Here is a 72089-nt window from a genome sequence, read left to right as displayed (position 1 = left end):
CAAATGGTTTACGGGAAGAGTTGTCATTTACCCGTGGAATTGGAGCATAAGGCATTTTGGGCCTTGAAGTTGCTTAATTTGGATCCTAAGGCAAGTGGTGAAATGAGAATATTTCAATTGCTTGAGATGGAAAAATTGCGATTACAAGCCTATGAATCCAACAAGATCTACAAGGAGAAAGTGAAAGGATATCATGATAAAAAGATTGTGGAGAAGGAGTTCAAGGAAGGCCAAATAGTTCTATTGTTCAATTCAAGGTTGAAGTTGTTTCCGGGTAAATTGAAGTCGAAGTGGTCGGGTCCGTTCCGAATCAAGGAAGTAAAAGACTATGGAGCGGTTGTGCTTGAAAATCCGACGACAAATGAAAGTTGGATCGTGAATGGCCAAAGACTCAAGTCGTATCTTGGTGGTGAAGTCGATCGAAGTTCGGAAGCCGTTCCGATTTTTGATCCGTAAAGCCGCCTCGGACCGTCGAGCTAACCGAAGTTAAACAAAGCGCTAGTTGGGAGGCACCCCAACATTGTAAGTATTTTATGCTTTGCGTGTGTTGTGACTGTTAGGAAAGTCGGGAAAAATCGGGACTTGGGGGACTGCTGAGAATTCTGCAGAAAAACAGAATTTTACTGATACCGCTAAGCGGCCGTCACGCTGCTAAGCGGCCATACAAAAATGCAGAAAAAAATATAGTGGGCCAGAGGGTCTGACCCGACCCAGATCAAAAGAGAAACAAGTTATGAGGGGCTGAGCGGCCAGAAACCCTAGCCACCTCATTTTTCCCAAGTTTTCAAGTTCCCTCTTATCCTAACTCAATCTTTGCATCCATCATTGGAAGGAAGTTCTTTTGTTCAAATCATTTCCATCAATTATCTCTTCCATTTGTGTTTGCAAGGTAAATGTTTTATTTATTTTCTTTGAAAAAGTTTTTGTAAATTGACAGCAATAGTAGTCAATGTTTAGATATGTTCATAAATATAGATTTTGGGTTTAGATTGTGATTAGGTTGTTGTTTTTGTGAACTAATTTCTGGAATGTGTGTTAAGAACCCTAGTTTGTGTAAATTAGGTTAGTGTAGTGATTAGGATAAGAATTAGTGTTAGTATTCATCACTGGTTGCCATTCTGATGTAGAAGGAGTGAAGAAAGTGTATGAATTAGCAAGTCATAGCAGACTGCGTTTCTGCAGAAATTTTTCTGAGAAATCGCAGGTCCGCTAAGCGGTCGTCACCCCGCTAAGCGGCTGATGCTGATGACAGAATTTTTTTTCTGTTTCTGGTTTAGTTCAGGCACTCTAAGTTGGGTCCAGCACCATCAATTAGTTATGTTTAATTGCAATATTATGTGTTTAATAGTGTGGTGTGTTCCTTGTTGTGATTTGCAGATGACTTCTAACCAAAGCCGAAGCAAAAGAGGACGATTTCCAGGCTCTAGTTCTGGACAAGCTCCCATTCCCGAAGCACCCCAATTTGACAATGCAAGGTTTTTGAGTGTTGAGCACCAAGAGTGGTTTGGACGGTTGTGCGGAAGAAAAATTTTACCGGAGAAAATCTTTGATCTCAAGCCTAATGGGGATTATAGGCAATTTGTGGAAGACATGTACAATCGTAGGTGGGATGTTCTTTTGCAGCCGGACACTCGTATCAATGTGGATATAGTGAGAGAATTTTATGCAAATGCAATGTCAACGGAAGATACGAAGTATGTGCGCAAAACAGTTGTGAGGGGAGAGCCATTTCATTCAATCGTGCTGCCATTAGTTCTTATCTTGGTGATCCAATGGCCCTTCCTGAAAATGGTTGTGAGTATGCAAGGATGCATAGAGCAAGGCAATGGAATATGGAACAAGTTGCAGAGGTCCTTTCCTTTCAGGGTCGTGGTTTTTCTCTTAACCCGGCTGGCATACCAGTGAAGATGGACCGAGGGAACATGAATCGGATGGCTCAACTCTACCTGACCTTGCTTCTGAACAACTTGAAGCCAAAGAGCCACAATAGTGATCTCACATTAGCTAACTCTTGTTTGTTATTTGCTATGATGACAGGTGTTGAAATTGACATTGCTCAGATTATTTCTGAGGAGATGCGAGAGGTGGCTTCTAGTGGGCATGCTTTAGGGAGTCGACCTGCTGGTCAACTTCCTTATCCTGCTATGATTATGGGATTGTGCAGGAGGGCTAGGGTGGAGATTCCAGATGAGGTTCAGATGGCTATTACTAGTAAGGTGGGTGACATTTATGTTGCTCGGTTTTGTTCTCCTAGGGCAAGGGGTCGTCATCAGCTGCAACCTGAAGCAGTAGCTCCTCCTGCCGGCCCAACAAGGTATAATCAACAAATGGCGTGCAGGTACAGTTGGGATTATATGGATGCTTTGCGAAGGTCGGAGGCTACCATTCACGACTCTTTGCACCGCTTGTACCTGAAGATGAGCGATCCTTCCAGTGTGACTTCGTTTACTACAAATGAGCAGTATGAGGCCATTTGTAACTATCCGGAGGATAGGCCATTCTTTAGGGATGGAGGAGGAGTGAATGAGGAAGGGGTTAATGAAGAGGAAGGTGAAGAAGGAAATCAAGAAGGAGAGGAAGATGGTGATGAGTGATGATACCTTGGTGGTGATGTTGTTGTGTTTTATTGTGTTTTGTTTATTAGTATTTTAATTTTATGTTGAATATTTAGGAATGTTTTGTTACCATCCTTAGGGATGTGTGTTTTTGTTGTTGTAATGAAGTGGCAAATGGTGCTACTAAGACATCTTTGAGGCATTTGCCATTGGCAATTTGTCTCTAATATATTATCATATTAGGTGTGTGTTATATTTTGTGTTTTTGTTATAGTGTTAAGTTTGGGTAGTTATATAATATAGTTATAGTAAATATAATAGTAGTGCTAGTAATATTATAATAGTACTAATAATATAATAGTAGTAATTATGTTTTAATATAATATTAGTAATTATAAGAAATTTTTTGTTGTTTGTCCTTGTGATGAATAGAAAAAAACTCAAGCAAGCAAAGTCTCATCAAAGAGTTGTAACATCAAAGTTGGATGGTGATGATAATGCTCTTGATGCGGTGCATGCTAAGGTAACGATTTTCTTGCTTTGTAGATATTAGTGTGAATATGATTTAGGTGCTTTATACAAAAACTTGTCATCACTTTGCATTTGAAAGATTTTGTTCATATTTGAATCAAGTTAGGACATAACTACATAAGTGAGAGGACTTTCCATTGTGTACTATAAACTTTTGTGTGTGCTAGCAATTGGTGTTAACTGGGACGATTCATGCTTAATCTGCTTTGTTTAAAGTGTTAGAACTTAGAAGTGATCGAGGCAATTTTTTTGTGTATTACGAGAAAAACCACCTTCCAAAAGGCCACCTGTGAGAGTGTGATCAATTGAAACCAATTTTGAGCCTTAAATTTTGATTTTGCCAAGTGAGTCGAATGAGAACCGACAAGCTAGTAAGTACTCCCTTATTGAGTTTGTTGAAGAAAAGCAAAGAAAGAAAACTTTTGACTCACTTGGAAAATATTTTCTTTGGTAGACACTTAACCCTATTGCACTTAAATCTTAAATGAAGAGCATAATTGTGTTGAATTATTGAATTGTTCAAAGTTGGGGAGAGGAGTTTACTTGAGAAAAAGAAAGAAAGGAAATGGTGGTATAATAGAACAATGCATTCATAAAAAAGAAAGGAAAAATGAATTGAAAAAGAAAAGAAAAATTACAATGTTATGAAAAATCAAAAGATAAAAGAAGGAATGCATTGTAGTGCTGTAAAGTCAAAAGGGAGAAATAAGAATGTTTGTGTAAATAGTGTGATTGAATAAATGCTCTTCATGCAATTGTCCCTTTTTGATTCATTGGCCATGTAGAAATGTCACTTGTTTGGAACCAAGCCAAGTTACAACCGAAAAAGTCCTCGTGATCTTTGTTTCTATCACTTTTGTTACTTAGTTTAGATGAATGTATGAATTGTCTTGAATGTGCACAATTGCTAGGGAGAGTGATAAGTCCTTTGTGCTAGCATGATTATAGCACTTTGTCCTTCATTGTTGAAGTTGATTATAGGTGATTCAAGTTTGAACATCATTTTGATAAATGCAAGTGTGGTGAAGTGTTTGTATTTAGAACCTAACTCATATTCATGTTTTGATCTTGTACAAGCAAGGGATGGTTATGGAGCATGCATGTAAGTCAAGTTTGAACCATTCTCTTTATGTGCTAACCTTGTAAATATTATTTTTGTGCTTGTTGAGTTGTTCTTGTTTGAGGACAAACAAAGGTCAAAGTTGGGGAGAGTTGTTAGAATCCAAAATGTGGATAATTGTTGATAACTTTTGTGGTATTTTGATAACTTTTCTCAATTCTTTTCCATTTAATTACGGTTTGTAATCGTGTAAATAAATAAAGCCGAGTTTAGTAGTAAATATATTATTTATAAGCTTCTCTTATGTTTTTTGTAGGTTTTATGCATTTTGGGAAGTATTAGGAGGTAATGAGACATTTAGGAGCAAGTTTGGAGGCCAAAGGAAGAAGTTTTGCTCAGCAAGGGCCGCTCAGCGGCATGTAAGCGCGCTTTCCAGAAGCGAGAGGAAAATTGTGTTCAGCAAGTTCCGCTAAGCGGCCTCAGCCCGCTTAGCGGCCTCCAGCGTGGAAGCAGATATTTTGTGAGGTCCGCTTAGCGGCCCTTTGGGCGCTAAGCGGAGGTACTTTTTCAAGTGACCACTTTTAGGCACTTAGAGATATTTTGGGGGAATCTTATCTTGTTCTTTTCATTCTTACCAACCACACACTCTAGGGCAAGAGAAGAAGAGAGAAAAACTCATAAATATTCAAGATTTCTCAAGCATTTTTCTTCATCATCTTTGGATTTCTATGCTAGGAGATCTTGTGTTGATGTTTGTTGTTGAAGCTATGGATAGCTAAACTCCTCATGTGTCAAGATTAGAGGTAGTTAGCTTGTAGAGTATGTATTCAGCTTGATCTTTTGTATATGAACCTTGTTGGTGATTAATATATGGTGAATATCTTTGTATTCATGTTTATATGTTGTTTTGATACACTATTGAGAGATATGTTTCAAATCTTGACCAAAAGGGTATTCATCTATCAATAATCAAACTCTAGAGATAGATTTGTGAGTTGATAATCACTTGTATCAAACTTTAAAGGTTATTATGTCAACTGTCGGCATGAGAGATCATCTGACGGTTAATATAATAACAATCACGATATTGCTTTAGAGATAAACAGTATCGAGAGGATACGTGATTGTATTAATCATTGATATGTTCATATACATGATCATTACAGTATATACAAAAGCAAGCTAACGAAAACTAATCTTGACACAGTTTTACCAAACCATTTTTAAATCCTAAATTATTGTATTTAATTTCTTTTCATGCTATTTATCTTTCATGACACTAAAAACATCCAGAATCTTAACTCAAAATACACTAAGCTGTAGAACGGCGATAATATCGCATCAATCCCTGAGGAGACGATACTAGAAATACTTATCATATACTTTCTAACAGATACCAATAATAACTCCATTGCTGATTTTTTTCTGGCTCAGGGACAGAAGCCAACATATTGAAAGCTTAATAATATATGTAATTATTTGTCCATTAAAAGGGAGTATATCAATGGAAAATGTACTAATGCTTGCCAAGATATAAATACCAAGATGTGAATGGGAGTATGTAATTAATATTTTACTTATTTTATAGTAAGTTGGAAAGATGAGAAAGTCTTGACATGTCAAAGAAGATTGAATATCTTGAATTTGAAATCGAGGCAGTTAATAAAGAGAAAGTTCAAGAATCCAACAATGAAAAACTTATCAATTAATTTGTAGGCGAAAAAACTTTGTTGGCCATCGCTTGTAAAAATGTTAGTGAGACTAGTTTAGAATTGGAGGTTTTAAGTTCCAAGTGCCCCAATCTCAAGGTTGTGGAATTGGGTCAGTTTCAAGGGATTTGTTTGGCAATTGTATAAAGGTTTGACAAAATTCCACTTTTCCATGGGATTCAATCCTTTTTTGTTAGCTGATGTGGTGACCTTAATGACATCGGGTTATTTGAGATTGGCAGAGGGTGTTCCTGGTTGCTACTCTTTGAGCTTTGGAGCCGATTCGGGACAGGATTGGGGGGCTTCACTTGGATTGTGTTTGGAAGGATAGTGACAAGCTTGCACATAGTTTTCTCAAATTTGACTTGAATCCTTCCAGTGAATTAAATGATTATGAATTAATAAAATCTTTAGGGGTGAGGAATATGGAGAATAATGTGAGTATGGATTCTAGAATGATGATTCATTTGTGCAAAGCAATGGTCACATTCAAACACTTATGTAAAAGTGGATACATAAGTACTATAAAGGCTTTCATCATTTTATTTGTTTTCAATGAAATCATATCTTCTTTAAATTTTTTTATTTGTTAATATTATAGTCAAAATTATAGTAGAAATTTTATAAAATATTATTATGGTTATTTTTTTTTTTTACAAATTGCATATTTGTTACACTTATACAAGCGCGCGTGCGCATACACACACTAAATAATTATTCTTGTTGAAAGGGGATTGTTGTGAGTCAAAACAATTTATTCTTTTTAATAATTATTCTAACACTATGTATGATTAATAACTGACTCATATATCAATGTAAAATGTACTAATGCTTTCCAAGATATAAATACAAAGATGTGAGTGGGAGTATATGTCATAGTAGATTGAATATCTTGAATATAAAATCGAGGCAGTTAATAAGGAGAAAGATCAAGAATTGAACAATGAAAAAATTATCAATAAATTTGTAGGACACAAAACATTGTTGGTCATCGCTTCTTCACATGGCTTAGACGTCGTCCTTTTCGTATCGGCGAGAGGAAAAAGGTGGAAAATTGTTTTTCTTTGAAGGTTTTAAGTTCCAAGTTCCCCAATATGAAGGTTGTGAAGTTGGGTCATTTTCAAGGGATTTGGAGGTTTTAAGTTTCATATGGTTTTAGGTTTTAATAAAAATTTCAATGAGAGTAGTTTTGCTTTGGAGATTTTAAGTTCCAAATACCCCAATCTAAAGGTTGTGAAGTTTGGTCTGTTTCAAGGGATTTGGAGATTTTAAGTTTAATATGATTCTAGATGTTTGTAAAATTATCAGTGAGAGTAGTTTTGCTTTGGAGGTTTTAAGTTCAAAGTGCCCCAATCTGAAGGTTGTGAAGTTGGGTCAGTTTCAAGGGATTTAGAGGTTTTAAGTTTCATATGGTTCTAGATGTTTATAAAACTGCAATGAATGTTGTTTTCCTTTGGAGATTTTAAGTTCCAAGTAGCCCAGTCTGGAGGTTGTGAAGTTGGGTCAATTGAAGGGATTTGTTTGGCAATTGGGTCCAGGTTTGACGAAATTGCACTTTACCTTGGGCTTCAATCCTTTTCTATTAGATGGTGTGGTGACCTTAATGACATAAGTTGCTTGAGGTTGACAAAGAGTGTTCTCGTTGCTACTCACAAAGCTTTGGAGCCGATTTGAGACAAGATTGAGTGGCTTCACTTGGATTGTGTTCCGAAGGAACGTGACAACCTTGGACATGGTTTTGTCAACTTTGACATTAATGCTTACGGTGAATTAAATGATTCTGAATTAATGAAGAAGGTACAAGCGAAGGGAAGAGGCCGAGATTTGAGTATGGATTCGAGGATGATGATTCATTTGTGCAAAGCAATTGTCACTTTCAAACATTTATGTAAAACTCTGTATATAATTAATATAAAGGCTTTAATTTTTTTCAATGAAATCATATCTTCTTCAATTTTTTATTGCTTAATATTATGGTCAAAATTATAGTAGAAATTTTATAAAATTTTATTACGGTTATTTTTTCTTTGTACAAATTGAATATTTAATGCACTTATAAAAACGCGCGTGTGCGCGTTTACACATACACTATATAATTATTCCTTTTGAAAGGGGATTGTTGTGAGTCAAAATAATTTCTTCTTTTAAATAATTGTTTTGACACTATGTATGATTAATAACTTACTCATTTACTAATTTTTTCAAATATGAAATTCTCTTTTGGAGTTTGAAACAAATTATAACTCCACTGCTGATTTTTTCTAGGCTCACAGACAGATATCTGAGCCAACATATTGGAAACTTAAAAATATATGTAACTTAAAAGAAGAAGAAACACATGATCGTTTACTCTGAATATTTCATATTGTTTTGATAAATAATGGGGAATCAAGCACAGAGTAAATATTTTACATAAATATTAACTTAACTTAAGTCAAATTGAACGGTATACTAGCAAAAACAAAAACAAAAAAAGAACGTAATTGAGAAGACGAAAAAGCTATAGAATAAGATGTTATGGTAGCAATTCCACAGAGTCCTTTAGCAGCTTCAGTGCCTCTTTGAAACTTGACGTATCCTTCTTCATCCCAATTACTACCCCATGAGTTTTTGATTAACCAGTACTTCATTCCTTCAGTATTAACTCCATACCCAACAACGGTTACACCATGATCCAAGCTATTGTTGCATGGTGTTGTATAGATCCCACTATCATAAAACTGATAATCCAATCCAGTTCCATTAATTGCTACAGAATTTGGTTGGTTAGCAACAACTTTTAGCATTGTGTTTTCTTCGTTTGCAGGGATATCTTCATAGCCAGCAATTGTAGCAGCAGGGATGATGGATGATCCGTTTCCAACACATGTTCCTTCAACACCTTCATAAGGATATTGAGCTTCACTGGAGATTCCATGGTTTTTGACTACGAACTTAAAAGCATCGTTCATTAAACCACCTCTACAACCATCCTTTACACAATCTACAAGTTGCTGCTCGGATAAGGATACCAAGCTTCCAATAGTCAGCATGTGTATTCCTCCAATAACACCAATGACTGAAAACAACCAACAACTTCCTATACAATACAATGTAAATTCAAACTCAAGTTAAACAGAGTAAACCAAAAAAACAGAGTACAAAATTTAAACTCATGACATGCATGGAATTGATGAAATAATAAACATACCACATCTAGAGCCTTGGTTCTTCACAGGAGTAACAACTCCTTTCCCCCTTCAATCAACTGAAGTCGGAACCACACTTACATTTTCATATTTGAAATTGAAACCACCTATTATGGTTGCCATTGAAGAATGATGATGGTCTTTAAAGTTGTTTCTGGCAGCTATGAACTCCTCGTTGGAGAGGTCAGCGTATTGATTAAGGAAAAGTTTGAAAGACTTGTGATTATTTGCTTAATTTAGTCATTTGTGATATTTATTGAAATTTTTGCATTTTTGAACGATTTAGTCGGTATTAGTTCGGGATAGCGGGTCGATATTTAATCGAGAATTTTAATATTTTTAGTATTAGAAATATTAATAAGTTAATATTTAGCGTTTTGGAAATTTTCCGAGTAATTAAGATTAGGCCGAAAATTAAGAGTTAAGAGTTAAATTAAATTAACTAGTAAAGGACTCGTGCGTTCGCACGCGTCGCGTAAAATCAAATATATACAAAATAAAAGAAAAAAGATTTAAACAAAAATTGTCATATAAATATTAGTTTAATTTATCAAATTGTAGTAGTTGTTAGGATATACATAAAAATTATGTTCAAAATATATGAGTATATGATGTAGTACACTTTACACACATATAAAATCGATTATCTACCCGTGCATTTGCATGAGCCGCACAATATTGTTACAAATATGCAATGCCCGCATGTCAGTCCCGTCCCACACCCATGGTTTTGTAAGGCAGGGTAAGGTTTTGGAACTCATGTGTCCATTTAAAAAATATATGTCACTTATTTCCGTTTATGAAAATAATTGTATCAACCGTTGACTTAAGATGAAAATATATGTCACTTATTTCCGTTTATAAAAATATATGTCACTTATTATGACTAATATGTTTTGTTTTTTTTATCGTTAATGTTATATATTTTGTACTTTATTGATTAACTTATAAATTTATTAACAGTTTAAGTGTTTTACATATATTAATTTATATTATTTTTTGCTTATTAATTAATAATTAAAAATTATAATTAAAAATATGGTATTACTTATATAATATAAAGCTCAAGTTTAAATATTATGTTAAATCAGAATTGAATGATTTTGAAATTGTTTTTACATGAATATTTACTGTAATAAATATTTAATGATATAAAACACATTTTATATAAAAAAAAAAAATTGAGGGAACAACTTACCTATTAGGGATGGCAAGAAGGCCCGAACCCGCGGGGCCCACCCACACCCGAGTCAACGGGTGAAAACCCGAGTTGACTGGGTTTGGGTTCGGGTGCGGGTTTGGGTAGTGTGAAACCCGCACCCGAAACTTAAAATCACACCCGCTTTTATATATATATATATATATATATATATATATATATATATATATATATATATATATATACACATAAAATATATTGTGGAAAGTTTTAGGAAAAATGTATTTTGTTGCGGGTTCGGGTGAAAAAACCCAAACCCAATGGGTGTGGGCGTGGGTGTTATTTTTCCACTCGAACAACATTTGAGATTGGGTTCGGGTGTCGATTTCGGGTGCGGGTTTGGGTAGTGTAAAACCCGCACCCGACCCGACCCGTTGCCATCCCTATTACCTATTTAATATCCAATGAATAAGTCTAAAAAAACTAATATTAAAATAATTAAATTATTTCTTAAATTTAATATTATAATTAATATTTATTGTAATTAATCCATTGTAGATACAAAGTTTGAATAAATATTTATTGTAATTAATCTGTTTTACCCTATTATTTTGTAAAATTACAGGGTATCACAATCCGTTAATAATTACGAACGGACCAATTTAGACAATTTAATCTGTAGATTTATGCAGATCGAGTTAACCGGGACGGGTCAGTCTACATACTCAGCTCTAGTTATAATTAGAGAAGTTAAATAGTTACTATTCAAATTAAATTAAAATAATAAAATAATTTCTAAAATTAAATATAATTATTATAATTAGCATTTATTGTAATTAACTCATTATAGTTAAAGAAGTTGAACAAATATTTTGTGTTGCGTTTTATGCGGGTTTCTCTTTTTTTTTTTTAAATGCAACTTACAACCCGTTAATAATTATAGATAAATAGGAGCAAACCCGTTTAATTTGCGGATCTTTGCAGAGCGAGTCAAATAGGGCAGCTTAGCCCGCATACTCAGCCCCAATTATATTTAGAGAACTTGAATAATTATTGTTCCAATTAATTTTTTTTTCTAATATCACAAATATACATTCAATCCTATTTTTTAAAATAAATCATAATTAATAGATTGAATCAATTTTTATAGAAACAAAACGATATTGTCATCTTTTAACTAGGGATGTCAACTTGCTTCCGTTAGCGGGGATTCCCCATTTGGGGCCCCAAAAACGGGGAATTTTCCCCCACGGGGACGGGGATGGGGAACAAAGTCTCCCCGAAGGACTTCGGGGACGGGGGTGGCGTAAATATCCCCCGCCCCGTGGAGTCCCCGCCCCGCATAAAATAGCCAAATGTCCTTAATTTATTATATATATAATTTTAAATTATTATGTAAAGTCTATTTGTCATTTCATATATATACACAAATTTAATATATATATATATATATATATATATATATATATATATATATATATATATATATATATATATATATATATATATATATATAAGCATTGTTAGTAAAACAGTGAGATATAAATGATTATTTCAAGTTTATTTTAAGTTTGAAATTTTGGTGGTCATGACACTCAATATTATAGATTAAATATTGTTAAAACAATATTATTTATCGTAAACGGAAAATTTATAAATTTCTCGTGATTACTTTTTAAAGCTTTTACTGTAAATTTGGTTTAAAAAAATAATAGTCATGTCTATGGATCTCCGCATGGGGATCCGTGGGGACCCGCGGGGATCCGCGGGGACGGGGATGGGGAATAAAATCCCCCCGTAGCGGGGACCCGAAGCGGGGATGGGGAATAGATTCGATGGCGGGGATTATGGTGGGAATGTATCCCCCGGCCCCGCCCCGCCCCATTGACATCCCTACTTTTAACGTTTAAAAAAATCTGTGAAGTCAAGACTCTCCATCTATTTTGTTTTGATGAAGACAAAGTAATAATCAAAAGATCATGTCAAAAAGTATGGAAAAAGCCTCAAGTGAATTTAATCAAATCAAGTACTCAAGATTCATCATGCGTAAAAGCTAGCATCAAAGAATTCAAGAATTATATTTTGAAGAATAGCATTGATCTTGATTTATTAAGGTATAAGCATGCAATTTATATTGATAACTTAGTGCTCAATATTCTCCTAAATAATTAGTTGCATGCATGGTCATTTTGGCTAAAATATCAATCTTTTCCTACATTTCAAATCAAAGTTATTTGCTGTCAGGAAACAGATTTCCTGTATTTGGAAACAGATTTCCTGAACTGGAAACAGATTTCCTGTATTTGGAAACAGATTTCCAGAACTGTTTTTTAACATGGAAATCGATTTCCTATATGGGTAAATCGATTTCCAGTGTCAGTTTTTGAATTTTTAGACACAACGCTTCAGGGAAATTGATTTCCTATAATGGTAAATCGATTTCCAGCGTACCAGAATCAAAAAACAGTATGTTTCAAATCTGAACGTGAACCATTTTAATACCATCAATCTTTGCACCTTTTCATTGAATAATACTCATTTCTAGGGGTGTTAAGACACTATATATACTCTATATTTTCATATTTGAATCTCACCTCTTTCATTACAATTTACCACATTTTTGATCATATATTTTCATCATATATTTTCATACAAGTGTTTCATACTTGAACTTTCATTGAAACTTTTTCTACACATTGTTAGAAAAGTTTCTCATTCATACATAAACACTTGAGCACTATTATATCATTGTAAATTGTCTTGACTTGAAAGAGAAGATCAATCTTATAGATTGATATATGTTCATTAACATTTCTACTCAAATATATTCATTATTATTGACTTGCTATCCAGGATTGTTGGAAGCAAGGGTTATTGATTAGTGAGAGGATTGTTCTCATAATCAAGATAGTAAATCCAAGAGGATTTTTCTTGGTGGTTGAGATCTTGTTGTCCAGGATTGTTGGAAACAAGTTAGTGAAAAATCCAAGAGGATTGTTCTTGGTGGTTTTGTTAGAAGATTGTAGGAGGAGTCTTGTGTAGGCTTGTACAAAGATCTAACAATAGTAAAATCTCTTTCATGTTGAAAGGGACTGGAGTACTCTCGGATTGTGAGGGGAACCAGTATATATCGTTGTGTTCTTTACTTTTCCGCAATTTACCGCTTTCATCACTATTATCAAGAAAAGAAAAGAACCATTCAAAAACCTTCAAACACTTAACCAAAAATAAGTACAAGTATTCTAAAAACCGGATAAATCTTTAAAAACCTAATTCACCCCCCCTCTTAGGCGCACTCAATATACTTACAATTGGCATCAGAGCAGGTTATAGGTAACCTGTTCCTAAAGATCCAGAATGGCTTCCGCAAATCAAAATCCAGTTTTTAGAGATGGTGGTAGTAACAACAAGCCTCCATTATTTTGTGGTGAATACTTTGACTTTTGGAAAATCCGAATGAAGGCTCACTTAGAAGCACAAGGAGAAGAAGTATGGGAAGCAGTCCAAAATGGTCCATTTGTTCCTACAACTGTTGTCGATGGTGTTGAATCAACAAAGCTTAAAGTTTCATGGAACGATGATGATAGAAAGAAGGTTCTTGCTGACAAAAAGGCGGTCAATCTTCTTCAAGGTGCTCTTAGTATGGATGAATTTTTCCGAGTATCGGCATGTACAACCGCAAAGGAAATATGGGATACTCTTGTAGAAACTCATGAAGGTACCACCGAAGTTAAAAGATCAAGATTGAATACCTTAAGTCAAGAATACGAACTGTTTAGAATGAAGCCTAGAGAAACTATTCTCGAATTGCAAAAACGATTCGTTCATTTGACAAATCACTTGAAGGCACTTGGTAAGACCCTCACTAGCGAAGAACTAAATCTAAAAGTGCTTAGATCTTTAACGAGAGAATGGCAACCGAAAGTAACGGCGATATCCGAGAAAAAGAATCTATCAAAGATGACTTCTGCAACCTTGTTCGGTAAACTTCAAGAATATGAAACAGAACTCGGAAGACTTGAAACGCATGAAATTCAAATAAAAGATTCAAAAGATATTGCCTTGAAGACAAGAGTCAAGCATCATAGCAATCAAGAGGATGAATCCACTAGTGAAGAAGATAATGAGTTTATCAAAAAGTTTGAAAAATTTCTAAGAAAAGAAAAGAAAAAGGAGATCATTAAAGAGGAAGCACCAACAAGGAAGATTAAATGCTTTGAATGTGGAGAAAGAGGACATGTCAAAAGTGAATGCCCTAAACTTGAAAAGAAGGACAAATACTTCAAGAAAAATAAGGATAAAAAATCAAAGAAAGCATATGTAGCATGGGATGACAATGAAATAAGTTCATCTTCAGATGAAGAACATGTGAATCTTGCATTGGTAGCAACACACCATTCTGATGATGAAGACAATGAGGTTAGTAATGAATTTTCTCTTTTTGATAATGATGTTCAAGATGCTATAAATGAATTGTTAAATGAGTGCAAAATTCTCTATAAAACTATCTCATCTCAAAAGAAAATAATATCATCTTTAGAAGAGAAGGTTAAGATAATTGAAGAAGAACAAAAAGATGACAAAGAAAAAATGATTAGTGTTCAAGAAAATAGTGTTGCATGCAAGAATTGTGAATCACTTTCTTTTCAAATTGTTCAATTAAAGAGAGTCCTTGAAAGGTATGAAAAAGGACAAATTGGGTTGGAAGGTGTCCTTAGGCAACAAAGATTCCCTAATGATAAAAGTGGTCTTGGATATGCAAAGTCTAAACCAAGTACTAGTAAAACTATCTTTGTGAAGGCAGGTGAACAATTCAACAAATTGGATAAAGCACAAAAGGTTTATCATCATCCTAAAAGGTTTCCTAAAAAGAAACCATATGTTCCTAAATATAAAAGTAATTTTGTTCCTACTTGTTTTTATTGTGGTATTGTTGGTCATACACCTAATGCTTGCTATGTAAGAAATTTCAGTGTGGCAAGTGGTCATTATGTGTGGGTTAAGAAAGGAACTAACTATGATGGACCCAAAGCACATTGGGTACCAAATCAAACTTAATTTGTTTTGTAGGTTTGCTTGAGGACCACTTAAAATCTATGGTTTTTTTTTTTTGACAAGTGGTGGTTCTAAGCATTTGACGGGAGACATAAACTAACTTTCAAATCTAGTTTTAAAGTCCAAGGGTGATTTCACATATGGAGAATACCTTAAAGGAAGAATTCTTGGCATTGACAAAGTTGGAGTACTAAATTTCATATCAATTGAAGACTTACTTTATGTTGAAAAACTAAAGCAAAATCTTCTAAACAAAAGCCAACTTTGTGTCAAAGGTTTCAAAATCATTTTTCACAAAAGATGAATGTTTTGATAAAGTCACTCGTGAGGTAAAACTCATAGGTAAAGGAGTATTTTTGTTGTTCATATTTTATAATTTATCTTTTTCCCATCCTTTTTGATAATGACAAAGGGGGAGAAGATATTTGTGTATATGTGTATGCTTGCTTGTCTCTAACATTTGCAGCCACAAAGAAATAATATTCTCTATAAATCAAGGGAGAGCTTTGATCAAGGGGGAGTTATCAAATTTAGGGGGAGCATTCACATAAAGACATTGCACTTCAAATTTCAATGGTTTGTCATCATCAAAAAGGGGGAGAATGTGAAGTCAAGACTCTCCATCTATTTTGTTTTGATGAAGACAAAGTAATAATCAAAAGATCATGTCAAAAAGTATGGAAAAAGCCTCAAGTGAATTTAATCAAATCAAGTACTCAAGATTCATCATGCGTAAAAGCTAGCATCAAAGAATTCAAGAATTATATTTTGAAGAATAGCATTGATCTTGATTTATTAAGGTATAAGCATGCAATTTATATTGATAACTTAGTGCTCAATATTCTCCTAAATAATTAGTTGCATGCATGGTCATTTTGGCTAAAATATCAATCTTTTCCTACATTTCAAATCAAAGTTATTTGCTGTCAGGAAACAGATTTCCTGTATTTGGAAACAGATTTCCTGAACTGGAAACAGATTTCCTGTATTTGGAAACAGATTTCCAGAACTGTTTTTTAACATGGAAATCGATTTTCTATATGGGTAAATCGATTTCCAGTGTCAGTTTTTGAATTTTTAGACACAACGCTTCAGGGAAATCGATTTCCTATAATGGTAAATCGATTTCCAGCGTACCAGAATCAAAAAACAGTATGTTTCAAATCTGAACGTAAACCATTTTAATACCATCAATCTTTGCACCTTTTCATTGAATAATACTCATTTCTAGGGGTGTTAAGACACTATATATACTCTATATTTTCATATTTGAATCTCACCTCTTTCATTACAATTTACCACATTTTTGATCATATATTTTCATCATATATTTTCATACAAGTGTTTCATACTTGAACTTTCATTGAAACTTTTTCTACACATTGTTAGAAAAGTTTCTCATTCATACATAAACACTTGAGCACTATTATATCATTGTAAATTGTCTTGACTTGAAAGAGAAGATCAATCTTATAGATTGATATATGTTCATTAACATTTCTACTCAAATATATTCATTATTATTGACTTGCTATCCAGGATTGTTGGAAGCAAGGGTTATTGATTAGTGAGAGGATTGTTCTCATAATCAAGATAGTAAATCCAAGAGGATTGTTCTTGGTGGTTGAGATCTTGTTGTCCAGGATTGTTGGAAACAAGTTAGTGAAAAATCCAAGAGGATTGTTCTTGGTGGTTTTGTTAGAAGATTGTAGGAGGAGTCTTGTGTAGGCTTGTACAAAGATCTAACAATAGTAAAATCTCTTTCATGTTGAAAGGGGACTGGAGTACTCTCGGATTGTGAGGGGAACCAGTATATATCGTTGTGTTCTTTACTTTTCCGCAATTTACCGCTTTCATCACTATTATCAAGAAAAGAAAAGAACCATTCAAAAACCTTCAAACACTTAACCAAAAATAAGTACAAGTATTCTAAAAACCGGATAAATCTTTAAAAACCTAATTCACACCCCCCCCCCCCCTCTTAGGCGCACTCAATATACTTACAAAATCTATAAAATAAATCATAATTAATAGTTGAATCAATTTCGCAATATATGTAATTTCAATTTACATATTCATAACACAAAATTAAAATATATCATTAATATTGTCTTTTGGCCGAAAACTAAAACATGCTTTAATTTAGATATAATCAATAAAAATCTATGTATCTTAATTATACTTAATTGAATCTTTAATATATATAATTGGATCTATTCATACAATCACCGTGTGAAGCATAAAAAATCATGCAATTTCATTCAAAAGTCAAAATAATAGTCTCTTCCTCAACTTATTTTTGGATTCATTCTCATTCAGTAAAAAAGTATTATAATTATTGCAACAAAACAAAAAATGAAAGATAATAGTTAAAAATGAGAATAATTATCTATAATCAACAAAATACAACTTTTCTTTAGATAATAACAAATGCTACATCTTTTCACATAGACTAATTATACTCCCTCCGTCCCATAATGAGTGACCCAGCACACCATTTCACACATATTAAGAAAATGATATAAAAGTAAGAGAGAGTATCGTTTTTACTATAGTACCCTTATCATGTCTTGAAAATGGTGAAACTTTTATTAAGTAGAGGGTAAAATTGGAAAAAGTGCATTGCAAATTGAAATAGGTCATTCATTTTGGGACACCATTTTATTCCAAATGGGTCACTCATTATGGGACGGAGGGAGTACCCTTCAAAACAAAATAAGAAGAAAATAAATAATAGTGAAAACTATCTAAAGACAAATTGAATAGTAAGAAACTAATCAATTGTATAAAAAATAAGATGTATTTTAGATATATGGACTCTGGTATTGGTTATAGAATGCAATACTTTCATACAAATATAAGAGTATAAGGCCAAAGTCTCTCTTCTCAGAATTCTACCTTTGCTTCTTACCTTTTCCAAACCATTGAGTCATATCTTCATCATCATAACTCAGGTTATCAGAAGAACAAAACCTAGAAAATGAAAAATTATATCAATAAATTGACACATAATTGTAGACAATATGTAATCAAACAACATCATAACATGATATAACAAAAACAAATTTATAACACCTCATCAGACAACAAAATATTCAGAGTATCTAGAACAACATTTGGATCTTATTTAGGTATGCACTTTAAACTGCAAATTAACTACAAAATTAATTTCCATGTAAATGCATAAAACAAAATCTTGCCTTATAAACTAAAAATTTGAACAAAACCATTATCGTTGTAATTTAACATTGTAATTTAACATTTAACCAAAAATAGGATTTTGATAAAGAATAGTAACCAACGACAACATATTAGTATGACTGTATTATTCAAAATTTTGATATTGCAAAACATCTGGTACCACAAATAAATTGATATAATCAATCAGCACAGACACATAATTTTTTAAAAACTTATAGTAATTATAAGGTTTAATAGTAGAAAAATAATAGAGAAGTGGAATATTTTGTGGTGATATCAGATATATTATTGGGTCCAAATTCAGTTCACAAAGACCTGAGTAAATTCAACACAACAACGAAATCAAATAAACAAGTAAAAAAAGTAAATATGTGAGAAAAAAAGAGAATAAAATAAAATTCTCACGGTAACAACATCAATCTCCAATATACAGAACAAAATATTCAAGGTATCCAGATATCTATCGTTGAAATCAACAATTTTAAATTTAATGTGAATAAAGTATACTTCCAAAATCAAACACCTTAATTTCTAAAATTAATAACAATTGAGTACAATACTGATTTTTCTGTCAGCATTTAACAAAAATCAAATTCCTCTAGATTTCTAAACATAAAGACTTCATTTTCCTTATATTTAAATCTAAACAAAACAGTAAAAAAAAATCCATTTTTCTCTCATTAATTCATTAAAAATATATTTTTAATAAAAATAGATTAAAATGACTTATCAATTCAAAAAAGTAAAAAGTAAAATCAGATCGATGAAAAGCAAAAAAAAAAATTAAAGAAGGAAAATTACCTTTGGAGGCTTCGAAACCATTGTTGATTTTGGAGGAGAAGATGAAAGATTAGGGCTACGAAAGGTTTGAATAGTTGGGGATTATGTTGTGGGTTTTAATAAGATATCTCAAAGCAGTCAAAATTAAATAAAGGAATTGGAAAGGGTTTGCCATGGTCTTGATAAAGGATGAATTTACGGTTCTCATGGTGAATGATGATGTTTTTTAATGGATCAGTCACGATTTAAGAAAAAAGATAGGAATGGGAAACAAAATTTGAATCGATTTTGCAGATGACGGTGGAAGAGGGATGAACGGAAATAACTCTAAGGAGAAGTAAGTGGAGATGATTTAATATAGGGGATGAATAGCATAAGAAGAACGAGAAACGTTTGGTAAGTTTCCGATGTCTTTTCAGAGTAAAAACAGTGTATTTTTCAATGATTGGAAAACTAAAGCCAAATAATTAGGGCTGCTGCAAATTGATTTGTTCAAAGGTAATTTAATTGATTTGGGTGGCAGTAATAATTAGTGTAGTTATAGGATAGTAATGAAATGATAAGTAATAATTAGGATGGATGCATTATTTTCTATGTAATCAACTTTATTATATTAAAAGTAGATTAGGTTGAGTACACTGTGTGTGTTTTGGTTTGGCCCAAGTTAGAAATCGTGGGGCATTTGAAATAAGTAAATATTTTTTTGTGTGTTATTTAATTTCAAGTAAATATTATTTATTTATTTCTGCTTTATTAATAATATTTAGAATTTATTTTTAATTAATTTTATTTTTAAATTTGTGTATTTTTTAAAATAAGTAAATAATCAAATGTTAATTCTAAATTATTAAGTTAGACATTCATCATTAAAAATATTAACAATAATTTGTGTAGTTCTAAAATGACAATCATTTTATCTTATAAATTTTGTATTTTTCATTTTAAATTTAAAAATATTTAATATTAATGCAAATAATGAGAATAATTTATCACCAATATACATTAACTTAGTGGTCAAAGCATATGATGTGCCTTAAAAGTTCTTGGTTCGATTTTTATAGGAACAAATTTTGGCTTTTTTGATATTGTTATATATGAGTTGTTTAAAATTAAATTGAAATTAAAAATTAATTTAGTATTTAAAAATGAACAATAAAATAAAATTCAACATGACAATTTAGTCACGATTTAAAAATAAAAAAATCAATTTTAAAAAAATATATACGAAAAGACTAATATAATAACTCGGTTAAATTTTAAAAAGAATTAAATTAATTTTTTTTTTGTCGAGATTAATTTAAATTATAATTTTTGTGAGGGAACAAATTGAGTCTTTATTCTAAATATAAAAGTTACTTTAATGTATAAAACGTTATATTATATATTAAATTAATTTGTTTTAAAAAAAATGTATGTATTGTCCAAAATATTCTTAAGAAACTATAACGTGACATTATTTAGGATAATAATCTAAAGGGTGTTTTAGTATATTTGGTGGTAATTAGTTCTCCTAAGTTTATAGGAGAGATGGAGTCTATTTTTAACTACCGTGACTAATTTAATCCGAGGAAGCCGTAAACTGTCGTTTCAGCCACCGGAAAACCGAGAAACAAATCATTGCGGCGAAATGCCGAAAAAGCGAGACCATCAACGGCCAGCCCCGAGTCCCGGTCGCCGGGAAAACCAAATCAAGTCATCTTCACGACCAGAGAAACGAACTGAGGCACGCTCGTCTTCCAGTGCCATCAAAGTCATTGCCTTCTTCGTCCTTTCCTCGGTGATTGCCATCGCCGTATACTGGTTGAAACAAGCTCCTTCTTCGCAACATAACGGATCCTATGTACATCAACGAGGCCTTGTTACTACCGACACCAATTACCAAGACATACTCACTGTAAGCACCTCCATAACTTCGCTTTGAATCTGATTCTATTACAAACTGTTTCAATTTGTTGCTTCAAAGCAATGTTTACAGTGTAATTGTGAAATTCGAGTTTTGAGTATTGTAATCCTGTTATGTTACTGATGTTATAAATTTACAATGAATTTAGGAGAATACAAAAGTATCAGAAAATACATCTATTCGACATTATACTTACCCTGTGCTTGGCTACATTACTCCCTGGTATGCATTTTTTGTTGTTGAATGTATGTTGCATTGTATTGCTTTATGTTTGTACTTCATAGTGAAAATTCAATTCTATTATATGTTATTCTTTTTTCATTACATGTCAATCTTCCTGTTATAGCTTTGTATCTACAATTTATATATACACCTTTGAAAATTTTAATTGTGGCAGGAATTCTCTAGGTTATGAAATGGCGAAAAAGTTCAACTCTAAGTTTACACATTTATCACCTGTCTGGTATGATTTAAAGAGGTATGCACTTCAGTCCTTGGTGACTTAGATTATTGAAGAAATTTAGGGATGAGGGAGAGCTGAAATCTATTACATTCCTTGCCCTCTTTGTTTCACTTCACCAGAGCTTTCAAATGTATTTTGCAAGCATTCCAAAAATTCATAGTATAGTTAGATTCTAGCTTTCTGAAGTTTTACTTGTTATTTAGCCTTCTTATTTGTGACATGTCATGACCTGGATGCTTATACTGAAATTCTAGTATACACTCATTGATAAAACATAGGTTTTGTTAATCTAGCTAGTTGTTATTATATGGCTTTATCGCCTTGCTTCATCAGTTGCTATTGCCAGCCAACAGTCTAGCTTAGTTCTAGAGGGGAGACATAATGCTGACAGAGGATGGATCTCGGAGCTTAGAAAATCGGGAGAAGCTTTGGTACAACTTCTAAACTTATTTTTATTTCATCATTGACAAATTAAATACCTCTTTTGTCCATTAAGTCTTTACTCTACATGTATTATATAATAATTTTTAAAGCTATGTTACGTACTCGATGACATTCTTAATTTCAGATTTGTAAACTAGAAAGTATAGCTAAACTGGGGAGTTGTTTCTTATGGGGTTTGCTAATAGGAGTGACACTGGCTTTGTGGGTGTAAATGAAAAGAAAAAAAAGAAAATATATATGGTATATATGGGATGTATGATTTAATTTGAATTAAATTATAAATTTTAACTGTAAGACTGTTGCAGTTTAAGCATTCCTGCTGAATCATAAGCTTTGTAGCAGTGTAGCAGGGATGTGGGAGAGTTTGTGAAGTAAATTATTCTTAAGTTTCTTGCCTATTTTAACCCTCGTCCTAAGTAGAAAAGAACATTCTGGGATTTGGACTAGCTAACAATTTTTCCTTCCCAATGGCTAGCCTTGTATGATATCATTAACATGTCCAACCTGAGATTTGTTTAACTATATTGTCCTAGTACTATTGTTATGCATTTCCTTAGATCTTGCCTTAGCGAACCATCACTAATTTTTTTCTATTACATGTAGATCTTGCCTAGAGTTGTTCTGGAAGCATCACCACAAGATCTACTGAGAAAGAAGAAACTAAGGAACAAAGCCATTGACCTTATTGTCACAGAGTGCAAGTAAGCTTTTGATTATTTTATGATAATTCTTTAAGGAAGTGGTTTTATTTTATGGGAGGAAGAGAGTTATTTCTTGTGTTAGAGAAATATCCAGCTTTTGCTTATATGTTCTTCTTGTGGTCACTGATTTAGCTATTCCATATTTGTTAATCATTTGCTGCAAGAATGAATGTATGAATAGTCTCTTGGTGTCACTCATCGGTAATGGTACACTGCAATAAACACATTATGATGCAATTCTGAAAGATATTTTCAGAATTGATCAGTTGATCACACAAGCGGTTAATAATATTATGTAATTAACCACTTGAATGACTTACCCTTCTTAAACCCAAATGTTTTTGCCAATAATTCTGTGTCATTTTCCTATCACTTATTCTACCTTACAATGTTTTGTGGTGTAATAATACTTCTTTTACCCAGCTAATTGCAATATAGTAGAGAATTTCTTCTACTTTAAAGAACCCATTACCCGGGTGTATTGGATGGAAAACAGAATTTGTTCATGGCAGCAAATGTTCATATATCAAGATCTCCCTTTCTTGATACATTGGCTCTATTGTGATATAGTTTTCTTTTTGTGTGAACGTGCTTCTTCTGTAGGGAAATGGGATATGATGGTGTAGTCTTAGAATCTTGGTCAAGGTGGGCAGCTTATGGTATCTTACACGATCCAATCATGCGGAATTTGGTGAGTATCTGTTCTGTTCTGTTTAATGTTCAGATACTTTTTACACAACAAACATATAATATGGAACTCTGCCTGTTATTCACGGACTAAATTATTTTCTTCATTCTGTCGATTTTTAAGTTTATAAGGTCTACGCAGTCATTAAAAGTTTACATCACAATTGTTTCTTCTTTTAAGTTTAGGGATATCCGAGGGATATGTCCGAGGTGATTCAGTTCCTGTATGGAATATGTAACACTTACCATTACAATTTGAAGAACTCTAGTATGAATTTCTCACTTTCATGTATTTGCACACTAAAGCAGTTGACATGGTCTTTATTCTTTTACAAGCGCAGGCTTTGCAGTTTGTAAAACAGCTTGGAGATGCACTGCATTCTATAAGCTCAGAAAAAGTTGGTGGACAAAAGTTGCAGTTGGTCTATGTTATAGGTCCACCATCTTCCCAGAATCTGCAAGCACATGACTTTGGTCCAAAAGATCTAGAGACCTTAAGTGAAGTTGTCGATGGATTCTCGTTAATGACATACGACTTCTCTAATCCTCACAAGCCTGGTCCTAATGCACCTTTGGAATGGATTCAAATTATTCTACAGATTCTTCTTGGTGCATCTGCCAATAGAGCCCAAAACATCGCCCCCAAGATATTTCTTGGCATCAACTTCTATGGAAACGATTTCTCCCTTTCAAAGGGTAATTCCAAAGACTTTCTTTTGTTTTATCTGTGGCTTATCATGTAACAGTGTTTTTATGTTACATATTGGTGAAATTCAAAGTGCAGATTCAGGTGGCGGAGCTATTCTTGGGAGAGATTACCTAGCACTTTTGGAGAAGCACAGACCTGCTCTGCAGTGGGATAAGAACAGCGGGGAACATGTTTTCTTTTACACTGCTGACAAGGATATCAAACATGCTGTATTCTATCCATCTTTAAAGTCAATTTCCTTGCGGTTAGAGGAAGCCCGTTCATGGGGATGTGGCATCTCTATATGGGAAATCGGTCAAGGTTTGGATTATTTTTTCGACCTTCTGTAAAAGACTGCACGTGTGCTACTTTTTTTTTAGGAACACTTGTTTGACGTGTAGAGGTCAAAAGGAACTAATCGAGAAAAGTCTAGAGGAACACTTGTGAGACCTTTTTTTCTCATAGAATCAAATTCTACAAGATTAGAATTAGAACTTTCACTATCACGGTTCTCAGGATGATGAACTTATTTCTCAAAATCAGTTTTCTTCCTGTGAGTTGGCTACTTAGCTGTCTACTGTTCCATATCTTAATTCTCCTTGAAAGAATAAGAATCTTCCATTTACAATAACTACAAGCTCCATGAGGCAGGCAAATTATGTTTCAAAATAGTAACATTCTTTGGATGACTTCTTAATTTGACACAAATTCCTATAATTTTTAGCAAAGAAATTTGTATTATAAAAAAAAAAAAACTGGGTCAGATCATTGTTTCATTCAATTCCATATTTTCATCAATGGAATAAAGACCATTGAATGAAGACCTCCCAATTTTCAAGTTTGAGGAAGCAAATCGTTTTTAGTCTACACATTATGAAAAAGAACAAGGATGAAGGAACAATATTTTATCTGAAGTTTTCTGGTATTTAACAGTGGCTGGGAGCAGGTGGCAATCAATCTAAGGAGTGCCTGTCCTTTATAAATCAAGTCTACTCCTATTTGCAAGTAACGATTCCAAGGAGAATAATCAAATCCAATACATTATATGAAATCCTGCCTCAACTCTTTCAAATATAAATCGCATATTATATTGAAGGCATTAGATGAATGAATTAACAAGGTGGCTTATTTCCTGCACAAGGCAATAAGGGTTGTCAAACAGCAACAAAAAAATTAAACGAAAAAAGAAAAGGAGGAAACAAGAATTGGATCATCTTTAAATCAAAACTATCTTAGAGTTTGGAATTTAACTACCAAAGTAAATTTGTAAACGAAAAAGAAGCGATTGGATATTGGAAGTGCCATCAAGGGCAGGTTTGAATTTACCAAGCACAATGTCATAGATTTTTATTCGTTATAGTTTTGCTCAATCATAGTAGTACAAGCAACGTTTAATAGAATTTAAATCTTCGAAAAATACTATTTTTATCACAATTCACCCTATTGTTTTAAGTCACGGTAACACTCTTATCAGTCAAGCGTTTGTCCTTTAACTCTCGAAATTATTAACAATTATTTAGCTAAAATTAGCATGTCTCTTTCACTATGGTTCGGTATCAGTCAAGCGTTTGTCCTTTAACTCTCGAAATTATTAACAATTATTTAGCTAAAATTAGCATGTCTCTTTCACTATGGTTCGGTTTGACGAGCCATAGAAGAGCTTATAATTTATAATTTATAAGCTCCTAAAATAACAAAAGATTTGTTTGATAATAATTTTTTTTACACGAGTTTATAATTTATTTTACTAATTTATACCTTATTTTTCAGACGTTATTTTAGCTTATAACTGATAGTTTATCATTTTTTTTCATTAATACCCTTTTAAATTTTAATTATTTTAAATATGTATTTAATTATTAATTAATAAATATTTTTTATGTGATTTTATATTTATTAGTTAGTTAAATCATTAATTTTCCTAAACACTTTAATTAACGTATCAGCTATCGGTCATCAACTATAAACTACTATAAACTATCAGCCATTAACCATCACCCATTAATCAGTCATCAATTATAAACTAGCTTATCAGTCAACCCTAATTTTAACAAAGAGAGACTAACCATCAGCCATTAATCAGTCATCAATTATAAGCTAGCTTATCAGTCAACCATAATTTTAACAAAGAGAGACTAAGTAAGTTAGCTTATCAGTCAACCCTAATTTTAACAAAGAGAGACTAAGTAGATGCTTTAAGAAAATCTCTATTTTGATATTTGGAACATCTAAATATGAACTTTACAAAGTGCCCCATAGTTGTCAACACACGCCCTCTCCCCTTTAGACAGACACTGTTTCTCGCTTTCTCTCATCTCACTTCACTCTCTCCGCCGTTCTTTCCTTCATCCGGTCCAAACCTCTACACCGTCGCCATTGATCTTGTTTTTATCTTCAGGTATCATCTCTATCATACACTGCTTGTAATATTTCTTTCAGAATTGCTTTTCCGAATGTTTCTTCCGATTATGCCACTGTTACTTTGTCTGCATAAAAATTACAACTTTAGGGTTTTCATGTTGCTAAATTTGATGACAATTGATTGGTTTGAGTTGAAATTGAGTGTGTCTGTAACTTCAAATTGACTGTTATTAACTTTCTTTTCATTTGTAGAAGATAATGGAAAGATTTTTCAAAAAGAAGTTACCTTTGAAGAGGAAATTACCCTCAAATGAGCAACAATCTAATTCTCAAGAGCAAGAACAACAAATTGAACTTAATTTGAATGAGAAGTTACCTTTGAAAAGGAAATTGCCCTCAGATGAGCAACAATCTAGTTCTCAAGAACAAGAACAAAAAATTGAAGTTAATTTGGATGAGAAGTTACCTTTGAAGAGGAAATTACCCTCGGATGAGCAACAATCTAGTTCTCAAGAGCTAGAACAACAAATTGAAGTTAATTTGGATGAGTTGCCATTAGATCCTGGAAGGCGAATTAAAATGTCAGCATATCTTCCTAATGATCGAGACAAGATACGGAAAGTTTATCTACAAAGAGGACCGTTTCAACCTAGAAAACATACTTTTCCCCAGAGAAAAATGGGAAATGGATTAAGAAGATTTTGCCCGTCTTGGTATATTGAGTTTGGAAATTGGTTAGAGTATAGCATAGAGAAAGATGCTGCGTTTTGTTTTTGTTGTTATCTTTTTAAGTCTGATTTTGGGAAGCATGTAGGCGGTGATTCGTTTGTGACAGAGGGGTTCTCGAATTGGAAAAAGAAAGAGAGGCTTTCATCTCATGTTGGAGGTCCTAATAGTGCTCATAACATTGCTTGGAAGAAATGTCTAGATTTCATGAAACAAAATCAAATGGTGTTGTCTAATAAGCAATCTGAACAAGCTTTTGACTTGCATCCGAGTCGTTTAGCAGCTACAATTGATTGCATTCGCTTTATGCTAAAGCAAGGTTTAGCTTTGTGTGATATTGAATCAACCGGTTCTACCGATCAAGGTAATTTCCTTGAACTTCTTAAAGATCTTTTTAAATGTGAAAATTCAAGAAGTCTTGTTACGTTGGAAAACACTTCAGAAAATTATCAATTGATCACTCCAGCAATTCAAAAGTATATTCTTAACGCAGCTGCTTTAGAAACCACTAATGCTATTATTAGTGATCTTGGAGATGGATTATTTGGTATTTTTGTTGATGAAGTTTGTGACATATCAAATAAGTGGCAAATGGTTGTTGCTTTACGCTATGTTAACAAAAAGGGAAGTACTGTTGAGCATTTTCTTGGTATTGTTAATGTGAAAGATATTACAGCTTTATCATTTAAAAAGCAAATTGATGACTTATTTTGCAAACATGGGCTTAGTATATCAAGAATTCGTGGATATGGTTATGACGGTGCTAGCAACTTGCAAGAAGAATTTTCTGGTCTCAAAAGTTTGATATTAGAGGAGAACCCATATGCATTTTATGTACATTCTTTTGCTCATCAATTACAGCTTACCTTAGTTGCTATTGCCAAAAATCACCTTCAAGTTTGTTCTTTTTTTAAATCAGTGTCCACTTTATTGAATGTTGTTGGGGGGCCATGCAAACAACACGATGTGCTTAGTGAAAAGCAAATAGTCGATGTTAGAAAGGCATTGGAAATAGGAGAAATTCCTAGTGGACAAGGTTTGTATCAAGAAACTATTCTCAAACGAGCTATGGATACTCGTTTGAGTTCACATCATGCAACTTTGGTCAATTTGATAACTATGTATTCTGCTATAACTGATGTTCTTGAAATTATGAAAGAAAATGGGTTAAATGTAGATCAAAGAGCTGAAGCCAATGGTCTTTTACTTTTGTTTGAGGAGTTTGATTTTGCATTCACATTGCATTTGATGAAAAATGTCTTGGCTATATCAAATGAATTGTCACAAGCATTGCAAAGAAAAGACCAAAACATCGATGATGCTATGAACTTGGTTAACGTCACAAAACAACAGTTACAAGCTATGAGGAGTAATGGGTGGGAGTCTTTATTGCAAGAAGTAATTTTATTTTGTAATAAGCATGTTATTAATGTTCCTCATATGGAAGATATATTTTCTTCTAAGGGGAAGTCACGACGCGAAGACAAAGCTCAAGCTATTACAATAGAGCATCACTATCATGTTGAATTATTTTATACTGTTGTGGACATGCAACTTCATGAACTTAATGACCGCTTTACTGAGGCAAATACTCAGTTGCTCCTTTCTATGGCTGGTTTGAGTCCAATCAATAAATTCTCTGCTTTTGATAAGACACGGGTGATGGAATTTGCAAGATTTTATCCACATGAATTTTCTCCTATGGACTTAACGACGCTTGATAATCAACTTGAGGCTTACATCATTGATGTGCGTAGTGATGCTGAATTTGCATCTTTAAAAGAAATCAATGATCTTTCAGAGAAGTTGGTTGAAACTAGAAAACATATTGTCTACCCATTAGTTTATCTTCTTTTGAAGTTAGCTATGATTTTACCCGTTGCTACACCAACCATTGAAAGAGCATGTTCTGCTATGAAGTTTGTGAAGAATATGTTGCATAATCGAATAGCCAATGAATGGATGAATGATTGTCTAGTAACATACATTGAGAAAGATGTGCTCAACACTATTGACAATGAGCTCATCATTCAACGATGTCACAACATGAAATCGCGTAACGAACAATTATGAGGTATCTATGTATTTTATTTGCTTAGATATATTAAACTTTTATAATTTAATTTATTTATTAATTCATGATAATAATATTCTTATATCATAGAAGAGAAGTGTACAGAAGGTATAAGGTCTCTTATTGGTATGATAATTCCAACTGTTGTGAAGAACACCACAAGCTAAGAAGGTGCGGCCACAAGTATTGAATAGCTAGCTCATTGCAACTTTGAGGAGTATCACACAAGTCTTCCAAAAAGGATGCTTAAATAGTAAACAGTGTTTTCATCAGTATTGTCAGTGTGATCATTAGTCTGATCATTTGAAGTTATTTGCTATGCTAAGGTTCATGTAACAGTTGGAGTTCCTTCTGTTTATTTCCCCCCTTTATTTGGATGTTGTTTGGGAGTTAGAAGAAAAGAGGAAGTAGAAAAGGGACTGGGAAGAGATGATAACCACCATGTGTGGTGTGTGTGAATTTTTCTCAGGGAAACTTAAACTTTCCTATATATGAGAGAATTCGAAAAAATTATTGAATGAAAGTTCTTTTTATTATATTTTGTTGGCATGAATGGTGGGATAAAATTTTTGTCGTAAATGAAATATATAAACAAATAGTAGTGACTGCAAATGTGTCTGCTATAGTGAAAAACTTGATGATAATCTACCTGAAAAACTTGATAATCAACCTTTAAAAACTTGATAATCAACCTTTAAAAACTTGCAGACATCATATTTGATTTTGCAACACTCTTTGAGGCTTGCTGGCATTGTGATAAAGCACCTTTGGTCTAAACAGCAATAGTCACAATGTAGCTAAAATTTGTCATCATACTAAATTATAATCCTATAACTTCTTCCCTCCAAAACTCCCACCAAAATTAATTCACTTATTAATTAATTAATAATTAAAATAAAATTAATAATAATAATTATCTTAAATTAATATTAATAATAATAAAATTCATTTACCCCTATTAACCATAATAACCCACTTCCCACTTTCTAATTTTAAAATTTTTCTAAATTTATTAATCATCATCATCATATTATAATCCTATAACTTCTTCCCTCCAAAACTCCCACCAAAATTAATTCACTTATTAATTAATTAATAATTAAAATAAAATTAATAATAATTATCTTAAATTAATATTAATAATAATAAAATTCATTTACCCACTACCTATTAACCATAATAACCCACTTCCCACTTTCTAATTTTAAAAATTTCCTAAATTTATTAATAAATTAATAATAATAAAGATATTAAATTAAAATTAAGAATAATAAAATTAATATGTGAATTAGTTTTTTTTTTACTTTCTTTAAATTTTAATATTTTTTATTCTTTAATTTTCCCGTTTTCAAATTATATTAAGAATACTTTAATTTTCCCGTTTTCAAATTATATTAAAAATACAAATTATTAAATCATTGCTATTTTTTTATAAAATAACAATCAATATAAAACAAAATTATATCAAACATATTCTTTTTTAAAACATTAATATATAATATAAAAATTCAATAAAACTAACCCGTGCATTGCACGGGCAGAACGTCTAGTTTCATTCTTATTTAGATTAGGGAACTCCTTTTCCTACTTATAGTTGTTAAAATCTACTTCCGATTTGAATTGGTAAATATAGAAGAATGTTGTTTTGAAAGAAGAAAAAAAACGGAAGTAAAAATAGTTGATGATTGCTCAACTTACCCTAAAGTTACAATTTATGGGAAGGCAGATTGAGAAATTACCATGTAGTTATCTTTAGATTAATTAAATCAAAACCCAAACATAATGCAGGGAGATTGTTCAATACACATTATGAGTTTCTCACACTTTATTATGGCGAAATTGTAAAAACAATTTTTAAATTTGAATTTTAAAATTCAGACGCATTTAATACATAACAAGTCATCTCTAGAACACACCAAATATAAAGTTAAAAAAAAATCTTTTGAATTTGTATAATCAATTATGGAAATTGAACTTCGGACCTGCCTAACACATCTCACCTTTATCCAACCTCATAACCACATAATTTCAAAATATTCTGGATTTCAATGTTCAAAGCTGAGATTGAAATTTGGACGTTGTTGTTTAAGTTAACTTGTGTCTTTCCCTTCTCATTTTTATTTTTGTAAAAAAAAAGCAAAAATCGAGAAACAGAGAGCTTCTCCTCATTTGCATTTATAGAGTCAGTTCGATCGTTTTTCAAGCATTCTCGGAGCTTTTATCCATTGTATTAAAGTTTATCACATCTCTACTCCACTTTATATATATATATATATATATATATATATATATATATATATATATATATATATATATATATATATATATATTGCACGTATTTGAAGTTCTACTCCATTGCTTGGTAACTTGTTCATTCCATTTTTTTTTTAATTTCACATGCATGCATTACCTAAGTAGTTTATAGGTATGACATTTTAGGCTTAACTGCAATAGATATGTCATTTGTGTTTTTCTGGAACTGCCTTGCTTTGATTTTTAAACACTAGAGCTTAGTGTCAGTGCACACCCTATTCTCTGGTTCGTATTTTTTATTCAATGCAGTTTAGATTTTGAAATTTAGACCCTTAGTTCAGAGATTGGAATCCTGAATAATCTGTTATATGATTTTTTTTGTTTGGCTTGTTTCTGTATTCTATTGTGACATCTCTATGTGCTTGTTTCTGTATATATTAAATTTGATTCTGTTTAGAATTTGATTCTGTTTTAGATTAAAAGATATGATTTAGTTTTAGATTAAAATACTTGATTTCGTTTTAGATTATAATAGTTTTATTTTTGTTTTGGATTAAATGTTCATTAGGGTCTCTTTAAGTCCATTAGGATTTCTTTGTTTTCTGTATTTAAAGACCTTTGGCGTGGCCATAAGAATTATCTTTTTTTATAATAAAATTCAGAGTTTTCTTTATTTCTGGTGGACTTTAAATCTTATCCGACAGGTTTTGCGGTTGCAACCCTGATTTCATTTTAGGTTTAGTGATTGCTAATCAATAGGACTTCCGACTGAGTCGGTTGGCATCATAGCAGGTTTCTCATGTTCTTTTCGTAGCTTGACAACTATGGTGGATCAAGTGGCAACCAGAGCAGATTTTGAAGGAATTACTGCGACTTTTACCGCGACTCTAACTGCTTTGACTAAACAAATGGAGAATTTAGCAAAGCAAGTGAAGAACGCGAACAACAACGAAAATCAGCGGATAGACATGAGAGGAGAACAAGTTAGGGGTGTAAAATGTTTAGATAACCCAATTTCCGTTCTATGTCCACCATCAAGAATGTATCAAACAATGCATCAAACAAGGATAAAAACATCATCAGGCCTACAAAAGTCGTCTCCTTTAATTGATTTGTTTTCTCAGGTAAAAGTTTCCAATTTACATAGCTTGCAGAAAAGCTCTATACCTTACAAACCTGAGAGTAACATTCCTAAACTAAAGAAGTTGGAGATAATTTCTATTAAAGAGACAATGTCCAAAATTGTTAAAGGAGCAGCAAAGAATACAAAATTAAATTATGGTGATGATGAATTTGATGTATATGAAGGAGATGCACGAGGGCGTTTATTGAATGATAGTCTCACAATCAATTGCAAAAATCAGATTGATGATAATGGTATTCCTACTCAATTTGATTCTTATACTAAAGTGAGTGAAGATTCCTTTATAATTGCAGTTGCTTTGAAATATGAGGAGCAATGTCTTGTAAGTGAAAATTCAAAGCTACTAACTTTTGATATGTCTGTAAGAAAAGGTAAAAATTATGACAAGGATGAAAGTGTGGAACATTTGCAAATCAATGATGTAAAAGATGGAAATCTTGATATGGATGTTTCTCATGTTTAACGAGGAAGGGATAACGTGATGATGTTTACATGGGGCACACATAAAATTGTTATGGCTCCTGTTTTGCACTTTTATAAGAATCCATGAAAAAAAGTCAAGTTTCATGGTGATGACACAGAGTGTAAAGGAGCTTGATGAGGTTATTAATGAAACTAAATTTTCATGTCTAGTACTAACTAAAGAGGTGATGAGTGTTGTAAAGGAGAAAACAACAATTCCAAAAGAACTGTTAGAGGTCCTAAAAGATTTCAAGGAGTTGACCGCAAATGAGCTACCAAACGATTTGCCTCGTATGTGGGAGAAGATGTGATGACGTTTTTGAGTAAGGAGATGTTTCCAGTTGGTACTTACAGCAAGCTAGAGCCAGATGAAGCTCTTTATCAAGATGAGAACTTGGAGTCGGTTTCTGTAAAAGTGAGTTATACTAATGTAGGAGGGTTGCGCGTATCGATAAAAAATCGTGCGTGAAAAGCATTTTAATATTTAAACATTTTCTTTGTTTTAATATTTAAGAAATTTCTATTTTATTTGTTTTATTTGATTCTATTTAGGTTTTGATTCTATTTAGGTTTGATTCTATTTAAAATTTGATTCTATTTAGAATTTGACTTCGTTTTAGATTAAAAGATTTGATTTAGTTTTAAATTAAAAGATTTAATTTCGTTTTAGATTATAAGTTTTATTTTTGTTAAGCCCATTAGAGTTTCTTTTTTTATGTATTTAAAAACATTTGGCGCGGTCATAAGGATTATCTTTCATTATAATAAAATTCAAAGTTTTCTTTATTCCTGGTGGACTCCAGAGCTTATATGATGGGTTTTACGTTTGCAACCTTGTTTTTATTCTAGGTTTAGCATTTGTTAATCCTAGGACTTCCGACTGCGTCACATTGACTTGAAGAGGATTCACGAGTACAACTAAAGAGTTTCTTGTTTGGTGTACCTCTATTCAAAACTAGTTTAGAGTAGTTTATGAGAAACATGACAATTGACAAGAAACAACGGTCTATTTGCATTTTCGTTGATACTAGTGTCATAATACTTGTGCTACACTATTACTAATATTTCATCTTTTTCATTTTCAAACATGGACCAATCAGTATTTTGCATGCCTTATTGGTTCGATATATGTGGAGGACTACTCTGAGGCTTCGCCACGTGCGTGCTCGATCATCTCACTCATAGAAAATCAGGCGACCGAGCCATTTCGAATTTCTCTTAATCACATTGAGTTAGATGATATTTGCTTTATATTGTATGGTGAGCATAGTGAGACATGATCCTTGGAGATGATAAGCTTATACTCTAGATGATTGGCATGTGGGTCTTGATTTAAGTACTCACTTACCTGAGCGAGTCTTGTGTCAGTTCGGGTATATATAGTGTATATCGAGAGACCCTATTGTGGTTTCTCTTGCCACTGTTCTCTATATGAATGTTGATGAAATTTGTGCGTGAATGTTAGGTGCCAAATTGTGTTTATATTTAGTTTAATTAATGGCACCTTTCGACCGTTTTTATCGGATATTCGTACAATTCCCTGAAGTTTTAGATAATTATTTATAGTTTATAATATTAAGCTTTCATTTTATGTTAATATGTGTTTTAGTTATGATTTTGTAGGTTTTAGCCAATTTTGGGGAAGTTTGGAGCTTGTTTTGAGCTTTGCAAGAGAGTGCCTGGCAGAAGTTAGCGCGCGTCGCGCGGAGATGTGGGCGCGTCGCGCCCTGGGCAAGATATTTTGGAGCTTCAAAGCAGAGAGTTGCGCGCGTCACGCGCATGGGCGGTTTAAATTTCTTTAGTGTAATGGCGCGAAGCGCGCTGGAGGGCGCGACGCGCCCTGGACAGAAAATGGTTTTACTATATAAAGAGTAATTCTGATTTTTGGAGGGGAGACATTACATTCTTAAGAGCTCAAAAACCCTAATCACTGTAGCAAACTAAGAATTGAAGATTGGAAGCTTTGATCGTCGATTAATCGCCTTTGATGCTTGTTGATCTTCATCCTTTACTTCTTGAGCAAGCTACCATTCTCATGGATAGCTAAATCTCTTTTGTATCAAGATAAGATGTAATCTTCCTAGCCTTTTGTAGGTTTTTCTTGTGAATATATGTGTATGAACAAGTGATGATCAATATAGATGGTTTAGTTTGTTTATTAAAGCTTTTTCTTTGGTATAAGTGTTTGAGACATCAATATTTGTATCTAGATCTAACTTTATCATCCATCAAACTATAAATTGCAGACATGGATTTAGCGTTTGATGTTTACTTAGTATCGGTTTTAAAACGTTATTTGTATTGTTTAAAGGATGGAGAAATCGTCGGTTAAACAATACGGTAAATCTAACTATATCATTGCGGACACGGATGATATAGGCGTCGATACGTAATTATGTTGATCGGTACCATGTTCATATACGTATATTTATAAGGAGACATACAAATTTAGGTCGATAAAATCAAATCTTGATACATTTTCTTTAACTTAGAACTTTCATTACTTTACTCTTTGCTACTAAAAGTGTTGAATGATCTTTTGCAAACCCAAATTTAAAGTAACATTAACTCAAGACAAAATAGGCTATAGAACGGCGGTGATATCGCAATAATCCCTGTGGATACGATAATAATGAAAAGTACACCACAATACTCTTTCAACAAAATGGCGCCGTTGCCGGGGATTGTTGTTTAGATATTGCAAGCATTGCAATAGTTTGTTTTGAATTGAGTCTTATAATTAATATCTTGTTTCTAAATTTATTTTCCTTGTGTTTGTTAATTTGCTTGGTTAGTTTTTCAGATAACAGTTTATGCGAGGACGTGTACCTGCAGATCAACTCCTTTTTGATCCTGAGATTGAGAGGACTGCTCGTAGAGAGAATAGCAAAACTCGTAGGAGGAGACAACTAGCTAGGGAAAGAAGACAACAACAAGAGGCATCTTCTTCTTCAACTCCGGTTGAAAACTTAGTTGAGGGAGAAATGGCAGGAGAGATTCCTAATGTTCCAGCTCGAGGGCCTTGTGTTAATAGCCCTCGACTCAATGCACAATTTGCTCGTGATCAGGCCAATTGAAGAAACTCCGAGATGAAGACGGGGTTACTTCAATTATTATACCAAAATCCGTTCACAGGGGCAGATCACGAGGATCCATTTACTCATCTAACAAAGTTCTACGAGATCGCCGGAACAATTGGTGCTCCGGAAGACCAAGAAGAACAGGTGTTCAGGAGACTTTTTCCTCATTCCTTAATTGGAAAAGCTAAGGAATGGTACCTTGATCAACCTAATAATGTCATGACAAATTGGAACGAGTTAGAAGAGAAGTTCTTGGATCGGTTCTTTCCTCACAATAGGTTCATGGAAGCGAAAACTTCTATTGCGGTGTTCTCTCAAGGGTCGAATGAATCTCTCAATGAAGCATGGGAGAGGTTCAAGTCCATGGTTAGAAAGTGCAAAGGTCATGGGTTTGATGAATTGTCTCAAATCCATATCTTTAGAAATGGACTCCAACCTCAACCAAAAACTCTTTTAGATGCTACCGCGGGTGGTTCGTTGATGTCAAAAACTGCTGCAGAAGCGATTGCTATCATTGATAGAATGGCTTTGAACGATCATCAAGGGCAACACAACCGTAGTGCATTGCAAAGAAAACCGGGAGTTCTTGAATTGAATACTAGTGATGCAATACTTGCTCAAAACAAGTTATTGACACAACAAGTAGAATTGCTCACTCAACAAATGTCAAAACTCCCTCAACAAATCAAAGAGATAAATGGGAGCCCTTCTAAAAATCAACATGTGATGTGTTGTGAATTGTGTAGGGGTGACCATCAAACAGGTTTTTGTCCTCCACCGGGTGAAGAGGTGAATTATGTGTCTAATCCTAATCAAGGATATGGTGGGAGACAACAACAACAACCTTACAACAATAACCAAGGTTACCAACAAAGAGGTAATCAAGGTTATCAACAAGGATGGAGGCCGGAAGCGGGCCCATCGAATCGTCAAAATCCTTATCAAGGCGGTTACAATCAACAACCTCAACAAACAAAGCTTTCAATCGAGGACACTCTTAGCCAATTCATGCAATTGCAAATTGCAAGCCAAAAGAGTACGGATGCCGCAATAAAGAACCTTGAAACTCAAGTCGGGCAATTGTCAAAGCAACTTGCCGATCAAAACAAAGGTCCTTTTCCGGCTACTACACAAGAAAATCCTCGTGAGCATTGTAAGTCAATTCTAACTCGTAGCGGTAGAAATATTGATATGGGTGTAGGAGAAATAGTTGAGGAGGAAATTGTTGAGAGTGAAAAAGATAGGGTGATTGAAGTAGAAAAAAATGTTGAGGGTGATTTAGTTGAAAATGAGAAAGAGAAAGAATTAGTGGAAAAAGAAACTCTTGAGAAGGTTGTAGAAAAAGAGAGAAAAAAATTGAGTGTGAGTGAGAAGGGAAAGAAGAAGGTGGATGATTCTATACAAGTGAAGAAATTACCTTACCCTCCCGGTCCGTCAAAGAAAGAAGATGCAAAGCACTATGCTCGGTTCTTGGATATTTTTAGCAAGTTGCAAATTAATGTTCCTTTTTCCGAGGCATTAGAGCAAATGCCGATGTATGCAAAATTCATCAAAGACATCATCACTAAGAAGAGAAGATTCTTGGATCCGGAGGTAGTAACGGTGAGCTCTTGTTGTAATGCGTTAATTCAACGCACTACTCCGATAAAATCAAATGATCCTGGGCGGGTAACCTTACCGGTGTCTATTGGAAATGTTCACATAGGCAAAGGTCTGGTAGATACCGGTTCTAGCATTAATTTGATCCCATTGTCTATGGTGAGAAGATTAGGAATCAACGATTTGAAGCCGACAAGAATGACGTTATCATTAGCAGATAAATCCACAGCTCATCCTCATGGAGTTGCGGAAGACTTGCTTGTCAAGGTTGACAAATTTTGGTATCCTGTTGATTTTATCGTCATAGACATGGAAGAAGATCCTGAGATTCCATTGATCTTAGGAAGGCCTTTTATGAAGACGGCCCGAATGATGATAGATATTGATGATGGCTTAATGAAATTAAGGTACCAAGATGAAGAATTATGTCTTGATCTCTTTGAAGCCATCAAGCATCCTAATGATGAGGATGATTGTTTTAGAATCGATGCTACCGACAGAGCTATTATGAAAGTGGAGAATCAAATGCACTTGTCAAATCCTCTTGAGAAGACTTTAATGGAAGCTCTCGAAGTTCTCACCAAAGATCAAGAGAAGGAAATTGAAGATTGCTTGAGAAATTTAGAGGCTTGTGAGGAGATGAATCCATTTGAAACTCAAATTGAAGAGTTGAAGGATGAACCTAAAGTTGAAGAGCAAAAGGTGGAGTTGAATGTGTTACCGTCTCACTTGAAATACGTGTTTCTCGGTGACAATTCTACTAAGCCGGTTATCATTAATAGTGGTTTGTCTAACAAGGAAGAGCATCGATTGAAGGAAGTGTTGACAAAGAATCAAGAAGCAATAGGATGGGTTTTATCCGACTTGAAGGGTATTAGTCCGGCCTATTGTATGCATAAGATTATGTTAGAAGATGATTTTCGGCCCGTGGCACAACCTCAAAGGCGATTGAATCCAACCATGAAAGAAGTTGTTAGAAAAGAGGTTGTGAAGTTATTAGAGGCGGGTATGATTTATCCCATCTCCGATAGCGAATGGGTGAGCCCGGTGCATGTGGTTCCTAAGAAGGGTGGATTGACAGTTGTGAGAAATGAGAAGAACGAGTTGATTCCTTCGAGAGCGGTGACCGGGTGGCGTATGTGTATTGATTATAGGAGGTTGAACCAAGCAACAAGAAAAGATCACTTTCCATTACCTTTTATGGATCAAATGTTAGAGAGGTTAGCCGGAAGAAATTTCTATTGTTTCTTGGATGGTTATTCGGGATACAATCAAATATCAGTGAATCCGGCGGACCACGAGAAAACTGCTTTTACATGTCCTTTTGGCGTTTTTGCATACCGACGAATGCCATTTGGACTATGTAATGCTCCTGCAACATTTCAAAGGTGCATGCAAGCTATCTTCTCTGATTTGATTGAGAAAAGCATTGAGGTGTTCATGGATGATTTTTCTGTGTACGGGTCGTCATTTGACTTGTGCTTAAAGAACCTTGATGTGGTAATGGAGAGATGCATTGAAACAAATTTGGTTCTCAACTGGGAGAAATGCACTTTCATGGTGACGGATGGGATTGTTCTTGGCCACAAGGTTTCTTCAAAGGGGCTTGAGGTCGATCCGGCAAAAATTGAAGTTATTGAAAAGCTTCCCCCTCCGGTGAATGTGAAAGGCATAAGGAGCTTCTTGGGACATGCTGGGTTCTATAGAAGATTCATCAAGGATTTCTCCAAGGTCGCAAAGCCTTTGAGTAATTTGCTCAACAAAGGTATGGAATTTAATTTTGATGAATCATGTCTAAAAGCTTTCCTAGAACTTAAAGCAAATTTGACCACCACACCCATAATTGTCGCTCCTAATTGGTCGCTTGAGTTTGAACTCATGTGCGATGCGAGTGACTATGCGGTTGGTGCGGTTTTAGGCCAAAGGAAGAACAAACAATTCCATGCTATACATTATGCGAGCAAAGTTTTAAATGAGGCACAGGTTAACTATGCCACTACCGAAAAAGAATTGCTCGCAATTGTATTTGCATTGGAAAAGTTTCGCTCTTACCTCATTGGTTCTAAAGTTGTGTGTTATACTGATCATGCCGCAATCAAATATCTTCTTACCAAGCCTGATTCAAAACAAAGGCTTATTCGGTGGATTCTTTTGCTTCAAGAATTTGATCTTGAAGTGAAAGATAAGAAAGGTACAGAAAATTTGATTGCGGATCATTTGTCTCGGTTAGTGAATACCGAGGTGACAAACAATGAAAAAGAGGTGAGGGAAGAATTCCCAGATGAAAAACTGTACATGGTACAAGAAGTTAGACCCTGGTTCGCAGATATGGCTAATCACAAAGCATCTGGCTGGATACCGGAGGATCTAACTTGGAATCAAAGAAAAAAGTTTTTAAACGATGCTAATTTTTATGTTTGGGACGATCCTCACTTGTTTAAGTTGAGCAGTGACAATCTTTTGAGAAGATGTGTCGCGGATGAGGAGGCAAAAAGCATTTTGTGGCATTGCCACAATTCGCCTTATGGTGGTCATTTTAATGGTTTGCGTACGGCCACAAAAGTCCTTCAATCGGGATTTTGGTGGCCTACTTTGTTCAAAGATGCTTACCACCATGTTGCCTCATGCGACAGTTGTCAACGAACTGGTGGAATAGGAAAAAGAGAGGAAATGCCCCTCCAAAGTATTGTAGAAGTAGAAGTATTTGATTGTTGGGGTATTGATTTTGTTGGACCATTCCCTTCCTCAATGTCAAATGAATACATCTTGGTAGCTGTTGATTACGTGTCTAAGTGGGTGGAAGCGATTGCTTCACCCAAAGCGCATGGTAAGACCGTGATAAAGTTTTTGAAGAAAAATATATTTTCGCGGTTTGGCTCGCCAAGAGTGATAATTAGTGATGGTGGATCTCATTTTTGTAATGCTCCGCTTGAAAAAGTGTTGGAGCAATATGGAGTCAAGCACAAGGTAGCCACTCCATATCATCCACAAACTAATGGGCAAGTTGAGAGGACCAATCGAGAGATTAAGAGAATTCTTGAGAAAACTGTGTCTAGTTCTAGGAAGGATTGGTCAATGAAGTTAGATGAAACCTTGTGGGCGTATCGGACAGCTTTCAAAGCACCGATCGGTCTTACACCATTCCAAATGGTGTATGGTAAAAGTTGCCACCTTCCCGTAGAACTAGAACATAAGGCATATTGGGCCTTGAAGCTTTTGAATTTTGACCACAAGTTGTGTGGAGAGAGAAGAAAAATCCAACTTAATGAGTTGGAAGAGATGAGATTGCATGCCTATAAGTCCAATTCGATTTACAAGGAAAAGACCAAATTCTATCATGATAGTAAGGTTAGAATGAAGGACTTTAAGGTAGGGCAATTAGTTTTACTCTTCAATTCCCGGTTAAGACTTTTTCCGGGAAAGTTGAAGTCTAAATGGTCCGGACCGTTTTTGGTCAAAGAAGTGAGAAGCCAAGGGGCTATTGTGATAGAGGACCAAAAATCAAACCAAGAGTGGGTAGTAAATGGTCAGAGGTTGAAGGTGTATCGAGGAAGCGATTTTAATCGTGAAACTTGCGTTTTATCGTTTGGCGATCCTTGATTGCCTTTGACCGTCGAGCTGACCGACGTTAAACAAAGCGCTCTTGGGAGGCACCCCAAGTTGTATATATTCACTTGTATTTGTGTTATTTTTGCAGGTGGGATTTTTGAGTTGTCGTCGAGCCAGAAACGATCTACCGGTATTTTTGGGCGTGCTGAAACAATGCAGTTTTTCTGCTGTTTCTGGTGTAGCGCGCGTCGCACCCATATGCGCGCGTCGCGCGCTATGTGAACTCAAGGACCCCTTCCAGGCAGAGATGAGGGCGCGTCGCGCCGAGTCTGCGCGCGTCGCGCGCTGTACATATTTTTGAAAAAAAAAATAATTTTGATTTGGGCCCACCCATGCTGGGCCCGACCCGGTTTCATGGGCAGAGTGTGTTAGCTAGGGTTTTGGAGGTCTTTGCCTCCATTCCACCCTTTCTCCTCTTTGTTCCAAGAAAAGAAAGAAACACAACACACACTTGTTGCATTTCCTCACTAATTTCGTCACTCCACTGTCATCAATCATCAAAGGAATGGCACCCTTTTTAAAGAGAAAGAAGACTGGTTCTGGTGAGGGATCTTCCTCACAAGCTGGCAGATTTGATCGGACGAAGTTTCTAGGTCCGGAGCAAGAGGCGAGGTACCATGAGCTTGAAAGCCGCGTTGTGTGGAGTGAACGAACTGTGGTTCCTATTGACCACGGCCTTTTCCAAAGGGCGTGGACTGCTTTGTCTGAAACATGCTGGGACAAGTTGTTCGCTCCACCAAAATTCTATCAGGTGGAGATTGTCAGAGAATTCTACGCAAACGCCTTGCCTCCGAGCGGTTGGTCAGGTACTGAAGCTTACCCGTTTAAAACATGGGTGAGAGGTAAGGCCATTGATTTTAGCAAAGAGGCTATTTTTGATTTTCTGGATAACCCTCTTGCTTTGGTAGAAGAATGCCAGTACCATCCCAGGTTGAATAGAGGGAACTGGAACGTGGAGAGTATTAGGGAGAGGATTTGCAGGACTGGTTTCACCTATACTCTGACTAAAGCTGGGCTGCCAAAGACTTTTACTCGTAGTCAGTTGACGGAGGAGGCTCAGTTGGTGACTTCGGTGGTCCTTTACAACATTAGGCCACAGAGTCACACTTCTTCCCTCACCATTGATACGGTAGGTTTGGTTCAGGGTATTCTGAATGGTGATAATATTGATGTGTCCAGGATTGTGGCGAATGAGCTGAAAAGAGTCGCCCTGAATGGGACTCTTCATGGAGATGGGGTGAAATGTAGGTTGATTTTTCCCGGTTTAATAATGGGTTTGTGCAGGAAGGCTGATGTCCGGTTTCCACCTGGTGGTAGGATTCCCATGGATGGTGTTATAGATGATATTTTTGCTAACAGGTACTGTTTGCCTGGAGGTCGTCCTTTTGGTGTTGCTGCTGGTGCATCTGACCTTCCCGATGCTTCTCAAGCTGTTCCGGTTGCTGCTGCACCGCCTGCTGGTCCACAGTATGGTGATGCAAGTGATTGGAACTATCAGATGCATATGGCGCATCAGAGAGCGTTTATGTTTTTGCAGGATTCTATCCGGCAGCTTTCTCTGCAGCAGCCTGTTGGTTCCAGGGATGATTTATCTGCCTATGCTTCATGGCCTGAGGGCAGGCCAGATCCTGAGGAGGGGATGGAGCAGGATGATCCGGAGACTTCCGATGAGGAGTAGACTTTATTTTTTATTATTGCTTTATGTTTTATTGTTTTTAGTTTTATGTTAGAATAGTTTTTAGTTGTCTTTGTTTTTAATTTTGTTCCATCCTGGTGGATGAGGTACTTTGAAAGGCTAAGTTTACGCCTTTGGATAATTAACACCGTTTGGTGTGGTTTTTATTTTATATAAGTTCAGTTTATTTTATTTTTGCATTTATTTATTTTTAAGTAGTTTATTTTAGTTTAGTGTTTATATTTTAGAAATAATGGTTTGATAAGTTGTCCTGATGATTAATTAGCTGGAACACAAATTTTTATTGCCACGATGAATTTGGATGATGCAACACAATTTGAGTGGTGATGATATAAGTTGAAAACTGTACGCGCAAGGTACATCCTTTATCGTTTTATTTATCAAGTACCTTTGATTCTGATGCTTTTAATTGTACAAATTAGTTGTCATTAATTTCTGTGGATAAAATTAGTTCAATTGTGAATCACTTTAGCCTAGCTGTAGTTGTGAGGAGACTTTCCACTGTGTATATATATAAATTGTGCTGGATACCAGCAATGTGCGTTTTAACTCGTTTTTATTATGATTAATCTTGCATTGTTATTAAATTGTGTTAAGCATGAAAGTGATCAAGGCGTTTTGTTCTGCACTATGAGAAAAACTTCCAATCCAAATGTAACCTACCCGGTGAGTGTGTGAGTATTTGGTAACCACTTTGAGCCGTTTTCCAAGATTCTTATCGGTTAAGCTTATGTTGTATATAGATCTCTATACCGATTTTTGATAGAATCTTGATGACTTTCTTTTCTTTCTACCTTGAACTGTTGTCATTTGATATGATAAGGATTGATTCCTTTTTGCCTTAGAATAGGGAGCATTCTTAGTAATGTCTTGGTAATATACAAGTTGGGGAGAATAAAATAAAGGTGTACATTGGTGAGGATAAATCAAAAGATAGTGCTCAAGGGGTATATATATTTATGTATATAATAAAGAAAAAAAAATATAATAATAATAATAATATAAAAAAAAAAAAAAAGAGAAAGAAAGAAAAGAATTCTGTGACCCTTGAGCAAGTAATGAAGAATGTGGTGAACTTGGTTGTTTAGGCTGTGATAATTGAATTTGAATGCTCTCTTAGGTTTTGACACTTTCGTTTCAATGGCCGTGAGATATGACACTTCCTTGTTAACCAAGCCAAGCTACAACCCGAAAGTCCTTAGTGATTCATGCTTATACACTTTTTATATGTCTTATGCTTAGATGAGTTTATAATTAATTCGGTATGTTTGCGTCATTGTCTGGTGAGTGTTAGGATCCTCCATTTTTGTTCTCTCAGTTGAGAAATACGTAGGTGTGATTCATTCTTGAATTTCTTTTGCTTTGTGGAATTTCTGACATAGAATTTGTATATAGGATTAGCATTGTTATCATCGTACTTTGATGAAAACTGGTAAGGATTGATCTTTGTGTACTTTTGGAATTTGAACCATTCAATTGTTCTTGTTTCTACCTTGTTGTTTCATTTGTGATATTTTGTGTTCCCGGTAATTTATCATTGTTTTGTTTGAGGACAAACAAGAGTTTAAGTTGGGGAGAGTTGTTAGGTGCCAAATTGTGTTTATATTTAGTTTAATTAATGGCACCTTTCGACCGTTTTTATCGGATATTCGTACAATTCCCTGAAGTTTTAGATAATTATTTATAGTTTATAATATTAAGCTTTCATTTTATGTTAATATGTGTTTTAGTTATGATTTTGTAGGTTTTAGCCAATTTTGGGGAAGTTTGGAGCTTGTTTTGAGCTTTGCAAGAGAGTGCCTGGCAGAAGTTAGCGCGCGTCGCGCGGAGATGTGGGCGCGTCGCGCCCTGGGCAAGATATTTTGGAGCTTCAAAGCAGAGAGTTGCGCGCGTCACGCGCATGGGCGGTTTAAATTTCTTTAGTGTAATGGCGCGAAGCGCGCTGGAGGGCGCGACGCGCCCTGGACAGAAAATGGTTTTACTATATAAAGAGTAATTCTGATTTTTGGAGGGGAGACATTACATTCTTAAGAGCTCAAAAACCCTAATCACTGTAGCAAACTAAGAATTGAAGATTGGAAGCTTTGATCGTCGATTAATCGCCTTTGATGCTTGTTGATCTTCATCCTTTACTTCTTGAGCAAGCTACCATTCTCATGGATAGCTAAATCTCTTTTGTATCAAGATAAGATGTAATCTTCCTAGCCTTTTGTAGGTTTTTCTTGTGAATATATGTGTATGAACAAGTGATGATCAATATAGATGGTTTAGTTTGTTTATTAAAGCTTTTTCTTTGGTATAAGTGTTTGAGACATCAATATTTGTATCTAGATCTAACTTTATCATCCATCAAACTATAAATTGCAGACATGGATTTAGCGTTTGATGTTTACTTAGTATCGGTTTTAAAACGTTATTTGTATTGTTTAAAGGATGGAGAAATCGTCGGTTAAACAATACGGTAAATCTAACTATATCATTGCGGACACGGATGATATAGGCGTCGATACGTAATTATGTTGATCGGTACCATGTTCATATACGTATATTTATAAGGAGACATACAAATTTAGGTCGATAAAATCAAATCTTGATACATTTTCTTTAACTTAGAACTTTCATTACTTTACTCTTTGCTACTAAAAGTGTTGAATGATCTTTTGCAAACCCAAATTTAAAGTAACATTAACTCAAGACAAAATAGGCTATAGAACGGCGGTGATATCGCAATAATCCCTGTGGATACGATAATAACGAAAAGTACACCACAATACTCTTTCAACAGTGAACTATAATCATCTGGTTCCAGAGGATGTGCGTCATGTGCCAACTCGTCGTCCAAGGAGTATGGAATATGACTACATCCAATGGTTTTATAGAGTTTTAGACTCACACATAACACTAGACGGAAAAGTAGATCCTTCGAGACCAACTCATCAATAGATCTTAGATTAACCACATGAGAAATTGGTTCGACTGACACGAAAGTACATCTTTCGAGGCTAACTCATTGTGAGATTAAAATCCAAACCAATTTTTAACAAAAATGTAATGCTTTAGTCATAAAGTGATTTTGTTGTAGAATGAGAGTGTCCTTGTTTTAAAATCAAAAGTATGAAAAAGATATTGCAAGTTTCCATAGAGTGTGTAATCATTGGTGTTCCCCACCCTAATAGGTATTCATGGACTTTTTATTTGTCAAAGGATGAGTTTTTATTAATCTGTAGATGAAACTATAAACAACAGCAAAATAAACTCATACACACAAAGAGGAATTGCAGGTTGAGTTAATATTTATGGATAATCTACAGTATATTTTGTCACAATGTCGCTATTCTATACATTTGTATTCAAATCTTGACCCAAAAAATCAACTCCTAAATTCTCTTATTGTATTCATAACTCAACAAGATGTGGTATTTTCTTAGAATAATTTAGAGCAATTTTATTCCATCACTGCGTTTATTTGTTAAGACAGCGGGGACATACACTCAGCATATTTTAAAATCTATATTTGATGATGTTACTTTAATTATGTAAATATATATACACAACTCTGCACCTAGGGGCATGGTTCAAGTTCAACAGTAGTTGTGTCTGGACATGATGCAATTCGGAAATTTGATATTTATAGAAGCTTTGGTTTCCTGGACAGAAAGACATGTTTCACTGGTATACTACAAGAAATCGTGATCAAGTAGCATTGCAGTCAAATATAAACCTATGCAAAATAACGATTTAATCAAGACCGGTTTTATGAGAGATGATTCAAACACATTAAGGTGAAAATCAAGTCACTTTTGACATAACAAAAAACTCTGACCAAAGCTACAATACAATTAGCTTTTAGGCTCAAATATATTAGTATCTCAGTCCATAAATATTTTATGAAAACAGTCACTGTATTATCATGTTCACTTTGATTTCTATTCAAATGAATTTTGAAGAAGCAATATGAAACAAGAATCATGTTTGATTAATTAGATATCCGTGTAGACTATTTTTAAGGGAAAGTAACAATTTACACTTGACAAGTATACTGTTATTCTTATTTCATTAATGCCTGCTTAACATTTTAAACAAAATCAATCTAGGGTGTTCTCACAAAATCAAAGAACCAGAGGAAGTAATGGAGATATGGTTTGGAATATATAACAAAAGCATATATAATAACAACGTGAAATCAAGACAGTGGGACAAAATAACACCACTTTCAAACCGAAGTGAACATCTAATATTACAAATTTCAAGTTTCTCCAACAGTTGGTCACCAAATATGTAGTTGAAGATAAAAAGACCTACTTAATGTACTAAAGCATGTTACCATAGTTAGGAATCCACCAAAGCTGAATTTCAGGACGATTTCACAAAGTGGTTAGCCAGCAATCTGGCAATCTCAGTGAACACTACTTTATCTTTCCCATCGAAAATGGTCTTCAGCTTATCATCACAAAAAATCTCCCTCTTGTTGTCAGGATTCTGCAAAACAGTATCTCTGTTAAAGCCATTTTGTAGACAACCAAAACTAAAAAGAGATAAAAATACAAGATAATAAGTTCCATAATTGAAGACAAATGATCCTGTCACTCTTAAGCAGTAGTAAATCATGAAAGCTTCCACAAATTGTTGACCAAAAAACACATAGTTAAGGAAAGAAAAAAAAAAAAAGAAGGAAACAAAACAGACAGGACTGAAATGCCAGCATGAACAAGAGAATAAAACCCAAAAGTTACACAATAGTTATCACCAGCTAACAAATAAACAAATCCAAAGCTAAGGATATCATTTAGACGCATATCAGAAACCTGCTTTTCAAAAATCATTACCATCTTCGCTTTTCAAAACCATATCCATCTGCCGCTTCTCAAAACCTTATCCATCGCACAATGGAAAAGGCTTCAAAGGGGCTGGATCTGCAATGTACCTAACCATACAATATAAAGACTAAAAACACAACTCAAACCCCTGACCTACAAGTCGTAGAACAGCAACTATAACCGTGGCACCAGGGCTCCCATTCCAAACCATCATTACATCGCATAATGATAATGACATACTAAATACCTTAACATGATGCAACTATGTAATCACTTTTAAATAAACTTTAGGCATCACTACATGGATTTTGAATGATGCTACAATTTCTCCATGGCAACAACACAGTGAAACCGAATCAGGATTCACTAAAGATACATAAGTTTGATAAGAAATGGTCAGCTTCATTGATGCAACAATACTGTACGAATCACAAATATCCATTCAAAAAAACTAAACCCTAACCTAGCTTCAAACAAAACGTTTTGACGCAATAATCAACCGCACAAATCACTCTGATTACAACAAACAATAACCTAATCAAATATCCAGCACAAAATTAATCAATAAAACCTAGTAAAGCTTTATATTCAGTGCAAAATCAAATTTCAAACGAGAAATAAACGAAGATCGCGGAGAGAAATAGCAGCATTGAGTGGAAATGAAAAGAATACCTGAAGATTTTGCAGCTTGATGTATTCCCACACTTTCTTAACAGCTTCAGTTCTAGAAACCTGAGGTGAACCGATGAATTTGCCGAGCTCAGAAGTGACCGGAACGACTTTCTGTATGCCTCCGCTACCTCTGCTCACCGGCGTTTTCTTCACGGCAGCTGTGGAGGTAGCTGCGGCGGAAGCAGCAGTCTTCTTGGCAGCTCCCTTCGCCGCCGCCGCCGCTGCCATGAGCGCTCGGCCGGCAAATGCTCCGAAAACCCTAGCGTGCACCATGATCGCTCCGAAAAATGCTTTTCGTTTTCAAATTTACTAAAACCCTAGAGAGAGAAAGTTTTCAAGCTTTTAGCCGTTTAGTTCCGTTTCCCGTTTATTGAACTCGATGTTCACTCCGGAACTTTTCGATATTTGTTAGTTCTTACAATTATAACCGACGTGGCGGTTTTTAATTGGATTATATTATACGGTAATTGTAGGGATTGATGTGTATTTTCATCAACCACTTTTTCTAATTATTGTAAAAATAAAAAATAAAAAAATTATTTTCCTCTCCTTGTGTTTCCCGCTTGTTTTCTTTGTCTATTTGTTTCAAAAGAGAGTTTTGGATTGTATATTTTCCAGAACTTATGTATGTGTGTGATGAATAATTTAAATTTGTAGCTGTGAACATATAATGAATATCCATTTGAATGAGCATGTATCAGCTTCTTTGTTTATATAAACATGTTATAGATGTAAATGGTCTATTAACTTCTTTTGATGATTAATCTCTGCCAAAGAAAATAACTATGGTCACCTTGAATGAGTTTTTGTGTAAAGGATTCGGCTTCCAAATTTAGTTCTAACAAAATGTTGGTTGACTAAAAGATGATACTATAATATTACCTCCATTTTAGAATAAATCTTAGGAATAGAGAAAATTTTATTATCTACTTATATAATATGGCTTGGACTCGAACCGGAACATAATTGAACGTTTCTGAAACATTTGTGGAAGACCTTGCAAAAGAAGGTAATTTGGAAGCAATAACAGATGGTGTCCAAGGCAATTTGGTAGTCAATAAGAAATGTGTCCAATACCCTGTTGCGTGAGCCAGTAATTAAACAAGATTGTTTAAGTTGTGGAAGGATGCTAACACTGTCATGGACAAATTGAATTCTGAAAGAGAGGAATTTAGCTAAGAAAAAGAAGGCATTAAAATGTGCATTAAAGAATGTGGACAATATACACAAGTTCTCTTGAGTTTGAACTCCAAGAAATGTGAGGTTTAAACGCAAAGATGTTGTCCTAGTGGTTCTAGATGATGTGTAGCAAATGCTTGATTTTGATGCCGTGGGGATTCTTTCTACTTCCTTTTAAGGTTCCAAGGAATTGTCATCTGCCAAATTATGAATGAGAGACACACAGCACAAGTCTTCATTCTTTGATCGCCAAATTTTACTCACAAACCAAATGCGATATAATATGTCTTAATTGTGTTTTCATGTACTCGTCAATTGTTATCAAATGAAGTGCATAAATAGGATAGCCTGATAAAATATCATACTCACAACAAATGTAAATATCAATGCAGTACCAATAAAAAGAATTGGGCAAAAAAAATCCTACTCGTTATCTTTTAACACTTAACAGGAAAACCTAACTGATGTTTTTCGTTAGTACATAATAAACATTGTTTTCTCATAGCAAAGACAGTTGGCTACAAGTAAACCAAAATTAAAACCACAAAAGAGAACTCAGACCAAAGCCAAATCATGCAGGATTTCATAATATAGAAACAATCATGACAGCACTAGCGGCATATGATTTTGTAAAGATAAAAAAGTCTTTAAACGGAACAAGTGCACGAATATAGTTACATTATAAGATGAATGCTCAATGCCTGCTGCTGTTAGAGCAGATTTTAGAAAACAATTATAGTTGGGCTTAGACATTTCTCAAATTTGGACGTGTAAATTCAAATGTGCAGGTACTACTTTGGAATTACAGGGAATAATTTCTATGCCTAATTGTACTTTGCACTTTTGTAACTTTTTCTCACCATGCTTCAAGTACTGTAGTATGATTTTTTTTCTTCCTCCTGTGGGTCACATTTATTTTTGTTCCACCTCTCCTTAATATTCTGTTACTTCCAGATGATAAAAAATTTAAGAGATTGATATCAAGGGAGAGACAGAGACTAAGGCAACACTAAACAACCATAACCTCATTCAGGTTAGATTGGTAGATTAGGATCATTAATTTCTCCTGATAACTTCCAAGATCCAACAGCAACTATACAACTTTAATATAGAGTAGACATGAATGGTAAAATAAATAAATGGAATTAACAATTGCAAATAGGGAAAGTCACTAAAAACCCCAACTACAACTTAGTTTCTAGTGCTCCATGAATTTTATTGAACCAATGGAGCAGTCAGAAGAAATGTATCAGACACAATTCCTTTCTTTTCACATCAAACACACAAGTAGAAAAATATTATAAATCGGCAAACAGACATTTTGAATATATTATAACAGTTATGATTTAGTTTAATCAAACACACAAGTAGAAAGATGATAAATCGGCAAACAGGATAGAACACGAAAAAAAGATATATTATTTTGTCAATGAACCACAAGGCAGTAGCCAAACTAGTTTCAATCCTGAACCTCAAGTTTTGTTATTGGTACACTGTCATGAAATTATCATTCAGATTTGCATATAATAAGTAAAACAGAGAAACCTTCAAAATCTAACTTGGTTCCTACCTAGCAACAGAAAAAAACCAACCAAGTGCCTCCACTTCCTATTTCTTTTTCCCTTTCTTCTGGGAGCCTTTCCCCTTAGTGTTATCCGTGGAAGAATCCATATTAGTATCCTTGATATTAATCGCACCCTGGCTGAATTCCGGAGACAAAATCTTAGCAATCTCAGGAAAACCAACACTATTTCTACCACGCAACAGTGTTTGCAAATTCTGCTCCCAAAGTTTGTCTTTCTTAATACCAGGATTCTGCACAACACCACATACCATTGTCAAAAAAGTGTAAAGTAATTAAAAGAGTAAACTCTCATTTTAGTCACTCGCTGATCACTTTCACTCCTACTTAGTTCAAAAGTATACGAAAAATTCAAAACTATGGCATGTTTTGTGAGTGAAAACATTGATCAAACAGTTGGTGTGCATTGATGAAACAAAAGGAAAAGAGAGGGTAGAGTTGGGACCCTGAAACTGTAGAGTTTGATGAACTTTGAAATGATGGAGGCGATTTCGGAACGAGAGTGATGAGGGATGCCCATGAAGGAGCAGAGTTCACTGGTAGCTTTTCGGTGCTTGGTTTTGCCGACACCGACAATTTCAGCAACGGCTTTGGATACCGTCGACATGCTCCTCCTCCCTGCTGCTGCACCCAATGGATTCATTGTTTCGGCTGGACTTCTCTTCTCCGATTTGATTTTTTTTTTTTTTTTGGTATTTATCTCCGATTTGATTTATATGTGTTGCCGTTGATCCCAACAAATTTCAAAGTGGCTGATTTTAAATAGATCGAGTACTATTTAACTCATAATAGACCATTGGGTAAAAAAAAATCATAATAGATCAGGATTCATTACATTTTTTTATAATAAATTACACTCGTATTGCACTAAACTTACCATTGTTTTTCTGTTAAAATTAATTTAGTGATTCTGTCAAAAAAAAATGTAATTTAGTGATTTTAATGTCAAAACTAATCCTAGAATTGAATTAGTCAGTTCAGTAGTTCGGATACTGATGGAAAAAATTACTATTACATTTCTCCTATTATTACATTCTTCTACATTATTATCATTCTCTTCTCTTTTGGGTTAAAATACACACATGTATCTATATAAAGTAGAGCCGTCAAAATGGGCCGAAGTTTATGGGCCGGCCCATCAGACCCGAAGATAATTAGGGCTTGGGTCTTATTTTTCGAGTCCATTTACATCTGGACCTTTTTAAGCTCGGTCCTAAAAAACCCTAAAAAATATGGGTCGGTCCGTATGGGCCATGGGTAGCCCACCAGCCCGGAAAAAAAAATTAATATAACTAGAAATTATCATTTCTTAATTCATAAAGGTATGCTATAAACAATTTGCGTATTATGTATTTTAATTTTTTTCTTGGTATTGTAAAGGTATAAATATCAAACAAAAGCTTATGGTTTGACTTGATTTCAAACTAAAAGGTTTCATCCTAATATAATTATGTAGATAGTATAGAAAAGACATCATGATGTATTCTAATTAAAAATAAGGTTGAAATGAGATTTAAAAAGTTATGATGTAACTTTTTAGGGTAGGATATAGTACAAATCATATATATATAACAATTTGCTATAAAATAATATCCCATCAATCTAATTATAATTGTTATAAAATTTTATAATAGTTTGTTGTTATGATTGTTATAAAATTATAATTGTCATGAATATTTATATCTTAAAATTTGTTGGAACAAGTTATTTAATTATGTGTGCAAAATTAAATATAATTTCTGATGTATTTTGAATAGTTGAAATTAAGTTAATATGTAATTTTACATTTTAATTGTAGTTTATATAGATTATTTAGAAATCGTAATTTGATATATATATATATATATATATATATATATATATATATATATATATATATATATATATATATAAAAGTATTATTGCATGCAATTGAATGGTTATTAGAAAAATAAGGAGAAAATTTTATTTTTTAAAAAATAGGCACGGTTAAGGCCGAGGCCCATTTAGGGTCGGGTAGCCCGCAGCCCAAACAGGGTCGGGCCTGGGTAGTAAAAATGGAGCCCATTTAAAAATGAGTTTTTTGGGTCCGGCCTTGAAAAGTCCGAGGGCCACATGGGCCAGCCCGTTTAGGACCGGGTAGCCCATTTTGACAACTCTAATATAAAGTATGTTACATTTCTCTCTCTTAAGACATGATTATTATAAATTATACTTTCCTTTTATTTTTTGGGTCTAATGGTTTACTTGCCAAAATTTTACATATACCTTAAAAATAAATAAGTGAGATGTTGCGTGTTTGAACTTGCACTCAGACAATCACATCTCCTTAAAAGTGAATAAATTATACATTCACATATCTTCTTCAATAAAACATATTTATCATTTCTCCTAAATTAAAATATATATATTTTCATCATTCTTTTGTAAATTACTCTCCAATCTCTTGTTAAGTATTTTAGTATAATTTAATATGTTAAAAAATTTATGAGAGAACCCTCTGAAAGCCATCTTAGTCACAGCCAACGTGATTTATTCATGCGGGGTCTCGCTTAGTTGATCACGTTTAATATTTGCCTCCTTTGCACTCTTTGGGTCTGTTTTGATGTTGACAAAGAGTTTCTCCCACAATTGTTGTGGCTCTTCCTCAATGTTCATTAACATGATTAGTCATTCTCATTCACTGAATGTCCTCCATGTAATAGTGTATGCAACTGGTAATTTATTTTCTTCTCCATGATCGTGATGTCTTTGTTTTTTAGCCTCATAGACTATTTCACTCTTTCATATTTGCAGGCTTTCTTCTTCTTGCCTCTTTTTCTTATATATAATTTTGTCTTAGGGGAAATTTGGACAACTTTCCCTTCTTGCTTAATTCTTTGTCAACATCCTTCAATTGTACATATTCTTTTGTGTTATGGACATTATATAGGTGGAAATGACAATATTGAGATTTGTATAGTAGGTTGTTAAAGGTTTTGTGGGCCCTGATTCCAATACTTTCGGCAAATTTTGACCCTTATTAGAGTCTTAGACTTGATATGTACTTCTTCATCTTCTTGTGGATGCTCTTGACTAGTATCGCTTCTTCATTGAACCTCTAGATATAGGATTGTAATGGCCCGCCTCTCCCTTGCCTGATGGATCTTAGGATTTATAATATCATGGGTTGCCTTTTCGACGACGCCAAGTGTACAAAAAATAAGTACTACACGGGGTTCAAATTTGCTCAAAATATTGGAACCAGAAGGAGATGTCTTTCATACATAGGGGTGCTCGCGGTGCGGTTTGGGCGGTTTTGACGAAAAAAATCATCCGAACCGCAAGAGAAAAAATAGTGCGGTTTGGTTTGGTTCGGTTGGCTTTTAAAAAAAATCCGAACCAAACCAAACCAAACTAATGTGGTTTGGTTCGGTTCGGTTGGTTCGGTTTTTTACAAATATTTTATTGAGCCATACATACACATATAGATGATAACATAATTTTGTATTTATACATTCATACACTATCAAATAACAACAAAACTCGTCATATTTTGACAACAATTTTCCATTTAATATGTAAAAATTAAATTAGACAAAAGTGGAATATTAAACATAAAATAATAGCATAAAACAATATAAAAATTATTATAACGAAAAAAAAATAGAAGAGACAAAAGATTAGTGAAAGTGAAAAAGAAAAAAAGTGTTGAGAGATTAGAGAAGAAGATATGCGATAAAAACGAAACTGAAATACGGAACATTTACATAAAAATGAGAAGGTGAAAAAGAAAGAATATAAGAGATTAGAGATTATAGAAGAAGAGGGAAGATGTATGTGGCAAAGAAGGTGTGATAATGTTATTAGAGATTTTAGAAGATCGGGACTGAAATTATATGTGTAAGGATGAGAAAATTGTTCGTAATCATAATGCTAATGTATAATAAGTTTAAGTTTGGGTTGGATGTGAGTTAGTAAAATTTAGGTTGTAACATAGTGCGGTTTGATTCGATTTGGTTCGGTTTACAAAATACAAACCGCAAACCGAACCGAACCGTGCGGTTTTGTAAAGACTGACCCAAACTAATCCGAACCAAATGCGGTTTTTTGCGGTTTCGGTTTGGTTTGGTTTGGTTTGCGGTTTTCTATTGGATTGGTTTGGTTTTGATCACCCCTTTCACGGTGTAAATCAGGCAACCCAAGCCACTGAAAAGCCTGGGATCCATCATACAAAGGAAATACAAACTGATACAATCCTACTTCGAGAGGTTCATTGTATAAGTGATATTGGTCAAGGGAGCCAACCATGAGAGGAAAAAGTAAATATTAAATCTATGACTTCAATTATGGTCCACATTTTTCAAAGGTATTTGAATCAGGGCCCCTAAAACCTTTAACAGCTTGGATGAGCTATGCAAACAAGGGAAAGATGAACCGCTAAAAGAATGGATAGTGTAATTTATTCATCTTTTAAGGGAGGAGAGTTCCATTTTTTTAAATATATGTTATCGAATAATAGATGTAAATGTATAATTTGTTCACTTTTAAGTAGCATCCGATTACATGTCAGTGGATTTGAAACTGTGACATTCTACTTATTCACCTTTAAGGAGTGAAATTATGGTCACTAGGCTACTAGACCAAAAAAACATATGAGGGGGAGATGATGTAATATGAGAAACTCTTAGAGGAGGAAAGCGTAATATATTTTGCATAAGAGGAGAGGGTGTATTGTTATATTTGCAAAAGACCCAACAAGGGTAAGAATGGTGCCTCCCCTTAGAATGGAGATGATCATATGTTGCCCTCAGGAATGTATCGCCTTGCCCCGGTGCTTTCCTCCCGCTCAGTCAAGAGAAATATGGGATAAGACGGTTTTTTGAAAGAGGGAAGTCAAGGTCAGTAATTGGTCCACATCCCTTGGAAACAGGGATTTAATGGTGCACCATTTATTGACAGTGGATTTTACCGAGAAAACCCTTGGTCCAAAATCTCTATAAATACTTCTCCGTTAATGGGAGAAGAGGACAGGTCATAACTTACATGCTTATATCTAAGCACTACGACGACATATATACCTCTCACCTCACATGAATAGATCCTCTAAAACCATCCTAAAACTACCATATATGGCTTGCAGTAATGGAATGTCATTCCAATCACCTAGGATGAATATTTCAAAATTCTTGTTTGGAGCAAGGAGGAGTGGTAGTTTTTTTTTGGATCACGGTTCTTAAGAAAGGAAGGTTGATCATTCTTTCCCGGTATATGGATGAGAAGGTTCTCCTTAAGCTAGGGTTCAATTATGTGGTGTGCTCACATGATGGAACATTTTTTATCATAAGGATTGAAGGGCATCCATTTGTTTGGGGAATTAGGTAAAGTATACTTATTCCATACTCAAGATGTTTATGAGGACGCGACCTAGGATGTGTTATGGATAGAGGTAGGGTATACGACCCAGCCGAGTACCTAATCGGAAGGGTCACGAGTTATGATGCTAGGAGTTAGGACGCGTACTAGAGGCATATGGAAAGTCACAAGTACAACTCGAACGTAACGTCTAGCTGGTACGGGCAAGTCTGTTGTAACCGATGCTTGAATGTGCCATTCATGGATGGATATTAAAGGACGTAGAAACGTCTGTAACTGTAACACCCCAATTCTACTCGGTAAGTATAAGCAAAAATCAGAGTATTTAAAAATCTTCATCAAACAATGGGATATCACATTTCAACTAAAACCAACAAACAACTTGCATTTCATTTAATATTGATACATAGCATTCGGAAAACACCATGTTATTCAATAACTTCCAACTTCAACTAATAAATTAGAATGAACTTATAAACATCTTTCATTCAACTTTAAATAAATGTAAACTTGGAATACAACAACTTAAATAATAACGACCATCCCCCCGGGTGCTACGTATCAGAGTCAGACCCTCTTGACTTATCATAGAGCAACTTAAAGACTTCATATAAATAACCTCGAACATCCACAGCTATTCTTGAGTACCTGCCTATTTCCCATGGTAGGGGAAATATCAGCAAAAGGGGTGAGATATCCTACAATATAAAGGAATGCATGATAAATAATATAGGAGGTATAGATCATACATATCACCACTTCATGTAACAATTATTACAACTTCACAACTTATTAATATAATACAACTTTCAAAACAGCAACAATGTTATTAATCAATTACGACAACATATTCAACTTCGCAATTATAATATCATCACGTCACAACAAACATATCATCATCACTTCTCAACAAACATATCATCATCACATCTCAACAAACATATCATCATCACGTCACAGCAACCACACATTCAAAGCAACTTCAAATACAATACAAATCTGACCCGACTTATGCAAATGCATGTGGTACCATTTGGAGTAAAACTCTCATCGTCTCAAAAATAGCCACTTGGGAACATCGTCGCTTTTTGCCATTAAGGCCTCGCCGCTTTTGCCATTAAGGCCTCGTCTCTTTATGCAATGGATGTGACTCAATGAATGTAACATTCACACAAATACAACATTTATAACACATCATAACATCGGCTAAATATCATTACTTTTATAGTAATTCATCACTTCTCAATCACGTCACTATGTTGTATCATCATATAACAATATTTCACTTCACAACAACAATCACAACATCAACGATTCATCATATTAACAACAAACATCACCACATTCATCACATTAACAACAAACATTGCATTACACAAATCAAGTAACATCATAACACATACACAATTTTATCCATGCCAGACCATCACAATGACACAAAACATACTAATACGTCTATGTCATTCCAACTCCATGCTTAATCACGACATACATGCCTCACATATACACAAATTTAATATCTAATCAAGTGTGCATTTAAGATATCCAATACATAGTTCTAACAATTCCAAATTGATCATAATCATTATAGAATATAAAGAATACACAATTCCATGAATAATCCACATATAATTCACATTCATCACTAAAAACATCATTCACATCAAGCTCGTCATCAAAACGGGAACTCGTTAACACATCAACAAAATGTCTAACTTTCATAAATACATGCCAACTAGAATTATACATAAAATAACTCATTTTATTCTATCATGATGTAGTTCATTGTGTTAGCTTTCCAACGCTTCGAATGACACTCGATTTGGACTTACGGTTAAAAAGTTATGGCCGAAATGATTTTTCAATGCCGCAACCCAAAGCTAGCGCGCGACGCGCCCAGTACAAATTCTGCAGAATGTGTTCTGCGATGACAGCAAACCTCCATACCCTATTTGACCCAAAAACACATCCAAACACATAAATAACTCCGAATTTCATGCTTACATCATATATACATCACTTATAATCAATGATAAACAACAAACATATCTCATAAATCAATTTTATGGTTTCTATCAAAATCTCCAAAGTTAGGGTTTCACAAAATCAACACATAAACACGAATTCACATATTCTTAGACCCACGCATAAAATCATATATAGAATCATCAATACAAGTTAGAACATACACATCATTCATAACATCCAAAAACACATAACAACTCAAATTCTTCACACATTCATGGATTTACAATTATGAAATCTAACCTCTACCATACTCATCATCATGTCAACCCTTAGAGAGTAAGAACTCCACCCTTACCTTATCAAAAGTTTCATCTTCTCCAATAAAGTTCTTCCCCTATATGCCCTAGCTTTCCTCTTTCTTCTCTTTTTTCCCTTCTTTCTCTTCTTTCTCTTCTTTCTCCAAATGAGTTATGAGACTAAATCTCTATAACCTTAACTCTTACTATCTCACTTCTCGCTAATGGGCTTAACCCATAATCCATCTATTGTGTCATATTTCTACCACTAGGCCCAATATTACTAACTTCATTATATTATATAAAATAAATCACAAAATACACTATAAATAATTAAATAGTCACATAACATAAACGAATATTATTCCCAATAATATTCCACAACTACAATTGATCCATAACTTAAATAATACCAACTCGCAGTTGTATTTATCCTACTAATTCGACCATAAACTTAACTGCTCAAATCAACTTATTAATCCAATTACGCCTTTAGAATAATATCGATAAATATCTACTTCGACTAATTCCAACGAATAGATCCTTGATTAATTTAATTAAATAATTAATTAAATTTGGGGCGTTACAGTAACCATAGAAGTTCTAGAGAAGCTTCTTAAATGAGGATTTAAGGGACCAAGCTGAGGCTATAAAAAGGGCTCCCGTAAGAGGGTTAAGCAAGACACGTCTCTTGGAACAAAGTTCATCTAGTTTCCAAGCTTTCCTCACCTCTGAGGACAAGCTCCACCATATCCAGGTTTTTACACAAGAACATTAGCGCCCACCGTGGGGCCTCGGTAAAATTTATCCTAGGCCGCACTCATTAACTTAGAAATGACTTCAGAAACTGATCCTTTAGACATGGCGCAACTGTTGACCATGATCGATGACCTGCGACAACAAACGAGACACTGCAAGATAACGTTCAGGTTTTGCAACTCCAAAGTCAAGGGGACAGACAACCAAAAGACGAGATTCTTGAGCTGCAACCCCTGTTTCAAAAAATTTGGGAGGACCAAGTTCCTGACAATTTCTGAGCACCGTCACTGGCCACATATGACGACAAGTCCAACCCCTATGAGCATATTATTTCCGTTAACAATCAAATAGAGGTAATAGGTCCCTCAAACTCTTTGAAGTGTAAGATGATGGCTGGTACTTTCAAGGATGTAGTCTAAGGTGGTACATGAGCCTACCTCGACAGTCCATCGAAATCTATCAAGACCTCACTAAAAAGATGATATGATACTTCTCGGCCAACAGGCGCCGAAAAGTCTCCACAACAATGTTGTTCAATGTTCGATAGGGACACTCAGAGTCTTTAAGGGAGTACCTTGCACGGTTTAATGAAGAAACTATCAAGGTTTCTAATCCCATCCAGGATTTATTCGTGGGAGCGTTTCAGCATGGTCTTTTGGCCGGGCAGTTCAACGAATCCCTGGCACAAAATCCGGATGTAAACATGAATGAGATCATTACTCGGGCCGAATGCTACATCAAGGGCAAAGAGAGTAACCAGGAAAAGAGATCATGGGAATCTTCTGAGAAATCAAAAGGTCGTGAAGAAGGCTCTTGGATAGAAGCAGAAGTCGTCGCTCAAATATCCGCCGAGAAGGTACGTCGTTTTTATTGGAAAAATATCATATGCAGGTTTGACCTCCCCAAAGTTATAATAACTGATAACGGGACCTAGTTTGCAAGTGCCTCCGTGTAAACTTCTGCAAGGACCTCAGCATACAAAATAGGTTCACATCAGTAGAATATCCACAGGCTAATGGACAAGCCGAAGCTGCAAATAATGTAATCCTAGTCGGGGTGAAGAAAAAGCTTAACAAAATAAAAGGACTATGGGCGAAGTATTTACATGAGATTCTCTAGTCATATTACACGACATCCCATTCAACTACTCGGGAGACACCTTTCCGACTTATATATCGGACAGACGCAATGATTCTGGTTGAAATCAACACGCCAACCTGGAGATGTGAACATTTTGATGAAGACGCCAATAAATAATAACTTAACACCTCGGTCGACCTGGTCGAGGGAGATCCAAGAAGCAGCTCATGTCAGAGAATTTGCGACAAAAGACCGATTAGCAAAAAGATTCAGCTTGAAGGTCATGCAAAGGGGTTTTAACCTGGGAGATCTAGTTCTCAAAAGAGTAACAGATTCAGCAAATAAAGGGAAACTATCTCCTAATTGGGAAGGTCTGTACCGCGTTCGTGAGAAGCTGAATAATGAGGCTTATAAGTTAGAGACTTTAGAAGGAGAGAAAATACATAGGACTTAGAATGTATCCAACCTTTGGATTTATTTCAGCTGAAATGTATGTAACCGAACAATATGAAATAAAATAAGGTGCATTCTTTTCCCTTGCAAGGGAAAGGGTTTTTAATGAGGCCCCCATATAATAACTTGTGTTTACTATGCAACTCGATCAACCTCGCCATGGCTCTCAAACCGTCTTCGGTGAATCCTTGCAAAAGGCTCTGAACCTATAAGCTGGTTAAGTCTTTGGGTCACTGTCCGAAACTCAGTCAACCTCGCCAAAGTTCTCAAACCGTCTTCGGTGAATCCTTGCAAGGGGCTCTGAACCTATAAGCCGGTTAAGTTTTCGAGTCACTGTCTGTAACTCAGTCAACCTTGCCAAGGCTCTCAAACCATCTTCGGTGAATCCTTGCAAGGGGCTCTGAATCTATAAGCCGATTAAGTCTTCGGGCCGCTGTCCGCAACTCGGTCATCCTCGCCAAGGCTCTCAAACCATCTTTGGTGAATCCTTGCAAGGGGCTTTAAACCTATAAGCCGGTTAAGTCTTCAGGTCGCTGTCCACAATTTGGTCAACCTTGCTAAGGCTCTCAAACTGTCTTTGGTGAATCCTTGCAAGAGGATCTGTACCACGACGACGACTCTGTCAACCTCGCTAAGGCCCTTAAACGACCTTACAAGGGGTTCTGCACCCAAAGTCAAAAGTTCATGCGCACTCTCAAGCCTCTGGCATAATCGATTTCAGTGGGGCTACGTAAACTTAAACCTCTGGACTAACCAAATCCAAGCACATTGGAAGTCTCTGAAATAAAGCAAGAGTTCCAAGCATTTTCAAGAACTCAGACAAAAAAGAAAATTTCTCGTCCAGCAGACAAGGGGTTGTAAAACAAAAAGCCTCGCTTAAAGAGCCAGATATAAAGAGGATCCATAAATCAAATGTACCTAAGCATGCGAAGCTATGTGCAAGATACAATGGATATCCGAATAGATATTAAGTAAGCTACCCGACCTAGAAGTCGAGTAGGCTGCGCGGTTGTACATAACTCGGAGCATAAAAGCATTTAATATTAGTTATTACAACAAATAAAAAAAATGCTTGGGGCTTACATCATACGAGGTTTTACCCAATTTCATAATTGGGAAGCTATATAAGTCGTCATAACAAAGCAATAAAAGGAATGAAAATTCTTTATATATGATTGACGATAATTGTACAAATGAAAATGCAAGAATAAAAACTATTCTTCTTATTTGAGGAGTTTATGGTCTTCCGAGCTGAGGTATTGAAGTTAATCTTCGTCAGGCTCAGAATCCGAATCATGTTCCACAACAACATCTTTGGTCTTAAGAGGCTGTGATTTAGTCTCTATGGCTTGACCCTTCCCAAAACGAGAAGTATCCTTGGAAGAATGTTACGCCTCATTTGCAGTCTTGACAACACGTCTTTTCTTCCTTCTCAATTTACATGGCTTCGAGACTTCAAAGGATTGTTCACCTTTAGTCTTATCCATTGTTAAAGAAGGAAGAAGATCTTAAGAATAGAAGTTCCTTAGACACCCCTTATATGAGAAATTTGGGGAATGTATGAACATAGGTAAAAATAAAAAGCATTAATGCCTAAGTTTCATCGAGGACGGTTCACGAAAATCCAATTTCAAACCGATTTGAGACACGACTATTGACTAATCGGATAACACGTGAATAAAAAAGATAAGGCAATCAAATAAGCGAAATCATAAAGCATAAAATTAAAAGGCCACAAAAGGCAATGTTTGAATTACAAAAGGGGTAAATAAAAAGAGGGAGGACCTAGTCACTCACCAAAAAGTAAAGAAATTACATAAATGCATCCATAGTGGATGACTAACAGGAAAAGTCATCAAACCATATCAAGAATCCAACTTGTCTTTCTCGCCATCTCCATCGCTTGTAGGTTCATCCACAGCTGGTAGAGGGGGAGAGGTGTTTTCCGGGTCCTGTAACTCCATAAGGCGGCCATTCTGCACCACCTTCGGGTAGTTTACTTTGGACAAATCTAAATCAAAATACAAGCACAACACCTGTTCCTTAGCCTTGTAAAAAGCCTCATCACCTGTTGTGAGCATATCAACTTGAGCTTTCCTCAAAGATTCCCTCAATTCATCATTGTCATATGTTGTCGATTTCAACTAGTTTGACAGGTTTTCAATGGTAGCTTTAAACTTGGAATTTGAGGCCTCCTTCTGAGATTTCAGCTTGGTGAGAGCCTTCTAAACCTCGGCAGCCTTATCATCCGCAACTTTTTGACTTTTCTCCAGTCGGTAATCCTTTCTGACTTAAGCTTTTGGTCACTCTCAAGCTCGGTGATCTTCTCCGACCTGAGCTTCTAATCATTCGAAAGCTGATTGCTTATCCTTTTATGGTCATCCCTGACCTCAAAGAGCCCACGAGCTAACACCATATTCCTCATGAGGTAGGAGCTAAGGTTATAGAAAATTTGCGCAGCTCCCACAAACTTCACTTTTTTAACATCCCCATTAGCATGGAGATGGTCGTAGGCAAACCTGAGCCCGTCGAAGTCATTGGACCAGAATTTGAACTCACCAGGTTGACCATCACTGCTCTCACCGAGTCCTCTCATCAAAGCGATAACATCCAAATCATTTTGATTGATGTTGTCCCTCATAATGGTTCGAGCCTTCTTGGGAGATGGTTGGGGAGGTTCCTCGGGAATAACTTGAGTGGACACATCTTGTTCAGAAAGTTTCATTGAAGAGGACTTGGAGGCGGTTGTATTTTTCCTCTTTACTATCTGAGTCTCCTGGCCAGAGAGGTCGGATTTATTCTTGGATGGTCGTCCATCCAATCCCTTTACGGGCAGCGCGGGCCGCATCCAACAACTTTCTCTTCTCGGCCAAAGACAAGTTGGTCATTTTGTCTGCAGAAAAAGAAAGTATATAGTTAAGGAGTATATAAGGACGAAAATAATTCATCGTACATCTGATGAGAATATAATTGCCAAGGAATTCGAGGAGCTTCTCGTTAGGAACACGAAGCAGTGTTTTATTATTCATCATACTAAAGGAGTCTAGAACTCCAAGGGCGTCACGTTCCACTCCGCTCAATTTATCGTAGGTGAAACCACAAATAGGAACGGGTCTATGGTCCAGTAGTTGGGAAAGCGAGAGTCCATCCGAGGCATAGAGGACTCGGGGACAAGTAGGTCCGCCCTTCACTCTCACAAATCGGTCCTTAAAACCCTTATAGTTACTAATGTACACCTGTAAAAAAATTCTTTGAGGATTACCGCTTATGAATGTCAGCCATGATGAATAATTCACGATTACTATTGGTGTACTGAAGAAGGATGTCAGACCTCGTGGTCTACCATGTGCGTTGAGGGAGTTTTGTTAGATGAGTGTACCTCCTAGAGAAGTTATGAAGAATTTAACACAAGAAAATGTTCTTTTTATGTAGGTGTGCATGTGTCTGATTGCAAATACTTTGACGGGAGCTGAGTATTTGTCTGACGTGTGTGATTAAGTCTGCATTCTGAACATTATGTTTTAGAAATTGTTTGAGAGTTTATTTCTCTCCACGGTCCTCTGTGTGGTAGCTATTGAAGATGTGTTCTCTAAAGATCTTCTTGGGTCAAGGACTTCTATGTATAATGAGTTCTTTGGTTGATAACTGATGATGTCCTAAATAATGTTGCAACATCATGGTTGTTGGTCATTATCCCTGAAGGAACTGTGGGTTTATGGATATGGAGTTGATACTCAACATTATTGTCTGAGGTAGAAGTTCTGACTATGATGGTTAAAATATGCATATTCTAATCATATTTACATTGGTATGTTTTGGCAACGCATGCTACTCTCATGTTGAGGACTTCACTAGTTTCAGCAATTGCTAGTGAATGTAGAGACAGAGGAAAGATTTCAAAGACTGTGATCTAATCAGGAAGATTATGGAGAGATGTTTTTCCTCAACTGCAAGTGTGTTAACCTAAACCGTGTGAAGCAAGCAAAAGTTTTTTTGCTTAAGTGATGTTGAAGCAGGTATGCATGACTTCTTGGTAATTCAAAGAAGAATAACAACGTGTGTGGTTCTGAAAGGTCATGTATCAAATATGTTCTTGAAGAAGTCTGAAGACCTGAAGCTAGAGTATTTGGTTCAAGATTGTTTGCATAAGGGTGTGGTTATGGTTCAACATGTGTGTGAAGTGGTGATTCTTCACTATGAGCGTGTGAAGTTGTTCATGTGACTTCATCTGGGGCTTATGTGGTCACCTTAATCAAGAGCATTGGTTATCCATGATAGGGGGAGTGAAGCACTTGTCTATCGTTTATTTCTGCAGTAGTGCAGATTTTTATGGCTTGCGTGCTAATCAAACGTGTGAAGAGTATATACTTCTGAGAGGGTTGTAATGTCAAATAACATGTTATGACATTTGACTACTGAAAGGAGTTTTCATGATCCTAATTGGGCATGTTTTGGGCCTAGTCATGTGAAGATTGATGATTGGAATCAGGTGTACACGTGTCTCCTAAGTGTACTGTGAAGAACAATGTCAATCTAGGAGAATTTATTTTTCTCTCTGAAGGTTTTGGAAGGGCTCGATAAGAGTTTTCTGATGTAGGTTAGCTCGGTTTGGGTATGGTTTTGTGAAGGCTTCCTTTGTCAATTTTTGGCCAAAAAAGGGGAGAAATAGTTTATTGAGATGGTTTGTCTGCAGTCAATGTTTGCAGAGGTTTAACAAACATGTCGAATAAGGTGGTTGATCATAAGTCTGTTTATTTTTGTGACTTGTGACCTGAGTTATGAACACAGTTGTGACTTGTGTTCTAAGTTATCTAGGATGGTGGTTGAGTTGGTCTTAAGTTTTCTCTTATGCTATAGGTAGGTATTTGATTGCTGATCAATGAGTGATTAAGGGTTCTCTTATGCCACCATTGGCCTTCTGTGATAAAAAATGGTTCTTAAGTTGAGGGGGAGTGCAAGCTATCTTTTTCCTTATATACACCAAATGACTTTAAGAGTTTCTACTTCTTCATCCTGGGGTTGTCGTTCCTTTTGGTGATGTGTGTTGCTACAATGAAGCTACTGTAAAGAAGATGTCGAACAAGATGTCCTGACTTCAAGACTAAGGACATGCTGATATATTCAGTGGCTATTGAAGACTGAAGACTCTGAGTTTTAAATCTTTGTAATTTTTGTTATACTGTTGTAATTGGGGATGCAATCTTTATTGATTTGTTTTATCTAAAAATTTTCAAAGGGGGAGATTGTTAGTTCTCTATTTTTAGGATTAACATTAATTTTTGTAAAAGAAATATAGCAGCAATATGTTACATAGGATGTTATATCTTGCTAAGAAGAACAGGTTGAGCAAGAAGTCTTATTTCCTGTAATAAATATGTTGAGATGAAATATTTCATCATCTAGAGCAACATGTCAGACCAGATGTCCTATACAGAAGTCATTCGACATTGTGATTGTTTGGGCTGGGCTGTTGGATCACTTCAAGATTTAATAGAAGCAAAATCTTCTGGGAATATTATACAATCATGTGTGGCTCGTATTTTAAGACCTCTAATTATGAAGATAATTTAGGAAGATTTGGTTGAAGACCTATTTTTATGCAGAATTTTATGCTAATTTGTAGCAACTAATATGCTGTGATTTTGAAGCAAAAATCCAGTTGGGAAAAGGTTATAAATAAAAGCATTGTAACCTATAAAAGAGTACGGGTCAAAGATGTATAAATATTAGGGCTTTGTCTTTGTACCACTCTCTATGAGGGTTGGTTATTTGTGATCCACTCGACTTGTGAGTTGGACTATTTGTTCCTTGAGTTGTAAGGTTATGTTATCTCTCTTAAAATTGTGAAGCATATAGTTTATTAGTGTTCATTCTAAAGCTTTTAAGCATAGAATATTTATTGTTCTTAGAGGAAGCTTTTAAGCAACTCTAAGTATTGTTCTTAGTCATGAGTCTTGGCTAGGTATTATTTTGGAAGTGAGTCTTCTTGTTTATTCTAAGTATTTAGAATTATCCAATCACTGACTGTGATTGAAGGGGAGTTGGGGAGGGTCTCATACCTAAGCGAGTCTTAGGTAAAAAGTTAACCAAGTAGTAATTAAGTGAGAAGTCAGCAAACCGGAGGTTGTTTGCATAGTGCTTTGAATTGATACTATCTTAGTTAATTTTATGCCTGGTTTGGTAGCCCCTAGTGTAGATGTTGTTGTACGTCGAATTGGGTAAACAATTATGTGTGTTGTTTACTTTTCAGTACTGCTGTTAATTGTTTATACCATGCTTGTTTGATGTATCAGATCAGATGTTCCAACAAGTCATAGAATATCTGAAATCTAAATACCAGAATTTCACTTTTCTTAACTAAGTGGTCTTGGGGCTAATTTTATTTTGAGCCAAACTCATGCTCAAGTTTATGATTTTTTTTTATTTTCTCCCTTTATATTTTTATAGTTTAGTAAATTTGAGGATTTAACCTGCCATCTCAAAATTAAATCTAACACCCTCAAATTTATGAACTATCAAAATTTTTTAAAAATTCAATAATTATTTTTGAAAAATTCTAGTATTTTTTTTAAAATTTCTAGTAAGCACGAAAATAAATTCTATAAGAGCATAAAAGTAATTGCAACCATTATTAAAAGGTGACAAATTCAATTTTTGGGATGGCAGGTTAAATCCTCATTAAATTTGATTACCTTGCAAGTTTATATGAGTTCGTTCAACAAGAAGAAGAATAATGATTTCAACCGATCAACTAAGATATAATTTACGTGACACCTTATGGTTAACTATTTCTGAGACTTTATTATTGGTCTCTTTGTCTTCTTAATTTTTGTACATATTCCTTTTTTATTTTATTTAGGGAAATGGTCTTTTTATTTCTATAGGTGCTTCCACACTAATTTAAAAAGCTTATATTGTCCTTAGCGTTTGGAGATGCTTCTCAGAACACACTTGTTTTCGCTATTTTTCAGGCCAAATTGAATAGGCGTCCTTATTGTTTAAATTAGTGTGGAAGCACCTATAGAAGTGAAAAGACCATTTCTCTAAATAAAAAAAAAGGAATATGTACAAAAATTAAGAAGATAAAGAGTCCAATAATAGAGTCTCAGAAATAGTTAACCATAATTTAAAAAGCTTATATTGTCCTTAGCGTTTGGAGATGCTTCTCAAAACACACTTGTTTTCGCTATTTTTCAGGCCAAATTGGATAGACGTCCTTATTGTGTAAAAAATTGGATAGGCGTGTGTGTGTGTGTGTGGTGTATATATATATATATATATATATATATATATATATATATATATATATATATATATATATATATATATATATATATATATATATATATATATATGAATTTGTTATGAATAAATATTGTGGATGTCCATATATATTCTTATCTTTCATCTTCATATTCCTTATTAAGTGGTATAGTAAGGTTATGATTTTTCATCTTCCTAATGTCCTATAAATAGATACCACTTTGCAATGTAAAGAGAACTACTTGAAAGATGATAATACAATATTACATTTTCTCTACTCTTTCTCTCCTTCATCTCTCCTTCATCTCTATATTGTTTTGGTTAATTTCATAACACGTTATCAGCACGATACTCTACAACGCAAGTCATGATATAGCCAGGTTCTACGTTATTTTCTAATCTTAATATATTTGAACCAATATAATATAATTCATGATTTTGTTACTTTTTTTTCTTCATATAAATATGTTTATTTTTTATATATTTTATAGAGAAATTTATTTACCTTGTTCAATAATATTAGATTTCTTTGATAATTCTTGTTAAATTCCAGAAGAATTTAACATTAAAGCATTTCTATATGTTTGTCCGAAATTGAATTTTAACACATAAAAGTGATAATTTAATATTCAAGCATCCCTGAAGGATTGCACAAAGAATAATTTTTCTCGACCGTTGTTTATGGAAATAGTTTGTGATGTGATATTTGTAGAACTAAAGATTAATATTAAACTATCTCCAAATTATTGTTCAAAGATTGAGTTTAATCGATTATTGTGTTTATCAATAATTGATGAATTCCAGAAGAATTCAACGTTCGATAATCTTTAAAAGGTCGCATCTATAATATTATTGAATCCCAGAAGGATTTCATAATTTTTTTGTTTGTATCGATCTAAAAATTTATAATTTGTATTATGATCATTAAAATATTGTCATTCTAGAAAAATGACACAAATAATTTTAATGCATCCCAGAAGGATGGTTATATATATTTTTTAGATTATTGTATATAACAAATTATTTTTATAGTTCCTGAAGAACTTATCAAGCATCCCTGAAGGATAGAAAAATAAATTATTTTTATAGTTCTTGAAGAACTTATCCATCCCTGAAGGATAGTAAATCAAATTAATTATATGACGATATAATTTTAGTGATATAATATTGTTTGATTAAATATGTTTAATTTTATAAGGGGCAATTGTTTGATAATTATATGATAATATGTTCATATGAATGTGTTTGATTAAAGTGTTTAATAATGAGATACTATTATATTGGTTTTGAATTATATTGGAGGTATCGAATATCTTTGTATTACACAACACAATTTGGACATAAAATGTGTAATATAAAAGCTACCGTCTTTTTTCTCGAGCTTGTACTACACTTATATCAGTACAATTTAAGCACATGTCATTGTAAACCAGTAGTTTACAAATTACACTTAAATGTGTTGTTGGTAAAACCGGTTGGGTCATTTCGGATATAATATGATGCGGATAATTTGTATTGAAGAACCCGAAGTTTCTTCAATCCAGTCAATATTTGTGTGTTTCTAAAGGAAAATAAAAATTTGAGAAATTGAGTTTTTATGACATTAATTGTTGTATCGACTAAACTATCATGCATATGTCTCTACTCACAACCAGAAGTTTGTGAAACTATTTTCTCAACTAATTAGACAAAATCTGGTTTTCTGGATTTTTTAGAAATTCCTGTATAAGTATCACATATATTATTAAAATTGATATTGAATATCATGTAATATATGTTCATAAAAAGAAAATGGACTCGAAGATCCATTCTTTAGACGTCTAAAGTTAATTATATGGTTGCTACTTATGAGATCATCAATTCTAAATTATATATTTGAAACACCCAAAGTATGATATTAAGATATTTATTCGCATTAAGCCAACAGTATACTATATCTTAGTCCTCCCTAATTTATTCTTATACTTCTCATCTAAGTGAATATTTGGATGTGTTGTGTATCTTCCAATTGCTCCAATATAATACATTAAGATGAGTCACGAAAGAATATTGGAAAAATATAATTAATATGACTCTCAATTTTGAGGATATATTTTGAGAAAATAATCAAATACTTGATTGCAGCCCAGTAGGCTGATTATCACTTGATAAATTAATTTTCCCAATATTAGGGGGAGGGAATAAGCAGCTGAAATCATGAACAAGAAGTTCAAATGAACAACTAAAATCATGAACAAGAAGTTCAAATGAACAATTTAAAATAAATTGTTGTCTTGATCCTCGTACAAATCAATATGAACCAAAAGTTCAAAATATTATTCATTTGCAAAGTTTATGAAATAAATTATCAGCTGATAATACTCCACTCAAAGTTGATTCTCCTATTGGATAATATAATATTGCAAATGAGTTGTTGATGCGCCTGAAGCGTGGTATGAAAGTCGGTTCCAATGTTAAAAGTCCTCTACTAAGAAAAGAAACTAAAAATGACCCAAGTGAGGATATGAAAATGCTAAAAGCACTTTGATCTAATTTAATTTTCAGTTCCAGAAGAACAAATCAAGTACTTGAAATATGAAATAAAGAGATCTCGATAAATTATGTCATGGATGAAATGGAATGTAACCGAAATTGAGATAACCAAATAAAGTCAATATTGACAATGTCTTTGTATACAATATAGCGCTAAAAGTGATCAATGATAACGAGGATCATGAGTCAAAGTCTATTAAAGATTGTAGACTAAGTGAGGATTGGCCAAAATAAATATATTCAATTGAAGAAGAATTAAACTCACTTTACAAGTGACTCACTTTTTGACCTGTAGTCTGAACACCTCAAGGTGTGAAACTAATTGAATATAAATGAGTTTTTGTGAAAAAGAAAAATAAGAATGATATGAAGTCTGATTTATTGCTCAATGATTTTCACAAAGACCTAAGATAGATTTTGATAAAAACATATTCACCTGTAGTGGATTCAATCAATTTTTGATTAATTAGTCTTGTAACACATGAAGGACTTAATTTGAACATGATGGATGTAATGACATCTTATTTATATGGTTCACTTAATAGTGACATTTATGTGAAACTCCCTGAAGGATTCAATATACCAGAGGCACGTAGTTGTGGATCTCGAGAAAACTACTACATAAAATTGAACAAGTCTCTTTATGGGCTGAAAGAATCTGGATGCATGTGGTATAATCGCCTCAGTGAATATTTACTAAATGACGAATATACTAATAACTCAATTTGTCCTTGTATTTTTATAAAATGGTGTGGGAAAGTATTTGCAATAATAGTTGTCTATGTGGATGACATTAGTATTATTGAAACTCCTGAAGAGCTTCCAAAAGCTACAAATTGTTTAAATAAAGATTTTGAGATGAAGGACCTAGAAAAGATATGTCTAGGTTTCTAAATTGAGCATGTGGACAAAAGAATATTTGTACATCAAAAGGCTATATAGAAAAGTGTTGAAATGATTCTATATGAACAAATGTCACATGTTTCCTACTCCAATATGGTTGTTAGATCATTAGATGTGGAGAAA

At 34.4% G+C, this 72089-nt stretch overlaps 4 protein-coding genes across 6 annotated transcripts; 2 read left to right on the top strand and 2 right to left on the bottom strand.

The window, feature by feature from the left end:
* The first annotated feature begins 20747 nt into the window (after nucleotides 1-20747).
* Nucleotides 20748-24755, top strand: LOC131651909 (uncharacterized). The gene is made up of 8 exons (XM_058921634.1): nucleotides 20748-21132; nucleotides 21290-21363; nucleotides 21539-21619; nucleotides 21951-22035; nucleotides 22652-22749; nucleotides 23353-23440; nucleotides 23778-24132; nucleotides 24221-24755. Exons 1-8 carry the CDS (start codon nucleotides 20866-20868, stop codon nucleotides 24472-24474), a joined length of 1302 nt encoding a protein of 433 aa, XP_058777617.1. The 5' UTR covers nucleotides 20748-20865; the 3' UTR covers nucleotides 24475-24755.
* Nucleotides 24756-26349: 1594 nt separating this feature from the next.
* Nucleotides 26350-29821, top strand: LOC131651908 (uncharacterized). 3 transcript variants are annotated; one of them, XM_058921633.1, is made up of 3 exons: nucleotides 26350-26522; nucleotides 26741-29285; nucleotides 29376-29821. In XM_058921633.1, the coding sequence occupies exon 2, from the start codon at nucleotides 26744-26746 to the stop codon at nucleotides 29282-29284; it is 2541 nt and encodes an 846-aa protein (XP_058777616.1). In that variant the 5' UTR covers nucleotides 26350-26522; nucleotides 26741-26743; the 3' UTR covers nucleotide 29285; nucleotides 29376-29821. The 3 variants fall into 3 exon arrangements, with proteins under 3 accessions (XP_058777616.1, XP_058777615.1, XP_058777614.1); XM_058921632.1 differs by having other exon boundaries at nucleotides 26738-29285; nucleotides 29379-29821; XM_058921631.1 differs by having other exon boundaries at nucleotides 26351-26522; nucleotides 26738-29285.
* A 17429-nt stretch (nucleotides 29822-47250) lies between these two features.
* LOC131651907 (upstream activation factor subunit spp27) lies at nucleotides 47251-49000 on the bottom strand. The gene is made up of 2 exons (XM_058921630.1): nucleotides 48618-49000; nucleotides 47251-47607 (listed from the first exon to the last, which is right to left on the bottom strand). Exons 1-2 carry the CDS (start codon nucleotides 48888-48890, stop codon nucleotides 47482-47484), a joined length of 399 nt encoding a protein of 132 aa, XP_058777613.1. The 5' UTR covers nucleotides 48891-49000; the 3' UTR covers nucleotides 47251-47481.
* A 2194-nt stretch (nucleotides 49001-51194) lies between these two features.
* Nucleotides 51195-52132, bottom strand: LOC131651906 (uncharacterized). The gene is made up of 2 exons (XM_058921629.1): nucleotides 51824-52132; nucleotides 51195-51611 (listed from the first exon to the last, which is right to left on the bottom strand). The coding sequence occupies exons 1-2, from the start codon at nucleotides 52019-52021 to the stop codon at nucleotides 51405-51407; spliced, it is 405 nt and encodes a 134-aa protein (XP_058777612.1). The 5' UTR covers nucleotides 52022-52132; the 3' UTR covers nucleotides 51195-51404.
* Between the last annotated feature and the right edge of the window lie 19957 nt (nucleotides 52133-72089).

Source organism: Vicia villosa, linkage group LG2 (assembly GCF_029867415.1).
Source record: "Vicia villosa cultivar HV-30 ecotype Madison, WI linkage group LG2, Vvil1.0, whole genome shotgun sequence".
In the NCBI taxonomy this organism is placed as follows: domain Eukaryota; kingdom Viridiplantae; phylum Streptophyta; class Magnoliopsida; order Fabales; family Fabaceae; genus Vicia; species Vicia villosa.
Note: the sequence above shows the minus strand (reverse complement) of the source record. Positions and strands in the feature narration are given on the sequence as shown.

Bases quoted from the DNA above. Each gene is read 5' to 3' on its own strand.
- LOC131651909 (XM_058921634.1), top strand. From the start codon at position 20,866: ATGCCGAAAAAGCGAGACCATCAACGGCCAGCCCCGAGTCCCGGTCGC. The intron at 21,620-21,950 runs GTATGCACTTCA...TGCTATTGCCAG, and splicing joins GTCTGGTATGATTTAAAGAG to CCAACAGTCTAGCTTAGTTC. The intron at 22,750-23,352 runs GTAAGCTTTTGA...CTTCTTCTGTAG, and splicing joins CTTATTGTCACAGAGTGCAA to GGAAATGGGATATGATGGTG.
- LOC131651908 (XM_058921633.1), top strand. From the start codon at position 26,744: ATGGAAAGATTTTTCAAAAAGAAGTTACCTTTGAAGAGGAAATTACCC.
- LOC131651907 (XM_058921630.1), bottom strand. From the start codon at position 48,890: ATGGTGCACGCTAGGGTTTTCGGAGCATTTGCCGGCCGAGCGCTCATG. The intron at 47,608-48,617 runs GTATTCTTTTCA...ACTGTTTTGCAG, and splicing joins TCAAGCTGCAAAATCTTCAG to AATCCTGACAACAAGAGGGA.
- LOC131651906 (XM_058921629.1), bottom strand. From the start codon at position 52,021: ATGAATCCATTGGGTGCAGCAGCAGGGAGGAGGAGCATGTCGACGGTA. The intron at 51,612-51,823 runs GTCCCAACTCTA...GGTGTTGTGCAG, and splicing joins TCAAACTCTACAGTTTCAGG to AATCCTGGTATTAAGAAAGA.